Genomic DNA, 72,089 nt, shown 5'->3' on the forward strand with positions numbered 1-72,089 from the left:
ACCTTCTCTGCTAGCTCTCAGTTCTACTTTTAGCCTCACTTCTAACTGCCAATTATATTTTTTAGACTTGCAACCTTTATTTACCTAACAGTGTTATGTTCTGCTGGATCCCTGCCAAGTTGGTTTTCCCACCAATTCTATAGTTAGCACTCTGACCTGCTGCTTCTATTTAATGGCGGAATGACTCTTGCTTATTTAAAATGGAAGCCATGGATACAAAATGAGGTCTGGGGACTTCAAAATAGAGTTTCTCTGGCATTACCAATGACTACAACCTGACTGGCAAAAGGTAAAATCAACTCAGCAGATTCCAACACCTAAATCAGGTCAGAGACTCTCAGGATTTCTAAACTATCTTCCAAGCCTCTCAGACACACAACAGCCCCCTGAGGTGACTACTGAACAAAGATGCAGTATATACATGGTTATTCCAACATGGAATCATAGAAATGTAGCAGTAGAAGGGACCTCAATAGGTCATCTAGTCCAGTCCCCTGCATTGAGTCAGGACTAAGTATTAGCTTGCACCCTGGCAGGTGTTTGTCTAGCCTGTTCTTAAAAGCCTTATTTCCAGTCTGAATTTGTCTAGCTTCAACTTCCAGCCATTGTATCATGTTATACCTTTTTCTGCTAGATTGAAGAGCCCGTTATTAAATGTGTTCCCCGTGAGGATACTTATAGACTGTGATCAAGTCACCTCTTAACCTTGTCTCTGTTATGCTAAATAGATTGAGCTCTTTGCGTCTATCACTGTAAAATATGTTTTCTAATCCTCTAATAATTCTTGTGACTCTTTTCTGAACCCTCTCCTATTTATCAACATCATTCTTGAATTGTTGGCACCAGAACTGGACACAGTATTCCAGCAGTGGCCACACCAGTGTGCATATACAGAAGTAAAAATTACTCTCTACTCTTACTCGAGATTCCTCTGTTTATGCATCTGTCATAAACATACAGCTAAGGGTAGCATAAAATCCCTCTTTACCCTATAAAGGGTTAAGAAGCTCAGATAACCTGGGGGCACCTGACCAAAAGAACCAATAAGGGGAGAAGATAATTTCAAATCTGTGGAGGGAAGGTTTTTTGTCTGTGTCTCTTGGAGCAAGCCAGGAAACAGGGCAGGGGAAAATACATCTCCCTAGCTATATCTGAACTAAGCATGTAGTCTTGCAGAAATAGTAAGTAATAGCAGAAGAGAAATGTGTTAGATTACCTTTTGTTTTAGCTTGTGAATTTTCCCTGTGCTAAGAGGGAGGTTTATCCCTGTTTTTGCAACTTTAAAGTTTTGCCTAGAGGGGAAATCCTCTGTGTTTTTGAGTCTTTTGTTATTCTGTAATGTACTTACCATCCTGATTTTACAGAGGTGATTTTTTTACCTTTTCTTTAATTAAAATTCTTCTTTTAAGAACCCGATTGATTTTTCATTGTTCTTAAGATCCAAGGGTTTGGATCTGTGTTCACCTGTACCAATTGGTGAGGATATTATTCTCAAGCCTCCCCAGAAAAGGGGGTGTAGGGGTTTGGGGGGATATTTGGGGAATGTAGGGCTCCAAGTGGCCCTCCCTGAATGTTTGGTTAAATCACTTGGTGGTGGCAGCGATACTAAGGCAAGGAAGGAATTTGTGCCTTGTGGAAGTTTTAACCTAAGCTGGTAAAAATAATCTTAGGGGGGTCTTTCATGCGGGTCCCCACATCTGTACCCCAGAGTTCAGAGTGGGGAAGGAACCCTGAGAGCATCCCATGATCACATTAGCTTTTTTTCCACAGCATCAGATTGGGAGTTTATGTTCAGAAAATTACCCACCGTGACCACCAATCTTTTTCAGAGTCATTGCTTCACAGGATAGAGTCATTCTTTGTTCGTAGATGTATACAATTACATTTACCTGTATTAAAAAACCATATAGTTTACTTGTGTCTATTTTACCAAATATTCCCGATTGTCCTGCATCAGTGACCTGTCCTCTTCATTATTTACCATTTGGCCAATTTTTGTGATATCTGCAAATTTTATCAGTGTTGATTTTATGTTTTCTTCTAGGGCAGTGATAAAAATTTTAAACAACATAGAGACACCACTAAAAATGCACCCACTCGAAGATCCCCCATTTACAATTAAATTTAAACAGTTAGCCATCTTTTAATCCATTTAATGTGTACTTCGTTTTATATGGGTCTAGTTTCTTAACCAAAATGCCCCACAATACCAAGTCAAATGCCTTAGTTCTATTTGTGTATATTACTTCAACACTGCAGGTTTGGTTGATAAAGGTAATCATTGTATTAAAAAAGGTTCATTTGACAGGATCTGTTTTCTTTAATCCCATGTTGATTTACATTACTTATATTATCCTCCTTTAATTCTTTATTAATCGAGTCCCATATCAACCACTCCATTATCTTGCGTAGGATTGATATCAGATTGACAAACCTATAATTTCCTGGTCATCCTGTTTACCCTTTTTAAATATTCGCACAACATTAGCTTTCTTCCAGTATTCTGGAAGTTCCCCAGCATTCCAAATCTTATTGAAAACTCAACATTAATGGCCTAGCAATCTCATCAGTCACCTCTTTTAAAACTCTTGGATACAAGTTATCTAGACTAGCTGGCTTAAAAATGTCTAACTTTATTAGCTGTTGTTTAATGTCCTCTTGAGATACAAAGTGTTATCATATGATATGATAACATCATCTTTTTTTTATTTACCAAATACAGAACAAAAATATTTATTGAAGAGGTCTGCTTTTTCTGCTTTATTAGTGATAATTTCCATCTTGTTAGAATGGTTGTTGTTCCTCATATACTTTACAAAATCAGCTTTTATTGTCCTTAACATTGCTGGCCATACATTTCTCCTTGATCCCTTTGCTTCCCTTATCAATTTTCTACAATTCCTAGTTTCTGATTTATATTAATTATTATCAACTTCCCCTTTCTAATTATTCATTGAATAAATATATCCACAAACAGTCCTGCTAAAGTGCCTCTATCCTGACAATGAAAAATCACCTCTCGGTGTGACAAAATAGTTTATTCCTATACTAGCACTGAAGTACTATGTTTATGGGTGGTTGGTGAATACCTAAACTAGAAATCCTTAATTCCTTGGCTTCTCTGCTGAGGCTGATGACACAACTGGCAGTTGATTATTTTTTTATAGTGGTCTTCACTTCCCTGCTAAATCTGGCCAATTTTTTAACCAATATGGCCTTCCTTGATTGTGACTTTTGGGGCTTCTAGTAAAGTTTTCTTGAAGAATTCCCAATTATTATTATTTTTCTGATTAAATTCTTCCTCCCAGGTGTTTTGGCTCAAAACAGTTTTCAGCTTTGTGAAATTGGTCGTTTTAAAGGACCATGTGTATATATTATTGGTCTGGACTTTACTCAGATTGCAAATCATGTCATGTTCACTTGTACCTAAGTTAACATTAATTTGTAGTTTTGTGATCAATTTTTCTTTATCTGTCAAGATGAGGTCTAATATAAATTTCACCTATGTTGGACACAACACTTTCTTAGTTAGGAAATTGCCATTTATGATATTTAGAAATTCTGAGACTATTTTAATACTGGTAGCATGAGATCTCCACCATATGTCACTCAAACTGAAACCCTCAGTGACCACACAGCTTTTTTTATTCCACACATTATAGAGGTACATAAATAGTCACTCACCATGTGATTTGGTGTCTGTAGCAGAGATCAAGTATTACCTCATCTTGTACTTTATCTGTTAGGCAGTTGATCCATAAAAATTCAAGATAATTTCCTTCTGAGTTTCCAGGGACTCAGAAACAAGTAATGCCATTTCTGACATAGAGTGCCACTCCTCCTCCCCTTTTGCCCACTTAATCTTTCTTAAAGAGATTATAATTGATTTTACCATTCCAATCATGTGAATCATCCCACCAGGTTTCAGTAATACCCTCAGGAACACCCTATAATGTTCCAGCTTTGTGTCTCATTATGGGAGATAATAAAACTTTACTAAGAGTGGGTGAGGCCCATTACTACTAAACCCTTCTTACAGATGGGCAAACCAAAGCCACAGAGTGAGCTGGTAGCAGAGAAAAAGAGAAATAGGAAGGAATTTTATTAAGTGCTCCAGTTTCCATCTAACACCTTCATCTCAGTGAGTTAAGGGTAGCACAGAAGACAGAAAAATCAAGCAGACTTGGACAGAGACAGAATGACGGTCAGTAAGAATCGTAGGAACTATAGAAGGTTAATTGGAGATCCCAACCCCAATTATCCACTTTGTCCAAGTGCAAAGGAAAACAGTGACAGCAGGGAGCTAGCTGCAGCTCCATGATTCAGAGCCACCAGGTCTCAACTCAATTTAGGGCTAAACATTTTGCCCACACCCCAGCCTCAACATGCCAACTCATTCTCTTTACACTAGGGGCTCTGCTGCCTTAACCAGTGGAGAGATTCCCTGCTGACCATCTCTGGGTGCTTTAAGGCCACTTTGGGCCATTGAGTTAATTTTGTGGAGCAACCAGCCCATCTTGCTTCAGTTTTGAGACACACACAGTTAAAGACTAAATCTATGTACCAGCAGATGATTATTCTTTTGTTGAGACCCTTACATTAAACACAGTCCTTTCAGGCTTCCATTACAGGAAATGAAAAACTCTAATGTACAGTATCAGATAAGAGAAATTCTATATGATTCTGAAATGTATATCTCTGTTTACATCCACAATGTTATTTGCTTAAAATATTTGTTCATACACTATCGATGCAGAGTATTTATAGTTGACTCCACTGACACTATAAAATATTTTGTGAAAAGAGAAAGAGGCAAAACATATTGGGCTCTTGCTGCTTCTTGAGTTTTTTGAAAAAGTGGCATTAGTATAATCTTAATCCCTTGCCTTCCTTTTAGGGATTCTATCCTGCATTGGCAGGGGACTATACTTAGTAAGCCAGTAGGGCTTTCCCATCCTGAGTTACCAGGATAGAGGAAGCCTGGTCTAGTACAGTGCTTTAAACAGAGACTATGAGATAGGAAATCAACTCTCTGGGCTTGATCTTATGACATGCTGAACACTCTGCCCTTGATCAAGCAAAGCACTAACGTTCAAGCACATAAGTAATGTCCAATTACCAGTGGTAAACTATCATCCACCATTCTGATTTTGTTCATTCCCCATCCAATTACTTGGGCAGCGGAGTAGAGGCAAGCTTACTGCCTTGTCCTCCTGCATACCTGGATCCAAAGTCTGACTATCGCATATATACAGATGAAAAGGGGTTCTTATGCCCTTGCATGAATTCAGAGTCTGAATATAATCTAGCTCACAATAAACAGCTGCAGGTATTTTTATTTGCCCAAAAGGTTTTTATTAGCAGCTATCTTTATAGCAGTTAAGTAACAGCACAAACTTCAGAAGAAAAATTCCCTAGATCATGGTTCAAAAACTTTTGACTATTTTATAATCTGCACAAGTAAAAGCACATCATTTTTACTTTTTTCATCTTTTATTAAGATCTTCTATTTAAATTCAAGAGAGAGATCACCTTGGATGGCAGTCATTAAGTTAAACAGTGTAGTAACAATCTCTTGGAAATCTCACCATGCACTCTTTGGATGAAAATTTTACAAATATTTTCTCTCAACTCATTTCAATGTGAATGTGAAAATTTCCAACACAGCTCCCCAGGTTTGCAACAGTTGCTATATGTTTGCAATCAAGCCATTGCTAAGCAATTTCTTAGATATTTAATAAGTTAATCACATTGGAGAGAGAACTTTCAGATTCCCACTTGAAGAGTATTCCTCCAGGTGAGATCAAGGAGAGTGTGTTGTTATCGTTTACAAATTACATCTACAAACTCATTTGTTCAGGTTGGCAATATAATTAGTAATGATTATATGCATTTCCCACTGTTAAGCATTCTGTGATGCAGTGCAAGAGAACAGTGCACATTCCCATTGCCATTTTTTCAGCTTATAAAATGTTGGCCTCATCACTAATCAAACATATTCCACATAAAAGTAATTAAAAATACCCATGATAATGTGTATGAAATTCTTCACAACTAGTAATCCTTTAATCCTATTACCATTGTAACCATATGTTCTTATTAGTTTGCATTTGCTCCTTATGCTGGAAGTAGACCCAACAGAAAAATATACAAATTTGGACCACACATCGATTTTAAAGGTAGCTGTCTCCATATGCAATGAAGATTTTCAATACCTGGAACATGGTTCAAACCCTTCTTTGCTATGTACCTTGTAATGATAAAATTCTGGCACAAATGCAGCTATTCTTGCTCATAATACACATTTTTGTTACCTTTACCTGTACATTATCTGGTATTGAAATGTTATTTTTATGGCAACAGGTGCTAATATTATGCTTTGTGTGAGCCATTTGATGTACAGCCACTATGGATGAAACTCTGCAGAGAAAAAGTAAAAGTAACTAGGCAGTAACTGCACCCAGACAGTCACTGTGGCCCAGATCCACAAAGGGACTTGGGTGTTATGATGCTGAGCATTGCAATATCTAACTTTTAGGCACTTAGAAAAATCACAGGAATAACACTGCCATCCACAAACCTGAGTTTGGCTTCTAGTCTCCCTATACAATGAGTGGGGAGAGAGAGGCACCCAAGAACAGGATCCACAAAAGCCAGCCTGTCTTGGTAGATCCTAGCCTAAGCTATCCTATGAGGATGCCAAGGCATAGAGGTCTTAAGCTCCACCCATCTTATGGAGATGGGCACTTAAGTATGGGCTTCAGGGAGGTGCCTAGCTCTGCTAGCAATCCACAACCAGCAACACATCTTCTAGAGTAAGGTGGCTTAGGCTTCTAAGTTATTTTTTTAGGAGAATGAGCTAGGTGCCAAACCTCACTACACATAAAATGGCTGGAGGAGTCAGTAGTGCTGCTGCTTACCTTACAAATTTTAGTCCAGTGGTTAGAGCACTTGCCTAGGATGTGGGAGACCCAGGTTCAAGTCTCCTTTCTGCCTGTCAGGGGGAAGAAAGGATTTGAACAGAGGACTCCCACACCTCTCAGGAGAGTGCTCTAACTGCTGATCTAGGGGAGGTTCTGATGTGAAATTCCCTCAGGCTCTCCTGTCAAAGCTGTTCCACCGTGTACAAATATTTAAGAGTCACTGGCTGGGTCAGAGCAAGCAAGGATGACTCTGTGGCCTGGTGGTTAGGGCACCTATCTGAAAGGTGAAAGATCCAGCAGTCAGTTCCCCTCCTCCAGTAACTATTTTTACAAAGTGGAACAGTTTCAACAGGAAGGATTGAGGGAGCCCCACATCAGAATATCCCAAGCTCACTGGTTAGAACACTCTCCTGAAAGATGGGAGAACCCCTCTTCAAATATTTTCTTCCTCACAGGTAAAGGGAGGAATTGAACCTAGGTCTTCCCCCATCCCAGAGTGAGGGCTCTAGCCACTGGGCTAGAAGTTACAAGGTGGTCACCCCTGCCTACTGTTCCCAGCTTTTGAATGGAACCAAGTAGTAGGTGGACTCTGAGCACTCCTACCAGAGTGGGCCCCACAAGTGAGTTAGGTGAAGGGTCACCTATCTTTCCCTGGTTCATGGATTGCACTTAGGCCTAGGCAGGAGATGATGTTTCAAGTGAGGCAGCAGTGCGCATTCCCAAAGGCAGAAACTTAGATGCCTAGGGAACTTTTACTCTGAAAATTTAGGCACCAAGTGAGTCTAGACACTGACAGGCTTCAGTGGCAAAGGAGCAGAAGTTTTGTGAACACAGTGCTGCCTAAAACTGGGAATTAGGTGCCTAAGTCTGGGGTTTTAGGTGTCTAGTTACCTTTGTGTATCTGGTTCTAATGGGTCTATGCGCATTAAAGTACACTCTGGATGGGCAGATAAACCTTTTCAGAGGTCCCTTCGGGTAGCAGAACAGTGCACAAAAGGACAGTTAATGGCCTATCCACCTTTCAAGGCTACATGATCCTAGTGGAGAAACTTGGGAGTCAGCAGGATTCCCAGATGCAAAAGCCAGGGGCTGAGGCAGAAAAACTAAACTGTGTGTTAAGCAGTTAGATTCCAAGAGAGCCCTAGAGAGACAGGGACAAAGACAGCTGCTTGTTGGTGACAGAGATGTGGTTCCTCAGCTGAGATTGCTGGAAAAGGAAGTTTTCCTTGTGAAGTCTGTGCCTTCTCTGTTCCAGGAACAGGATTTCTGTCCATTTTATAAATAAACCAATCACAGTAAGAAAATACCTGGACTCTGAGTCACTGATTTCTGATCCAACAGGAAACTGCCCTGAATGGCCTTGAAACTGGCTAACACTCAGCAAGGGTGAAACATTATAGTGAATAGAGAGCGACCCATCAAAGCCCAAGCCAGATCTCAATAGCACTGAACTTTGGAGATCAGATTCAAGATCAGAATCTGGATACAGAGCCAAATTTCTCAAATGGCATCTGAACCAAATCCTCAGATGCAAAAAGCCTCCACTTTTGGAAAGTTCACGATTGATGTCTAAGTCTGCATTTTGTGGTTGAGCCCATTTTTAATATTTAGTGCATGACTAAAAAAATTTCAGAATATGTAGCAATCAGCTTTTAGGCTTGCTCTTACAGTATAGGTTCATGACAAAGAGATCATGGTACATTAAAGGCATTAAGTAAAAAGTATTGGGCTGACATTACTGTATTTAAAAAAATTGATAGTAAAATGCATAAGTAATAACTTTAAATTTATTAGTCAATGCCAAATGAGTTTCATTGATAGTTCAGTTACTTAGATACCATGAAAATATGCCCAGGATATGGATAGCTAGATCGATCCATAAAATCAATGTTTACATCCAGAGCAAACAAATGTCTCCTTAATTAATCTTCATGTATCAAATTCAATAAAGATAAATATCAGCAGTCATTAGCTCATTTTACTATCAATAATCCAATCTGCACAACAAGTGTTAATTTATATGGCCTAATTTGATGCTCCATGATTTTTTTTCCCCTGATAGATAATATTTTCATTTTAGGAATTATTTTGATCGCTTGATAGGAAGATGACAGAGCTACTATAAAAAGTTATTCGTTTCTCAGGATAATGCACATGTGACCATATCTGACAATTCAGTAAAACCCAAGGATGAGGATTGCTCTACATAGCATAACCAGCACATTTTATGACAGAGGAGTAGAATCGTCTATCAAAGGATGATGTACAGAATTATAAACCACCAGCTACGCATCCCTTAGATACCTAGACTCAGTCATCAACATTAGCTTCCTGTGGTCTTGTCAATGCCGGAACACATTCTTTATTAAAAAGCAAAGGCAACACAGATGGCCAGATCCTGGTACAGCCTGTGGATCTCCAGAAGGAAGTGCTACCTTAAGTAACCTTTGCTCTCATCTTAACCTGGGCCTGCTAGGCTCCATGCTACTTTCCAAATATAATGTTTGTAGAGCAAAGGGCCAATCCAGAAGCTCAGGATTTCTGGGGCATAAGGACTCTTTAGCCATGCCCTTTTTTCCCTGTACCAGGGGATAAAAGCTGTGATGTGGTGACACCTGCAGTGGCACGAGTTGAAAGGGGTTGGAAGGGAAACACCTCCTCAGCCCCCCAAGGGTTTTTGCCCTTGCTCAAAGTTCCATAGGCTGCAGAGCAGTGGTCCCATATTACAGCAGTATGGCTGCTGCTGGAGCAGTTTGTAGAACCCTCCAGTCACATGGTCGCATTGCCACTGACATTTGGGCCAAATTGAGTGAGTGTCATTGCAACCTGGTGCATATGTTCTCAACACAAATCAAATTTGGCCTCACTGCCCTTCCATTCAGATTCTGGGACATCCAGGCAAAATGGTGTTGCGCCCTAAACTCCCTCTAAGCTGCATGGAGCAGAGATGTCTCTCCCCCAGGCGTGGACCTGCCACGGCGGGGAGAAGCACCCCTCCCCAGGCCCAAACCCAGCCCTGACCTGGACCTCCTATGGCTGGAGAGAGGCACCTATCCCTCCAAGCCCAGGTGTTGCTGCAGGGAGAGAGGGCTGGGAGGAGTCCTCTCTCCCCACCATAGCCCCAGGACAGCCTGCTTCCCAAAGCCCTCATCCCCAGCCCCACTCCAGAGTCCGCACCCCCAGCCAGAGCCCCCATACCCCCAAACCTCTGCCCTAGTCCTGAACCCCTGGGCCCCACCCCCGCCACATGTTTTTTTGTTATGTGCACCAATATGGAGATGATGTGGGAAAAATTAGAGGGAACACTGGCTTGCAAACTAGTGCACAAGGAGTTTATTCATTTTATTCCTTTACGGTGGAGTACAGGGGTGTCCAGAGAGAACTCGGCTCCTGGAGGCACTAGCTCATGCACTGTATGGATAAGAGAGAGGGGAGACTCCCCAGCTGATGGAGACCCAGGTCCCCTGCAGGAGTTGGAGGGATGATCGGGGACTGGAACAAAGTCCCTGATGGAGATAGAGGCAGGCACCAGAATTTTCCTCCCTTCCAGGAAATATCTGAATTGGCACCACTGGAGATCTGGCATGCGGGAATCCTCAGGGTGAACTTTAAACCATGTTTAATGCTCCTTGGACCAGAGTGGTGCAAATCAGCCTTAGTAGGGTGAAGCATCTTGTTGCAACAGAGTACTGAAGTTCACACCTATGGCAGCATAGGTTCTGCAATTCATTATTTTACATGCATTTATGTTTGTTAGAGATGTACCGGGCAAATTAGGGTAGAGAACATGTTCACCGAGGACCAAGTGTCTCTCAAACCTTACTCAGGCAGAATTTAACAAATTATCCTAGCCCTGGATGAAATCCCCCCTGTACAACACTGTGCTTTGGGGGAGTGGGAGCTTGGTGGGAAGTGGTGGCTAGAGAGGAACTGTAGCTGAGGAATAGCTGCATGAGTCAACCTGCTTCTTTGGGAAGGGAGCCCAAAGTCTGTGACAAATTATGGTGGATGGTAATGCTGCTGGTATCATCATTAGCTTCCTAGAAAGGCAGTATCAATTCATAGCTGTTGTGAGGAAGCAAATAACACCATGGCAACATGAATGAGCCATGCTGCCAGGAGGCCAGGTAGCCAAACTTCAGTTCTGTGGGTCTGATTGGGAATGCACAGGTTTGGGCCATTCATTTTCCATGACCAATCTTTCCCCTTCCACCAGGTCAGAGTCCTTGTGTAACTGTTTCTTTTTTTAAATGCCTGAATACATTTGGTGCTCATGAAGCTGAGGGATGAATAACACCATCCAGAATGAGGTGTTGTATGAATCCATTTGGTGAAAGCTGCCTACACAACTTTTCCACTGCATTGCAGTTATTAGCTGCCTCTAAACAAAGACCTACCAGTTTTTAATATTTGGATACTATGGTCTAAGTATCACCCATAAGTAGATGAAGCCCAATATACATATTTTTGCTGGGAACCATTATCCAAGTATTAAAAAAGGACAGGATTTTTATCAATAGGAATATTTAGAGAGAGTCTATATTCAGTGTTGCTCTCCTCTGCCTGTCAGATAGTTATTCAATCATTACAGTTGTTTCCATGAGTATATCAGGTGAAAATTTTGGGTTGTTACATATTTTTATGTAAACTTTGAGGATTTAATTTACTGCGATGGCCCTGTCCACACTAACCAGGGAACGTATGTTAGTATATTTCTGGCAGAGATGGGCCCTAAACAGAATATTGAATCTGAACATCCCAAACTTTGAGGAAGATTGGGCTTGGATTCAGATCCCAACACCATGGCTGGTCATTGTCGGTGGAATCGGCTCAATTACAATGCTGGTTCCAACCAGTACAGAACTTTTGAGACATCCTACTCTGAATCTAGATATGAACTTTGCAGCTGGAGCCATCTTTGCTTTCTAGTTAGAATGGTGTCATTTGGTAGAAAGATAATAATGCAGACAGGACTAGCCTGTGTTGCAGCTAAGGCTGACTGGGCTATTTCTTGCAAATTTACTCTGAATTTATTTTTGCAAAGAATGTAGCCCATTTTTCTATTAGTGAGTAATTCGTGTACTATAATGATTATTTTCAAAAGTATTTGTTATTCATAAGTATTTGCCAACAAGTTTGGACGCATTTTCTAGACTATGGCTTTGTGAACTGTTTGCTTCAAATATTGACTATTCATATTGTGAGGCTGACCACATAAGTCACGCGATATTTCTTCTGCTCCCTGACTGGATGAAAAAGAAATATTTGAACAGGAAAAAATAATGAAACACAAATTGTAAATATTGCCTTTTTCTATGCAGGTTTCAAGACTATAATCATTTGTACTAAAATATGAAAACCTTTTGAGCTTCATAGACATTTTCATGAACACCTAGCAATCATCCACCTACCTATTAATAGTGAAAAATAGGATCCCATGAAGCAAAGCAACTAAACTTTGCATTTTTAATGAGAAAATATTTACAAATCAGCCTTTCTTGCAACAGCAGCCATGTTAACCTGGATACTTCTAAACAAATTGACCAATTAAGAACACAATATACTATTTAAATAGTCAATGTAATTTACTTTTTTTCCACAAACTTAGGTTCTGCAATTCTAAAGAGTGGCCACTTTTTTCTGCTGTCACAAATAGCTCACAAAACTCCTCCATGCTGCAGCATTTCTTGGCAGAGGGAAATGGTCTGCTTAAACTGTTAACTTTTATTTTTCATCAAGAGTTACAGCAGGCATCAAAGTTAAAAGTACTTTATATTATCCTTATAGTTCCAATGGGACAAATTACTTTTTATATAACTAAATTTAATACTGTAAAATGAAATTTGTCAATCCAGATTATCATATTGAATTCTGTTAAAAGTGACTCCACACACACAAAGAAACATACTACACTATAAAACCTAAAGATAAAATAAAATCTTACGGCTATAATTGTGCTAATAGCTTGCGTATTACATCATATTGTCAAACAGCATAATAAAATTGGAGAACTTCTCCAATCTCAAATGACACAACATTTATGTATTTTATTGATTTAAGGTTTAAATACAATAAAATGAAAAAAAATGTACTCAAAATTAATATCATGAAAACAGGAGCCAACATATTAATAAAATCTAAATCTAAGAGACAAGTTGGACTTCTTAGAACTGATAGCATTAAGAATTACATTAAAGGGAAAGCAGGGAGCTATTCAAAAGGAAATAAAACTGCTGAAATAAAACCTGCACGAGGGCCTAAGAAATTCCATGAGCTTCCCTTTCCAGTTTTTCTTACTCCCCTCATTAGGAAGGATTTTGGAGGCCTTGGAGAAGCCAACGTATGTAGTCTCTAAACCACACAAAGTGAAGGAATGAGAGTTCTAATCTCATAGAAGAGTTACTTCTCCACCGTCTCCATTCTCCATAACAGTACTGCACCTCTACCACAGGCCTACACAAAAGCCTTGGGAGAAATCCTGGCCCCATTTAAGCCAAGGGAAGTTTGGCTATTCACTTCAGTGTGGCTAGGATTTATTTTCTCATCTCCACATAGATACCAGAAGAGAACCTAGGCTCAGAGAAGAGCAATAAGGATGATTAAAAGACTAGGAAACATGCCTTATAGCAGTGGTTCTCAACCCTTTTTTTTTTTTGCAGACCACTTGAAAATTGCTGAAGGTCTCGGTGGTCCACTTCATGATCTTTGCAAATGTTGTGTGTACTGCTAGCTAACTATTGTAAAGTGCTTTGGATAAAAGTGCTACATAACCCCCCCCGATAATAATGAACATTTTTTGTTCTACAAATAAAAGCACACAAATAATATTTTAATATCAGTAGTCTTACCTTTCTAATGCAATGGATATGCCCTCTCTCTTCCCGAGATGGGCTGGAAAGGAGGGGGTCTCCCCTGCTGCAGCAGCCACCAAGCTGGGCTGGGAAGAAGTGGGGTCTCTCCCTGGCAGCTGCAGTCCTGGAGCTGGGGAAAGTTGCCTCTTTCCCTGGCCACCGCAGCCCTTCACATCCCTAATTCCCCCAACCCCCTCTTCTTACCCCACTTTCTCCTCCCAAGGCCACCACCTCACCTTACATGTGCGTCTTTTCCAGGGTCCAGGCACCTAATTAGTGAAGCCAGGCCTGTGCAGCTCCACTGATTAGGTGGGTGGCCCTTCATTCTCTGATGTGCAGCCACCCGGGTGCACACCTTAGAGGGAACTATCCACAGACCACCTGAATGGAGCGGTCCTTGGACCACAGTTTGAGAACCTGTGCCTTATAGCGATAGATTCTAAGGGTAAATCTACACAGCAAAGAAAAACCCGCAGCTGGCCCATGCCAGCTGATTTGGGCTTGTGGGGCTCAAGCTGCAGGGAGACTTCATGGCTTGGGCTGGAGACAGGGCTCTAGGACCCTGTGAGGTGGGAGGGTCCCAGATATCAAGTTCTAGTCCAAGCCTGGAAGTATACACAGCAATGAAACAGCCCTGAAGCCTGAGCCCCATGAGACCAAGTCAGCTGACACAGGCCAGGAGCGGGTTTTTCTTTGTTGTTTAGATATACCCAAAGAGCTCAGTCTATTTGGCTTAACAAAGATAAGTTTAACGGATGACTTGATTACAGTCGATAAGTATCTACATGGGGAGCAAATATTTAATAGTGGGATCTTCAATCTATCAGCAAAAGGTATAATACAATCCAATCGCTGGAAGTTGAATCTAGATAAAGGTATACATTTTTAATGGTGAGAGTAATTAATCGCTAAGCAATTTTCCAGGTATCATGGTAGACTTTCTATCACTGGTAATTTTTAAATTTTTCCTAAAAGATCTGCTCTAGGAGGAAGTTCTATAGCCTGTGTTTTACAAGAGGTCAGCCTAGATCAGAGATGGGCAACCTGAGGCCTGTCAGGGTAATCCGCTGGCAGGCCAAGAGACAGTTTGTTTACATTGACCGTCTGCAGGCACGGCCGCCCACAGCTCCCAGTGGCCGTGGTTCACCATTCCCTTTGATTTCAATTACAACAAAGAATACAGTATATATGAAAATGTAGAAGAAACATCCAAAATATTTAATAATCTTCAATTGGTATTTTGTTTAACGGTATGATTAAAACTGTGATTAATCACCATTAATTTTTTTTGAGTTAATCACGTGAGTTAACTGCGATTAATCGACAGCCCTAATTTTAAGATTTTATTCTTTGCTCCCTGCATACATCATAGCATAAGTAAGTCTACGGCTCATATTAAAGAACATCTGAAAACTCAATAGGGGTTTAAAAGATGTAAGACACAGTTCTGCCTTCAGTGAACTGTCTTAAAAACCTGCCAGTGTTTCCTTTTTTTAAGTAGATAGTTGGTATTTGCAACGTCCTTCCCAATGCAAATGTAGGGGATATTTAAGTGGCTTCAAAAATGGAAGTTAACGTTATTTGTTTATCTAAGGATGACCACTGTATATGTCATATTTCTTCCTTTCCTTTATTACTTTTGAACATAACATGTTTTTGTTCATGCTTCAAATATTTTATACCATAGATGAGCAGTGCACAAGCATGTGGTATCCCAAGAAAATGAGGCAGCAACAAAAGTCTGCCCTTTGGTAAGAAAAAGAGAGAAATATTCCTGCTGCTATGAATTTTTACCATATTTAGAGATATCCCTTGCAAGCACTTCCACAAGAATGGGAGAAATCTGTTCTCTGCTGGATGAGGGAGGTTAGGAAAATTGTAAATAAGTTACACACATATATATATGAGAAACAATATCCAGCTAAGGCAAACTCTAAATTCAGCCATATACAGGGGCGGCTCTATGTTTTTTGCCTCCCCAAGCACGGCAGGCAGCCTTCAGCAGCGTTTCTGCGGGAGGTCTGCCGGTCCCATGCCTTCAGCGTACCCACCGCCGAATTACCACCGAAACCGCAGAACCAGCGGAACTCCTGCAGAAACGCTGCCGAAGGCTACTGACTGCTGCCCTCACAGCGACCAGCAGGCCGCCCCCTACGGCTTGCCGCTCCAGGCACGCGCTAGCTGCGCTAGTGCCTGGAGCCGCCCCTGGCCACATATAACAGGTGAAATTCATGAGTGTTGCATGAAGTCTTAGCATGCTGGCTTTACACAGCTGTACTGCCCTGAAGTCTGGGGATAGCAGATCTACCTACAGTGTAACAGGCAAGATTCTCCTCCAATTTATGGAGACTAGCAGCCATGGCCCCTTCACATCCCTATGTGGGGTGATCTCAGGATTCTGAGTCCATACAGTTATGGCCCCTCCTCTGGCTTGCCTCTAACGCCCCCCACATTCTGCATTGATTTGCAGCTGGTGCAGATACAGTCTACAGCAATCCCTCTCATGCTCTCTCCCCATCTTGCACATTTCCCCCCACCCCCCATGGCATTTTACACTATGTGTAAGTCCTCGTTTTGGCTCCTCACTCCAGTCTGAATTTCAACCAAAAATATACATCATGTGTTGTAAATAACTGGCTCTCCAAGACTGACATTGTAACCTCAGCTTCAGTTCCACCTCTTCTGCCCTCTTTTTGCTCCCTCAGGCTAGTATAATATATGAAATTATATAAACACACACACACATATGCAAAGGGAATGAACAAACCATTATGTAGCAAAAACATCTCATTATCTTTTACTGTAATGGGGTAAACATCAATCTTTCCATTCCAGCCCAACACTTTGTCATGTCATGCCTTGCTTTACTATATCCAACTTAACAGTAAGCATTTTATGGCATGGACCTGATTTTTATTTGTTTGTAAAGTGCCATGAATCCTTTTGTTGCATAATATAATAATATTCATAGTGGCCAGAGCAGAAATCTTATTATACAGAGTTACAGCTTTATGTGAAGCAAATGCCACAAAACCAATTCTGAAAGGGTTCACCTGAATAACTGTTTATCCTTATAAATTGCTTTATATCCAAGGATCTACACACAGGGGACAAACATTAATTAAGTCCCAGAACAGCCATATAAAATAAATAAAAACTTATTATTTATCACCGTAAAAGTGGTTCTTCAAGAATGTTTCTTCAGCCTAGTCACACAGGTGGAACATCCCTCTGTCACCACTGGAAAGCAGGAACTTTCCAGAAGTTTCCATTTCCACTGGGAATGCATGAGTTCTCCTTTGCAGCACTGAACGATCAGAGATGGAATTAACATAGGGACATGTGACCCCAGCTGCATCATTTCCTTTCACTGCACTCTACAGCAGAATGCCAAAGAAGAGGGAAAGGTGGTCAGGTACTGTGAGTATGCAGAGGAAGGAATCAAGATAATCAGTGACAAAGTATTAGGAAGTCTTTGCTCCATTCTGAAAGGACTACATCTGTGATTTAATCTCTTCCTATCCCTGCCTTTCAGCAGAACTGAGGACACTTTGCATTGCTACCTGTCCTAAAGAGGTCTGTGGGTGGACTGCCCACTTTTTGAACAGCAGAGCCACCATAATGTACTTCAGTGGTCCCTCCTCTTGTCCCTGCTATTTACCCTTAGCCTCTTGAGGTAGGTGATGGTGCCAATAACTTTGTGCTACAGCACCCACTTCCTCAGAGCTGAGAAAGATCTCAGTGTCAAGTGGGGGTGCCTATATTGCCTTTTCCAGCAGAACAAAGCTGCTCTGAATCAACAAAGCTTCTTTCTCCTACAAAGAGTATGAGGTTTCTTCAATACAAATGGCAGTAAGAATCCACAATGACAGAGTCCTAAGAAACCAAAAGCAGCCTTGGCCCCAGTAATAGCAATGGGAGTCTCACTCTGCAGAGAAAACATTCTCAATGATGGTGAGACCTTGATGCCCACAGAAGAGCAGAGTCATGGCACTATAGGCAAGGATATTGATCTATCGGGCACTGAATTCTTTGGCACCATAGTTATCCCTGCTTGGTCTGGTATTGAAGCCAAAGGCAATATGCTCTGTCCCTTCCATCAGATCTAGTGATGGATCTTTGTCAGACTTTCTCTGTGAGAAATGCACAGTGACTCTGTACCTATCAGTTTGGGCTCATAATGTGATGACACAATATACCAGTCAGTGATTCAGACAATAGATTTCCTCCAGATAGAACAGACAAAGGGAATGTCCAACTCTGGGCATATGAAAGGAAAAACATATGGAAAGCCTTCTTTAGTATCTGGATTGGTGAAGGACTTATCAGCCATTACCAAAGGTCATGGGACCCCGGGTCCAGAAAAAAAAATTATATGTAATGACCCAAACTACCTGATGCAAAATAATTATCTGTAATATAATGTATTACTATAATGTAATATAATTTATTGATAAAAATTAGGGGACTTTTATATTAACACCCCTTGTAAATCACTCCTATCACAGAAAAGTCCTTACACATGCAGCCAGTTGCAGAAAGGAAGAAATTGAGATGTGATAATAGGCATCACAGAAACCTGGTGGACTGAGAGCAATCAATGGGACACAATCATTCCGGGGTACAAAATATATCGGAAGGACAGAACAGGCCGTGCAGGGGGAGGAGTGGCACTATATGTTAAAGAAAGTGTAGATTCAAATGAAGTAAAAATCTTAAGCGAATCCACAGGTTCCATAGAGTCTCTATGGATAGAAATTTCATGCTCTAGTAAAAATATAACATTAGGGATCTATTATCGACCACCTGACCAGGACAGTAATAGTGGTGATGAAATGCTAAGGGAAATTAGAGAGGCTATCAAAATTAAGAACCCAATAATAGTGGGGGATTTCAATTATCCCCATATTGACTGGGAACATTTCACTTCAGGACGAAATGCAGAGATAAAATTTCTCGATACTTTAAATGACTGCTTCATGGAGCAGCTGGTACGGGAACCCACAAGGGGCAAGGCGACTCTAGATTTAATCCTGAGTGGAGTGCAGGAGCTGGTCCAAGAGGTAACTATAGCAGGACCGCTTGGAAATAGTGACCATAATACAATAGCATTCAACATCCCTGTGGTGGGAAGAACATCCCAACTGCCCAACACTGTGGCCTTTAATTTCAAAGGGTAACTATACAAAAATGAGGGGGTTAGTTAGACAAAAGTTAAAAGGTACATTGACTAAAGTGAAATCCCTGCAAGTTGCGTGGGCGCTTTTTAAAGACACCATAATAGAGGCCCAACTTCAATGTATACCCCAAATTAAGAAAAACTGTAAAAGAACTAAAAGAGCCACCGTGGCTTAACCACCATGTAAAAGAAGCAGTGAAAGATAAAAGACTTCCTTTAAAAAGTGGAAGTCAAATCCTAGTGAGGCAAATAGAAAGGAGCACAAACGCTGCCAACTTAAGTGCAAGAGTGTAATAAGAAAAGCCAAAGAGGAGTTTGAAGAACGGCTAGCCAAAAACTCCAAAGGTAATAACAAAATGTTTTTTAAGTACATCAGAAGCAGGAAGCCTGCTAAACAACCAGTGGGGCCCCTTGACGATGAAAATACAAAGGAGCGCTGAATGATGATCAAGTCGTTGCGGAGAAACTAAATGGATTCTTTGCCTCAGTCTTCACGGCTGAGGATGTTAGAGATTCCCAAACCTGAGCTGGCTTTTGTAGGTGACAAATCTGAGGAACTGTCACAGATTGAAGTGTCAGTAGAGGAGGTTTTGGAATTAATTGATAAACTCAACATTAACAAGTCACCGGGACCAGATGGCATTCACCCAAGAGTTCTGAAAGAACTCAAATGTGAAGTTATGCGGAACTATTAACTAAGGTTTGTAACCTGTCCTTTAAATCGGCTTCGTACCCAATGACTGGAAGTTAGCTAATGTAACGCCAATATTTAAAAAGGGCTCTAGGGGTGATCCGGCAATTACAGACCGGTAAGTCTAACGTCGGTACCGGGCAAATTAGTTGAAACAATAGTAAAGAATAAAATTGTCAGACACATAGAAAAACATAAACTCTTGAGCAATAGTCAACATGGTTTCTGTAAAGGGAAATCGTGTCTTACTAATCTATTAGAGTTCTTTGAAGGGGTCAACAAACATGTGGACAAGGGGATCCGGTGGACATAGTGTACTTAGATTTCCAGAAAGCCTTTGACAAGGTCCCTCACCAAAGGCTCTTACGTAAATTAAGCTGTCATGGGATAAAAGGAAAGGTCCTTTCATGGATTGAGAACTGGTTAAAGGACAGGGAACAAAGGGTAGGAATTAATGGTAAATTCTCAGAATGGAGAGGGGTAACTAGTGGTGTTCCCCAAGGGTCAGTCCTAGGACCAATCCTATTCAATTTATTCATAAATGATCTGGAGAAAGGGGTAAACAGTGAGGTGGCAAAGTTTGCAGATGATACTAAACTACTCAAGATAGTTAAGACCAAAGCAGATTGTGAAGAACTTCAAAAAGATCTCACAAAACTAAGTGATTGGGCAACAAAATGGCAAATGAAATTTAATGTGGATAAATGTAAAGTAATGCACATTGGAAAAAATAACCCCAACTATACATACAACATGATGGGGGCTAATTTGGCTACAACGAGTCAGGAAAAAGATCTTGGAGTTATCGTGGATAGTTCTCTGAAGATGTCCACGCAGTGTGCAGAGGCGGTCAAAAAAGCAAACAGGATGTTAGGAATCATTAAAAAGGGGATAGAGAATAAGACTGAGAATATATTATTGCCCTTATATAAATCCATGGTACGCCCGCATCTCGAATACTGTGTACAGATGTGGTCTCCTCACCTCAAAAAAGATATTCTAGCACTAGAAAAGATTCAGAAAAGAGCAACTAAAATGATTAGGGGTTTAGAGAAGGTCCCATATGAGGAAAGATTAAAGAGGCTAGGACTCTTCAGTTTGGAAAAGAGAAGACTAAGGGGGGACATGATAGAGGTATATAAAATCATGAGTGATGTTGAGAAAGTGGATAAGGAAAAGTTATTTACTCATTCCCATAATACAAGAACTAGGGGTCACCAAATGAAATTAATAGGCAGCAGGTTTAAAACAAATAAAAGGAAGTTCTTCTTCACGCAGCGCACAGTCAACTTGTGGAACTCCTTACCTGAGGAGGTTGTGAAGGCTAGGACTATAACAATGTTTAAAAGGGGACTGGATAAATTCATGGTGGCTAAGTCCATAAATGGCTATTAGCCAGGATGGGTAAGAATGGTGTCCCTAGCCTCTGTTCGTCAGAGGATGGAGATGGATGGCAGGAGAGTGATCATTTGATCATTGCCTGTTAGGTTCACTCCCTCAGGGGCACCTGGCATTGGCCACTGTCGGTAGACAGATACTGGGCTAGATGGACCTTTGGTCTGACCCGGTACGGCCTTTCTTATGTTCTTATGTTCTTATGTTCTTATGTGATGCAGATGTTTTATAACTTTGACTCCAAACCAAACTTGAGGGGCACTGCCAGATACTGATCTACAAAAGTTCCCAAAGCACACTGACATTGGGAATGCAATCGCAGGTGTGAATATACAGATGATACCTTGAAGAAGTATAACACTTCCAGTTGGGCTGGTGGGTAAGCAAAGACAACATGCAATTAAATAACTTCCCCCAAACCACACAGCAGCAGAGTCAAACACAGAATCCTAGTATTTGGACTTCTTCCCCTCTGCTTTAACTACTAAACCACAAATAACTTTAACCAGCAGCTACCAGTTGCAGTCCTTCTATTTCTGATTAGAAAATAGTAAAAATAATTATCCTCTGGTTCATTCCTACTTAAATTGTATAGGTGAAAACAAAGCAAAGTAATGCACAACCTTTGACTAGGAGTTAAAGAGATCAGCTTCAATTATTACATGTACAGTGGAGAAGAATTCCTATTAATGGCATTTTTAAGTGGAAACCTGAAAATCTGAACTATCTCTTTAAAAGAAAGTGGCCTTTCTGCTCAAGTAATCAAAAAGAAAGCTAAATTTAAAAAAAGGGTACAGTAGAAGCCAGAAGCTGCAAATGACATTTTGCCTTCTCTTTTGTTAAACTAGGTAAAGGTGATAGAACATATATTGCTTTGAAGAACTTTAATAAATCAATTACTTTGTCCCTGGAATGCAGTGTTGCTGCCCTGTCACTATTGTTCTTGGTCCTGATAATAACAGCTACTTATCTGTGGGCTCACAAGCTATTTCCAGAGGTTTAATTAATTGCATAAGTCTTTACAGTAGCAAAGCATACTTCCTTTTATTTCTTCTACAGAATGACTTTCGAATAACATTTTATTTCAATTCAAAATGAATTCCAACTTACTGGACATTTAAGAATTCATAATCTCTGAGTGAGCATTGCTCAGGTTTATCTTAAATCCATGCACTTCAGAGAGCTTTGCTAAATAAATCCAGAACTCTTTAGGGCTCTCAGATGTCTTGTATTGACATCTGGCTGGAATAATTTTCCCCACTACTGTAGGGGTTTTTGTTATGTTTTTTTTTCTATAACCCATGGCTTTGTTTACAACAAAGCCCTTAACTAGCTTTAAAAGCCCAGAAATGGAGCCACACCGACTGAGGATCTCACCTTCAGGGTCAGATTTTCAAAGATATACGCTAAAACAACAAGGAGTCCGGTGGCACCTTAAAGACTAACAGATTTATTTGGGCATAAGCTTCCATGGGTAAAAAAACACAAAACTCTTCTTCAGAGGCATGCAGTGAACATTACATATACAGGCATAAATATACTGGCACATGAAGAGAAGGGAGTTACCTTACAAGTGTTGACAAGGCCAATTCAGTCAGGGTGGATGTGGATGAGGAGGTGTCAATACCAAAAGAGGGGAAATTGCATTTGTAGTGAGCCAGCCACTCCCAGTCCCTATTCAAGCCCATATTAATGGTGTTAAATTTGCAAATGAATTGTAGCTCTGCAGTTTCTCTTTGAAGTCTCTTTTTGAAGTTTTTTTGTTGAAGGATGGCTACTTTTAAATCTGTTATTGAATGTCCTGGGAGATTGGAGTGTTCTCCTACTGCCTTTTGTACGTTACCATTTGATGTCTGATGTCAATGCTCTGTCATTATTTGTGTTGTCCTTACCGACCTTGACATTCACATGTCCCATGACGATAGTTAGGTCGTAGCATGGTGTTCTCTCTAACTCCGCCTTTAATGTAAGATAGAATTTGTCCTTTGCTTCTTCATCACTGTCATTTGTCAGAGCATAGCACTGGATCAGAGTGATGTTATTGTATTTCCCTTTCAGTCTGGCTCTCATAAGTCTGATGATGATGGACTTCCACCCAAGTAGGGACCACTGTTTCCCTTCTTCAAAAGGATGGGAACACGCTCATGGTGTTGTCCATCATCCCATCCAGAATACAGCAAAATTCTCCCAAGGCTGTTAACCTTCCTGATCCCATCCATCTTCTCTCCCTGACATCCAGGATGTGTAGGTTGTAGCGTCTCATCTCTGCTGTGACTTGAGCTAGCTTCCCTGTTTCATACATTCTCCGTACATTCCAAAAAACAAGTTTGTTTGTTTTTTTTCTTGGTGTTGAGCACTTCAGTTTTCATGCCAGTGGCTTCCTTTCAGCTTTCACCACTGGCAGTCATATGAGTCATTGACTCTGGAAGGCCATCATGCACAGTAATGGCTGATTGCTCCACCGCTATTTCCATAGCGTATTCTGTTTTTTTATGGGACAGGGTTGTTAGCCCTGTGCCTAACCCCCCAACCTAGAGGACCAGGATATCTGTTTTGTCTGGCCCCTCCCCCACAGACCACTCCAGCATGGTTGAACTCACCAGGAGCAAAAAGGCCCTGCCGACACAGACTCTGGGGACCATTAGTGCATGCAAGCTGTCCTGTCACAACAAGGCACAGACACCAGAGGACAGAGTAGGGAGGCTATATTGCTTCTGTATTTAGCAATGGTACAAATGCTACGGGAATATTATGTCCTGTTCTCGCATCCACAGATCAAGAAGAAAGTTGATAATTGGAGAGAGTTCAAAGAAAAGCCATAAGAATGATTAGAGGACTGGAAAACAAGCTTATACTGATAAATAAATTGAACCATTAGAGTCTATCTTAACAAAGAGATGGTTAAGGTGTGACTTGATCACAGTCTTTAATTGCCCACATTGGGAACAAATAGCTCGTAATGGTCTCTTCAGTCTAGCACAGAAAAGTATAACAAGGTCAAAATTCAGACTAGATATAAGGCATACATGTTTAACAGTAAGGGTAATTAACTATCAGAACAATTTATCAAGAGTTGTGGTGGAGTCTCTATCACTGGCAATATGAGGAGGGGATGGTTTTTATCAGATATTGTCTAGTTCAAACAGGAATTATTTCAGGGAAGTTCTATGCCCTACATTGTACAGGCAGTCAGACTAGATGATCACAGTGGTACCTTCTGGCCTTGGAACCTATGAATGATTGTGTTGATTTGTAAGTTTACTCTGCAATTCTTGTCCTGTTTTTTGCCACATATGTTAATTTGTTGTCTAAGGACCAGACCTCCAGCTACTGTAAACTAACTTTAATGGAGTTCTGGTGATTTACACCAGCTGAAAATCTGGTCTTACATAGCCTCAGTTACAGCTAATGAAAAAACCCAAAATTTGTAAGCAATAAAACAGATAATTTGAGGGCAGCAATTTTCAACCAGCTCTACTCTGTCACTCCATTGAAATCAAGGTAGTAGTTGGATTTGCACCGGTGTATCTGACAGCAGAATTTTCTTTTAAGACTATAATTTAAGTTATTTTCTAATCTTCACGGTGGTTTGGTTTGATGTTATCTCCATTATGAGTTTTTTATTCATTTAAGTAATGGTGTTTTCTCCCTGAGGCCTCAACCTCTGAATTTGTCTCTTGAGTTGTTTCTCCAAGCATATTCCTTCTGCAGTCTTTTGTGAATAGCTTTTGTATGATTCTCCAGATTTTAACCAAATATCTATTAGTGACATCTTTGTGGGTTTTTCAGCTGTCCTAATTTTGGGAAGCCAGATGCAATAGTTTAGTATAATTATTATAAAATTGAAGCAAACAAAATTGAAGCTGTCATGCTCTGTAGTTGAGCACATCACATGGCCCACTTTTCCTTTTTCATGCTTTATTGTCTTTTATACTGCCATTTTAAAAAAGGAAAACATGGAATGCAAAAAATGGGTATTAAAATAGCCTTATATTTTAGAAACAAATATAAACCAAAAAAGGAAAACAATGAAATTTGCAGTTGAAGCTGTCACTACTGTCCTTAACTCGCCCTGACTGTGCCTACAGATATTATAAGAGTCTTAGCTCTTTGAATGTTTAAGAAATAAGGCCAAATTCTGGCCTGATTTACACCCTGTCCATTTCCATTGGCTTCAGTGGGATTGGATTGCCCAGGGCATTCTTTGAATAGGTTTTCAAGCATGAGGCTATACCTGTCCCTTACCTTCAGATTCAAAGTATTGTATATCTTTTTTGAAAACCTGTGGCCTCTTGTAATTGGGGAAGGGTGGGGGGGAGATACACTCTCCAAGCATGACATGCCACTAAAATTCCCTGCCTTAGTTGTGGCAGTCTAATTTATTAAATATCATATGCTCCCCCACTCCAAAGCCCTCTTCTCCTTTGATCCACCCCTAAATTCAGGCTCCACAGTCTGGAGCTGTGTGGTTCCAGTCCTGGCCTCCCCAGTCTGCAAACTCTTACCCCGCATGGCCCCACAGTATGCCAACATTTTTATGCCTGACTTAGCGGACGAGAGCTGAGGAAGCGTTGTTCTAACTCCCCTGCTCTACTTGCACTACATTGATGCCATCTTCTTCCCATGGGTCCAGATGATGGAGGCCCTTGAGGAATTCCACCATGATTTCAACAATTTCCACCCCACCATCAACCTCAGCCTGGACCAGTCCACACAAGAGATCCACTTCCTGGACACTACAGTGCTAATAAGTGATGGTCACATAAACACCACCCTATACCAGAAACCTACTGACCGCTATACTTACCTAGATGCCTCCAGCTTTCATACAGACCACACGATCCATTGTCTACAGCCAAGCTCTACGATACAATCACATTTGCTCCAACCCCTCAGACAAACACCTACAAGATCTCTATCAAGCATTCTTACAACTACAATACCCACCTGCTGAAGTGAAGAAACAGATTGACAGAGCAGGAAGAGTACCCAGAAGTCACCTACTACAGGACAGACCCAACAAAGAAAGTAACAGAACGCCATTAGCTGTCATCTTCAGCCCCCAACTAAAACCTCTTCAGCACATCATCAAGGATCTACAACCTATCCTGAAGGACAATCCATCACTCTCACATATCTTGGGAGACAGGCCAGTCCTTGCTTACAGACAGCCCCCAACCTGAAGCAAATACTCAGCAGCAACCACACACCACACAACAAAAACACTACCCCAGGGTATGGCTACACTGGCGATTTGCAGCGCTGGAAAGCCTCCACCAGTGCTGCAATTAGTAAGTGGCCACACCTGCAGGGCACTTCCAGCGCTGCAACTCCCTGGCTGCAGCACTGGCCATACACCTCACTCAGCATGGGGAATAAAGATTCCAACGCTGGTGCTGCAGCGCTGGTCATCAAGTGTGGCCACACACCAGCGCTGTGATTGGCCTCCAGGGTATAAGGATGTATCCCAGAATGCCTGTTCAGCCACTCTGCTCATCACGTCAGACTCTACTGCCCTGGCATCACGTGACCCGCCCTTTAAATGCCCCGGGAATTTTAAAAATCCCCTTCCTGTTTGCTCAGCCAGGTGTGGAGTGCAATCAGTGAATCTTTACAGGTGACCATGCCTCCATGTGGCAAACGAGCCCCAGCATGGAGCAATGGCGAGCTGATGGACCTCATCAGTGTTTGGGGGGAGGAATCTGTGCAGGCACAGCTGCGCTCTAGCTGTAAGAATTATGATACCTTTGCCCAGGTATCAAGAGCCATGCAGGATAGGGGCCATGAGCGTGATGCGCTGCAGTGCAGGGTAAAAGTAAAGGAGCTGCGGAGTGCCTATTGCAAAGCACGCAAAGGAAACCGCAGATCCGGCGCTGCCCCCACGACCTGCTGGTTTTACAAGGAGCTGGATGCGATTTATGGGGGTGACCCCTCTGTAAATCCAAGGACCACGATGGACAGTTCAGAGCTGGTAGAGGAGGGGGAGGGAGAGGGGGAGGCAGACAGTGAGGCTACTGTGGTGGGGGAAGACACCCCGGAGTCCCAGGAGGCATGCAGTCAGGAGCTCTTCTCAAGCCAGGAGGAAGCTAGCCAGTCTCAGCCACTGGGACTTGATGCAGAAGAATCACAGGAGCAGGTCCCAGGTAAGCAGCTTTTATTGCAATGCAAAGGTTTTGGGAGAGGAGGGGGGTGGTATGGCTGCATGCTTGCATGCCTAGACACGGAATATCCCATTGATGTGGTCTATCACGTCGCAGTAATCTGCCTCTGTAATCTCTTCAAAAGTTTCTGCAAGAGCATAGGTAATTCGCGTGACCAAGTTTAAAGGGATAGCCAGTGTGGTCCCTGTCCCAGTCAGGCTAACGCGTCCACGCCACTGTTCCAGGAGGGGTGGGGGGACCATTGCTGCACACAGGCAAGCTGCATAGGGGCCAGGGCGGAATCCGCATTGTTGTAGGAGACCCTCCCTTGCTTCCCAGGTAACCCGCAGCAGGGAGATATCTTCAAGTATTAACTCCTGTGGGAAATGGAGGGAGTGTTTCAGTGCAGGTCTCCCAACTGCTTTTTGCTTCCTGCCTTTACCAAAGCCCAAAAAAAGCAGTTCCCCCATGAAGCAAAAAGCACCCTGCCAAGGCAAACCGTGGCAGGAACCCCAGGTTTAATTCCTGAGGGACATGGCAGTGCAGGTCTCCCAACTGCTGCTTGCTTCCTGCCTTTACCAAAGCCCCAAAAAAGCAGTTCACCCATGAAGCAAAAAAGCACCCTGCCCAGGCAAACCGCGGCAGGAACCCCCGGTTTAATTCCTGAGGGACATGGAGGGAGTGTTTCTCAGCATGTCTCCCAGGTTTTATTGACTTCTACTTCTACTATGCCATACCCTCACTTACCATTTCTGGGAGGCTGTGAATTCTCTAGCTGTGTTTGAAATGTCTGAGGAATGTTACACTGTGAGACTTGAAACTAACTTCAGATTATACACAATGCAGGCTCTTAAAATGTATCATTTGCTGAATTTTTACAGTGTCCTTGACTAGTCCTGGACCGGTCTCATCAGTGACTGAAAGAAAGCTTCAGAACCTGAGAAGGAAGCCTAACAAAAGCAAGGAAGATTTGGTGAAGGCAGTTATGAACCAGTGTGCAACAGAGAATAAAACTGCGCAGGAATGGAGAGAAAAGATGCAGCACTGGAAGGAAACAGAAAGCAGGAGAAAGGCGTTGATGCTGAAGAAAACCACGAGGCAGCTTATAAACCTCATGGCGCGCCAAACAGACTGTATGCAGTCACTGGTAGCAATGCAGGCAGAGCACTACCGTGCCAAACCCCCACCCTCTCAAACCTCTTTCCCCTATGCACCAATGTCAGCTCCAAGTCCCGTTCCCCAGCATCCAGGTTCTTACCTACACCATCACCAGACACCTGTACGGTCACCTATGAGCCCAGAGAACTACGACCCTTACCCTCTGCACTCAACCCCCATCACCATGCAACAGTACAATCCTGAGGTGCACAGCACTCCTGGCAATACATATGCAAACCTATGAATGTACAGTTCAACAACCAACCTCCCTGCCCGTTTACTTGCTTTTTTTTAAATAAATGATTTCTTTGATTATGAAACAGTTTTTATTATTGCATAAAGTGAAAGATAACAAACACCAAGGAAAACACAGGTAACAAACAATAAGGAAAACACAGGCAATTAAAAGCACTGTAACCAGTGCACGTCACTCCTGGGCAAGGCAAAAAACACTACTGTTGGCTTTCAGCCTCAGATTCCTCCCTCAAGGCATCCCTAATCCTTGTTGCCCTGTGGTGGGCGTCTCTAGTAGCCCTGCTGTCTGGCTGTGCAAATTCAGCCTCCAGGACTTATACCTCGTTGGTCCATGCCTGGCTGAATGTTTCACCCTTCCCTTCACAAATATTATGGAGGGTACAGCACACGGATATAACCGCAGGGATGCTGCTTTCCCCCAAGTCTAGCTTCCCATAAAGGGCTCTCCAGTGCCCCTTTAAACGGCCGAAAGCACACTCCACAGTCATTCGGCACCGGCTCAGCCTGTAGTTGAAACGGTCCTGGCTCCTGTCCAGCTTCCCTGTATAGGGTTTCATGAACCAAGGCATTAATGGGTAAGCGGGGTCCCCAAGGATCACAATGGGCATTTCAACGTCCCCTACTGTGATCTTTCGGTCTGGGAAAAATGTCCCTTCCTGCATCTTCCTGAACAGGCCACTGTTCCGAAAGATGCGTGCATCACGCACCTTTCCAGGCCAGCCTGTGTAAATGTCAATGAAATGCCCACGGTGATCCACAAGCGCCTGGAGAACCATAGAGAAATACCCCTTGCAATTAATGTACTCGTAGGCTAGGTGGGGTGGTGCCAGAATAGGAATATGCGTCCCATCTATTGCCCATTCACAGTTAGAGAAACCCATTTCTGCAAAGCCATCCACAATGTCCTGCACGTTCCCCACAGCCACGGTTCTCCTTAGCAGGATGCGATTAATGGCCCTGCAAACTTGCATCAAAACGATTCCCACGGTCGACTTTCCCACTCCAAACTGGTTCCCGACCGGTCGGTAGCTGTCTGGAGTTGCCAGCTTCTAGATTGTAATAGCCACACGCTTCTCCACCGTCAGGGCAGCTCTCAATCTCGTGTCCTTGCGCCGCAGGGTGGGGGCGAGCTCAGCACACAGTCCCATGAAAGTGGCTTTTCTCATATGAAAGTTCTGCAGCCACTGCTCGTCATCCCAGACTTCCATGACAATGTGATCCCACCACTCACTGCTTGTTTCATGAGCCCAAAAGCGGCGTTCCACGGTGCTGAGCATTTCCGTTACCGCCACAAGCAATTTCATGTCACCCACATTAGGCAAATCCAGATCATCGTCGGACTCCTCACTGTCACTTTGGAGCTGAAGGAATAGCTCAACTGCCAAACGTGATGTGCTGGCGACAGTCATCAGCAAAGTCCTCAGCAGCTCAGGCTCCATTTCACACAGAAAGTGTGCTGCACTCACAATGGCTAGAAACGTGGACGGGGAAACTGTACTGCTGGGAAGTGAAGCGATGCACCACGGGGCGTTGGAACAGGAAGCGGAATGACCCACACACTTCCTTCCCCTTCCCACAATACTCAGCGCCAAAACGGGACGAGGTGCTCTGTGGGATAGCTGCCCACAATGCACCTCTCAGTACAGCGCTGCAAATTCTGCAAATGTGGCCACACCGCAGCGCTGGTAGCAGTCAGTGTGGCCACACTGCAGCGCTGGCCCTGCACAGCTAGACGACCAGCGCTGCAAACTACCAGCGCTGCTACTCGTCAGTGTAGCCATATAGCCTTGCAAAAAAAGCCAGTTGCCAACTCTGTCCACATATCTATTCAGGGGACACCATCATAGAACCTAATCACATCAGCCACATTGTCAGAGGCTCGTTCACCTGCACATCTACCAATGTGATATATGCCATCATGTCCCTCTGCCATGTACATTGGCCAAACTGGACAGTCTCTACATAAAAGAATAAATGGACACAAATCAGATGTCAAGAATTATAACATTCAAAAACCCGTTGGAGAACACTTCAGTCTCCCTGGTCACTCGATTACAGACCTAAAAGTCGCAATATTACAACAAAAAACTTCAAAAACGGACTCCAACAAGAGACTGCTGAATTGGAATTAATTTGCAAAATGGACACCATTAAATTAGACTTCAATAAAGACTGGGAGTGGATGGGTCATTACACAAAGTAAAACTATTTCCCCATTTTTATTCCCCCCCACACACACACATTGTTCCTCACAACTTCTTGTCAACTGCTGTAATTGTAAATGCTGTAAATTTTGATTACCACTACAAAAAATTTTCTCTCTCCTGCTGATAATAGCTCACCTTAACTGATCACTCTTGTTAGAGTGTGTATGGTAACACCCATTGTTTCATGTTCTCTGTGTGTATATATATATATATCTTCCTCCTATATTTTCTACTGCATGCATCTGATGAAGTGGGCTATAGCCCACGAAAGCTTATGCTCAAATAAATGTGTTAGTCTCTAAGGTGCCACAAGTACTCCTGTTCTTCTTAAATTCAAGGTTTGCACAGCCTTTTTTCTGGCTAAACTGGCTCTCCTTCACTGGGCTTGGACCTTCCTTTTAGATTACTCATCTGATCACTCCCTTGGCCCTTCCCAAGTGGTTCTAATAACATCCGGCTTGGCTGGCTGGGAGAGAGTGGAGCTTTGCCCTTTCCACTTTACAGCTTCTTAAAGGAACAATGGCCTTGATTTTCCAGCTCCTTTCCCCGGCCAGACACAAAATATTCTTGGGACCATCCTCCTTTCACCAATGTCTTTTTTTATTATTCCTTCATCCCCCTACCCCAGACATCTGGAATGGGGATTGCCTCCTTTGGCCATAAAGGGTCAATACCCTGTTATACTTCTATTGAATCTAATTAGTTAAATGTGCATGGTAAGTGTCAATACGGTTTCCATTATGAGAGATGTCACAGCTCAGGGCAGCTGCACCTATATTCTCCCTTCATGGTCCCTAAAGGACACCCACATTTAAGCTCCCATCTGTCACATCTCTTGGGCAGAGATCTGCATTTCTGTCCTTCCTGACTGGGGTGTTAAGGCTGCACGGCTCCCTCATTTACGCTGGGATATTCCCAGCAAGTCAGACTGCCTCAACAGGCCAGCGTCTGTGCTTTGCTGCCCCTTCAGAGGCTATAAACAGCATAATTGCCCACAGTTACAAGTTACCACACAACTCTTCCTAAGCAACCACATTTATGCATAAGGTCAAAGCATTACAGAAAAAAACATACTAAAACAAGAAATGAACCTACACACATGCTAAAAAGCTTTCCCAGAGGTCAATCCAGCTCCAACCTTGAGCTTTGATAGCTGTCAGTCCTTCAAAACCCACAGCTGTGTTTTCCCTGTGGTTACAAGTTAATAACTGTCTTAGATTCAGAACCAAAACCCAGGCTTGGCAGTTACCCTCTCCCTGGGTGTTCTCCAGGAAATCCACTTCACAATTATTACCCCAAAAGTCCATTTTTGTCTTTCATATTTTCAGTATACTCCTTTGAACACCAGGCTTCACATCTCATCTTTCAGCTAGCAAGGTTACATGCAATCCAAGCCCACAATAATACATAAACTTTGTATTGAATAAAATGACCTGAAAGATACTTAAACTTAATTCAATAATGTTCCCCAAGGATATGCAGGAAATTGCCATATCTGTCAGAAACACAACTTCCAAGCAAAGAGATATGGCATTATTCCTTTAAAAAATGTATGTATCTAACATATTTCATATTAGCAGCAGCAGGTTTTAGTTTATCATATTTGATTTGGCAATTCATCCTTAATGTTATTTTAACATAACTTTTTGCATCCAATATTATGCAACTCTGACACGCAAATTATAACTGGGAAATGCAAAACTGAACAATAAGTGCTTTCCTATTACAGTATCTTTCAAATGCTTTAAGTGGGACAAGAGAAACCTGAAGACAACCTATCTTCCTGTCACATTTTGAGGACAATGTTTGTTTCAAGGATGATCATAAAAAGTTGTTAAGCTGAACAGTCTAAGACTTTGGCAGAGTAACATAAAGAAGTTTGAAAAATGCCTTCGCATGATGGTTCTCTTACTGCTTGCCATTGATGATGGGAGCGATGAGTGAAATAAAGTATGTGACTGTGTTATATAGACAGTGAAAGTTCTTTAACCACCATTAACACTTTCCAAGAAAAATTCAGTAAATGTATCCCTTTTATTCATGTTATGCTTTTCTCATAAGAAATCTATCATCCTCATAAGCAGTTCTAAACAAGCCAACAGACAGCATACAATATGTGATCCCATAACCTCAACTTTGGATCTTTCTGTTGGGATATTACACATTAGAAACTTAACAGATGCTGTGACTGTCTATACTCGTATGGCCACCGCTTTTACAAGATTATGATGAACTTTGTACAAAGTATGTCTTCTGAGGTACCATTTGAAAACACAATCAGCTGAACATTATTATCCCATTGAAATGTGTGTAGCAACCTTATATGTGAAGTTATGAGATTCTACTGCACGATTGTTATTGAAATATGTTGCAATTCTGAGTAACACCCAAAAACCAGTTTCTCAGAGACAAAGAAACACTGGCACCCCAGCCAGGTGTTAAAGTGCAATCATTGGCTTAAGCAGCCATTCTGCAGCAATGGGTAAACGTAAACAAGAAAATTACATTGCATCACAGGAATGTTTCAACCCACATGTCCACAAGGGACTATATGATGCCTCCACCCCAGTATCAGGTAATCCTAAAAGAGGGGAAGGTGGTATAAGAGAGAGAGAGACGGTGACCTCCAACACACCTCTCCTGCTCCCACCTTTCTGCTCATGACAACAGTGACAAAGAACTCAAAGATATGAACTAAAGTGGGAGTGGTCCCTGGCTGAAAGGAAATCCAACCTCTGAAATATTACAACTTGTGGTGAGAGAAAGATACTTGCTATAAATCCTATTAGCTTGTTAAAGTTTAGGAATTGGCTTACATTTTTATTTTTTAAATTTTATTTTACAAATCCTGACTTTTATGCATTATCACTTATAATCATTTAAAATCTATCTTTCTGTCGTTAATAAACTTATCCTATATTTTTATCTTAACCAGTGTGTTTGGACTAAAGTGTGTGAGGAACTCCACTTGGAATAACAAGTTTGGTATGTTATTTTCCTTTGAAGAAATGATGGGCTTATTGTGAGCTTGTACTGTCCAGGAGGGTACTATACAGTACAAGACACACATTTCAGGAAGAAAGTCTAGGACTAAGAATTTGTGGGTGATGCCCTTTATGTAATTCATGAGTGGCTGGATATAGCATTCATGAATTTAGCTGGGAATGAATTGGCTTGCTGAAGGCTGTATGAGCAGGCCAGGTGTGACTGTCTGATAGCAAAGCAGTGTAAAAGGCACCCCAGGCTATAGAGTTGAGGGGAAACCATTGTCCAGCAGTCCAGATTGTACCCTGGGAAATGTCGTAGATGCCTCTTCTAAAACGTAGTCTACTGTATACATCTAAATCATAGGGGTTTGCTCTGTACTCTAATTTCTTCTCATAGTGCATGAACACAAGACTGTTAACAATAAGAAGCAAATTCCTGAAGATCTCTCACGTACTGGCTCCCCACTCTGTTCTGTGGGTTTCCTGCACTTCCACTGAATGTCGAGGGGGTCCCCCTTAAAGGTGTAACTGACTGAACCCAGGTCATTCCACAGAAAGTTTTACCCCCATGTTAACATGGGGGTATGTGTTGTCTTCAGCACTCATTCCTCAGCTGTTAGTGCAACAGCAGAGATGCTGGTAGTGGCAGACATGGGAATCCCCTCCAACTTGCTGGAGTAACTCAGGATGCCCAAAGGAGATAGCTTTGAAGGACACACAATGTCAAGGGCATAGAGTTACTCAACTCAAGACAGGAGTTGGTCCCCAAGGCTGGGGGAACAGGACTAGGACAGGAAGTCTCCCCATAAGGGGAAGGGACAGTGCGGAGACCTTGTAAATGTGTGGTAATCCCTGCCCTTGTCTGGTGTTGGTGTCCTGCAATGGTCTGGAAACAAGGAAAAACTATGGGGATGAAAGCTTAGGCAAAAAAAAGGGTCTGGCAGTGGCTGTAGCCCAGAAAGAATTTGCTTAAGAACACTGGAAACAAAAAAGGAGCTCAAAGGGAAGAAGGAAATCAGGAATAATGTGTATAATATTTTCCATCTCTTATGCTGGTTAAACAACACTAGAGGACCTCTGATATGAGAGATGGTATTTGGGGAACTGTAGGATGGAATGTTGGGGCCTGAAGGTTCTATGTCAGCGGGGCAGTAGAGAATGGGAGCACCTGATGTGAAGAGGTAAGTGTCCGAAATAGATTGCGGTTCGATCAGCTTTATATTGGGAGAGGAAAATCAGGCAGGACCAGAATAAGGTGCAAAGCCAAGTGGCTGCGTTTATTTGGGGGAAAGTTACAACTTGGGCCAAGGGAGAGAGGCAATTTTTAGCTGGGATGTTGTTAGGCAATATAAACAACCCAAAAATCATGAACAGTACAATTCTATACTGCTCACTGCACCACACTGGATAGGCAGACACACCAATCACACAAGATGGGAATCGGGTTCGTCAGGGTGGTGCCCGGTGCAACACAGGAAAGAGACCCACAGGCCACTGCCTCAACCGCCCTTGCTTTCACACTAAGGGTAAACCCAGAGTGTGGTACGGCTGCAGTTGGGCAGATTCCACTCACACAGACTGCGGAGACAGGAACCCCTTGGTCCACTAATCCCCAGGTGGAGACAGCTCCCAGACACAAACACTCCGGACAAAGACAGAGCAGTGACTCACACACTTAAAACAGTTTACAATAAACAATTTATTAAAACTATAGAACAACTATACACCTAGGCAATTATGAGCTCAATACTTTAATCCTTAACACTGTGTATACACTTGGTACTGGGTTAGGGAGGGGAAAAATAGGAGGCTAGATAAGCAAACTGCCAGAAATTAGAAAACAAATACCGCACTCCAGGTGCAGCTGACCAGCAGAGCAGACACCAGAAGCATGATGAGGTGCCAGGAACAGGTCCAAGGCGACAACGAAGACGACACGACACGAGCTAGCTATACCGGGAGGAGACCCTGGCCGAAAGGTTGATCAGGTCCTTCAGCTGACACGCGGATACTCCACACAGATTTTGGGGGGAAACCTAGTTTTATAGAAAGGTTCTCACTCACTCGTGTCAACATCTGATTGGTCCCTGGTTCCCCCTCCCTCCAGGCTCCGAGCTGTTGCCCCCCACGCCGGCAGGATTTGCACACGGCACACTGGGGTATCTGGGCAGAATTAGGTCTCTGTATACAGTACTCTGGAGTTGCTGGGCAGAACTAGCCTGACCTCCAGACGACCGGGCCCCAAAAGAGCGGGAAAATGCATACTACGGAGTTGCTGGGCAGAATCAGGTCTCTGCACACTGCACTAGCCTGACCTTTAGACGGCCCAACAGAAAAAAAAAACAGGAAAGTACACACAGCACTTTAGTGTTGCTGGGCAGGATTAGGTCTCTGCCCTTTCCTATGCAACAAGAACCTGGTCCAAGATGGAGGCTGCCCTATCCTTTTAACAGGACAAGATGGCCGTGGACCGACAACTGGCCATACAGAGCCATAACTGCGTATCAGGTTGCGACAGTAAGAAGTTCTTCTGTTGAGTTCCAGTGCCTAGACTCCTGTTTTCCTTTCTTAAACTGACCCAGGTGACTATTTCCTTGCCATTGCAGGAGCCCTGGGCACTGGTGCACCTTGGTCCCGCCTATTTTCTGCCTGTGGCACATAATAATCTAAAATTCTGTGGGCTGTAATACTTTGGTCTAATTTTGATTGTCGGTTTTAGTGTGTGGGTGCAGGTCGTGATGGTGGCCTGTGATATACAAGAGGTAATACTAGATGAGCTAGTGGTCCCTTCAGGCCTTAGAGTTTATGACCAAGAAAAAGCAAGCGCAGCCAAGTGAAGGGTGACAAAAAAGGAGATGACACATCAGAACATTCTTTAACCCAAATGCCATCCTAGCACAGTGATGAGACACTGTATTCCCGAAGGTATTGCCAGCTTCCTCCATCTTAAGACCATGGAACCTACCTCCCCATCAGCACATGAGAGAGAAAACCTTTCAGCTTTCACTGAAGTCTGCCACCTCCTTCCATCTTTTACAGCTGGTATACAACCCACAACAATCTGTATTGGTATTTCTGAGATTTGCATATGAAGAGTGCCAGATTTCATATGATCTGGAAGTGGATACATTTGTGCTGCACCACCTAATTATTCCCAGGATATTAGTCCACTCTTCACATGGTGTTCCGAAGCCTAGACATTTGGATATCACCATTTGAAATAATCTTTGTGTGAAATATATGGCAGCCTGGTTGGGTGAGTGGTATCTGATATATGATTCTTTAATAAAAATATCAGTTATATAAATAGTATCAGAGGGGTAGCCGTGTTAGTCTGGATCTGTAAAAGCAGCAAAGAGTCTTGTGGCACCTTATAGACTAAGATGTTTTGGACCATGAGCTTTCATGGGTGAATACTCACTTCATCGGATGCATGTAGTGGAAATTTCCAGGGGCAGGTATATATAAGCAAGCAAGAAGCAGGCTAGAGATAACGAGGTTAGTTCAATCAGGAAGGATGAGGTCCTCTTCTAGTAGCTGAGGTGTGAAAACCAAGAGAGGAGAAACTGGTTTTGTAGTTGGCAAGCCATTCGCAGTCTTTGTTTAATCCTGAGCTGATGGTGTCAAATTTGCAGATGAACTGAAGCTCAGCAGTTTCTCTTTGAAGTTTGGTCCTGAAGTTTTTTTGCTGCAGGATGGCCACCTTAAGATCTGCTATTGTGTGGCCAGGGAGGCTGAAGTGTTCTCCTACAGGTTTTTGTATATTGCCATTCCTAATATCTGATTTGTGTCCATTTATCCTTTTCCGTAGAGACTGTCCAGTTTGGCCGATGTACATAGCACAGGGGCATTGCTGGCATTGGTGGACGTGCAGGTGAATGAACAGGTGATGGTGTGGCTGATCTGGTTAGGTCCTGTGATGGTGTCACTGGTGTAGATATGTGGGCAGAGTTGGCATCGAGGTTTGTTGCATGGATTGGTTCCTGAGTTAGCGTTACTATGGTGCAATGTGCAGTTACTGGTAAGAATATGCTTCAGGTTGGCAGGTTGTCTGTGGGCAAGGACTGGCCTGCCACCCAAGGTCTGTGAAAGTGTGGGATCATTGTACAGGATGGGTTGTAGATCCCTGATGATGCACTGGAGGGGTTTTAGCTGGGGACTTTATGTGATGGCCAGTGGAGTCCTGTTGGTTTCTTTCTTGGGTTTGTCTTGCAGTAGGAGGCTTCTGGGTACATATCTGGCTCTGTTGATCTGTTTCCTGATTTCCTCGTGTGGGTATTGTAGTTTTGAGAATGCTTGATGGAGATTTTGTAGGTGTTGGTCTCTGTCTGCGGGGTTAGAGCAGATACGGTTGTACCTCAGTGCTTGGCTGTAGACAATGGATCGTGTGGTGTGCCCAGGATGGAAGCTGGAGGCATGAAGATAGGCATAGCAGTCAGTAGGTTTTTAGTATAGAGTGGTGTTAATGTGACCATCACTTATTTGCACCGTGGTGTCAATGTAGCGTAGGTAGAGAAGGGGTGTGAGTGGACGAGAGCTGAGGAAGCGTTGTTCCATATAGCTGACCTGGAACAACGCTTCCTCAGCTCTCGTCCACTCACACCCCTTCTCTACCTACGCTACATTGATGACATCTTCATCATCTTGACCCATGGGAAGGAGACTCTGGAAAAATTCCACCACGATTTCAACAGTTCCACCCACCATCAACCTCAGCCTGGATCAATCTACATGGGAGGTCCACTTCCTAGACACCACGGTGCAAATAAGTGATGGTCACATTAACACCACTCTATACTGAACACCATTTTAAAACCCTCTTTGTAATCTGATTATATTGTCTTCCCTACATTCCTGTGTCTGGTTCTCAACTCCTAAAGGAGTCAGATACAATACCACTGCATAACAAGCAGAATTAGAAATCAGAATTCTCTGCAGGTAGCTCCCCATTTCTGTGCTTGGGTAAGAGGAGCAATGGAATGGAGACACTGCTGCATCAATCAATAATTCATCTAAATGAAATGAAAGTAAATGAAAATAAAAAGTGCTACTGTTGCCACAGACTGGACCTAAGATCTTGCTTATGATGGGAATTCCAAGGATTGCATCAAATCTGACCTCTCTTTACAGTACTTCAGAGTAAGAACTTACACTTGTAGAGTTTAGCTGTCTGCTGAGATCTGTAGGTGGTAATTTAAAAACATACCTCAGACTAAAAGATTATAGCACTATGAACTTGGAGGTGGTGGGGAATTGCCATAATATCATAACACTAGTCTGTGTCTTTGTGTGGCAAACATTGAAAAATTAATTTTATAAAAGCAATAACTAGATATGGGCCAGAAGCAAGAAACGTTTATCTGATCTTCCTTTCTTTCCTCCTCCCTCCAAGAACCTTGCTGCTTTGGATAAAATGGAGCCGAGATTCAAGTGACTCCTATTTTGCTTCTGCAAAACCAAAACCTGACTGATGAGGATTTACAAAAACAGAAACCCAGTTACCTCAGCCAATCTGTAGTAATAAGACACTTCAAGTAATTCTGGAAATATGTACAGGTATTTAGGCTGTAGTGCCATGCCCTGCAATGCAACTATCTGATATGACCACACACCTTTTCAAGTGAGGCCTTGTGTTTTTCTTTATGACTTTAGTTCAGGGAATATATGTAGTGCTTGTTCAATGGCTATGAAATGGGCAGGATGTTGTATATCAATTTCACAATAAAATACATCACAATGACATAGGAGGCTGATGAAAATATTAGGGTGGTGGACAAAGTCCACTCCACAATCAGCTGCAGTGGCAGCTCCTGTGCTATGAGTCTTGTCCTGGCTCTCTGCTCTGACCTGTTGGCTCTTGCTACTCTCAGTATCATTTGATGCACACTTTCACTCACAGGTGGGGGGGGGGGGCCTTCCCCTACATGATGCCCCACATCACCCCCGTCCTGGCCCAGGTTCCATTACATGCAGGGCCTCAGGATCTCCCACTTCTTCCCCAGGACTATCCTTCCTTCCCAATCACCTCAGGATCCCCCTCTTCCCCTCCCCCCCACCAAGATCCCCTTAGGATCCTTCCCTCCCTCCAAACCATCTTTCCCCCTCATCCTGTCAGGATTCCTGCTTTCCTTGGGACTGTCCTCCCACTGCCACAGTCATCTCAGAATCTTCTCCCTGGACGCTCACACTGTCCCAGCAAATCTCATTCCAATCCCCTACATGTGGACCCTCTGCTCTGCTCCTCATCTGCACCATCTCTTCCTCTTGGAATCCCCACTCAGACAGCTCTCTCCCACTCATCTGATGGGGCTCCCTCAACACCATGGCTCGCCAGACATGGCAGAGCTTTCCACAATTGGCACTTTTCAAATTTCTACTTTCCCAGGAAGGGCTGCTAAGGAAGGAGCCAGGAGCTAGTGCCACCTGCTGGGACTGAGAAATGTAACTCCACCTGCCGGGAATCCAGCATGCCAGCAGGGGGCCATCTGTCCAGAATGCCTTGTCCCCTTCCTGTCCCTTGTACTGCTGGATGCAGAGCTTCGCCTACTAAGCTGGGCATGCAGGCGGGGGGTGGGGTGGGGTGGGATAACTCAGAAAATGACAAGGCATAGACACATTTGGAGTTGCTGAGACACTTCTACTCCTACCCACCTGCTGCCTATGCACAATGGTGCTTAAACTTTGCCTGAACACAGACTGAGGTTGGTCTGTCACAATTTGCTATTGAGGTCTTCTTTTAGCAAGGAACTAGAGTGTTGACCTCAGGCCCAAAGTTAACTAGCACAGGAGAAAGGGCTGTGAGTGATTAGGGGTTGGTGTGATCTCATACAATTACTGTTAGGACCAAAGATGAAGAAAAAATGAAATTTTCATAGACAATATCCTCACCACAAAGTCAAAAACACTGACTCATGTCTTATCGTTAACATTAAAGATATGGTTGTCATGCCCATTAGTTTCAAGCATGGTTAAAAACTGCTGTAAATAGTAATACATTTTACTAAAAATGCAGGCAGTACCTTTTGCTTCCGACTTTCAAATGTTACCCACCAACCTGCTGATGGAGCCTTTTTGGATTACCCTGTACCATAACCATTGATATTAGAACAATAATGTTTGAGACAATGTCTCACCTTCTCTAGAAATTAAAAACCAGCTGAATAAGCCTGTAGCCTCCTAAGTCTGACCATACTTTCATTTGTTTCTCCATTAATTACAGACATTTTCAATGTCAAACAAATTATTGGCTTAAAAATAATTGTCACTGGGGAAGGAAGGGAAGCAAAACAAATCAATGGCAATGGACATTTTCATTCAGTCCAACCCCAAAGCAATAAAAAAAGAATTAATATTGGCAGACTCAAACACCCTCCCTTTGCCTTATATTAGCTCACTTCAACCTTATTAATAGAAGATAAAGCCTGAAGCTTTGTTTACACAGCAAAAGAAGTAACAATGACATCGACAGCAAAGAAACCAATATGTCTGGGAATGTGTGATGGGGCGGCTGCCCCTCAATGGTATATAAGGGGTTAAAGCAGAGGTGGGCAAACTATGGCCTGCGGGCCACATCTGGCCGCAGGACCCTCCTGCTCGGCCCCTGAGCTCCTGCCCCAGGAGGCTAGCCCCCGGCCCCTCCCCTTCTTTTCCCCCTCCCCGCAGCCTGAGCTCGCTCCACCGCTGGCACAATGCTACTATTAATCCCATGTATTCATTGAAAACGATTCAAATATATGTATGTTCAGAGGCTATCCTGTAATGTTCTGGCCAGTGTATGTGTATCCTTGCTTCCTTGAAGAACAGAATCGCTCATCTTAAGGATTTGTGATGATGTCACCCTCTAGGGGATGGTTTATAAAGAAAATGTCCTAATTCTACCACTGAAAGCAATGAAAATTCTCTCTTAGCTCAAGTAGCTAAGAATTGTGATTTTGGGACAGAAGCTCTTGTGTTTTGTTTGTTTTTTCCCCCGATGCCAAATGTGTACAGGTCATATGGTGATTGCACAGGCCAAACTTTACAAATCAGAGCGCTTGCTTCTAATCCTAAATATAGCAGCCATGCACTGCCACACCCCTTTAACAAAACTGCCTTTAGTTCCCTGGGCCATTTCCCCATTGTCCCAGCCTTCACCAATGCTTTACCCTTAGCTCAGGGTTCTTCTGTGTTCAGGCCCAGCAGCCAGCCAGTAGCTCTCTCTCACTCCTCCAGCCCCTGCCCGCACTGAGCTGTCCATGGTGCTGTAGTTATCTTTGGCCAGACAAGATAACCATCTGCATTCCTCCAACTCCAGCAAGGAACTGATTGTGGTCTGCACTGCTGCTCCATTTTTATATGGCCCTCCTGGGCCCTGATTGGGTGCACCCTACAGCCTTCTGATTGGCTGCTTCCCCTGCAGCCACTCTAGGCTGCTTGGATGACTCCTCTACTGCTGTTTTCCTTGGGATAAGTGTGGCAAGAGCCTGAGGCCTCCAGCAGGGGACCTCTGGTCCTAGTCCACCCCGTCACACCTACTTATCTATTTATCTGTATATCACGGAGTTTGATACCGTCATCCACCACACTAGTAACTGCTATTGATTTTATGAGTGAGCTGCAGCACAAAGTATGTCCTTAAAGTCGGCAAGGTGTCCACCCTAACAAATGCAGAGGGAGAGAAACAAGGAGCTATCTACTAGAAAAGCATGATCACGGTCCTCTAGGATTTTGTAATCTCTTTTCCTCTTCAACTCTCGCTCTGGGGCCCTCCTTTCTCCCTCTTGTGCTTTTGCCATCACTTTCCCTCTCCCTACTGTCAGGGGCTCATTCTCTCTTCCTTTCTCAGGTTCACCTGATCCTCTCTCCTTCCCCAGGCCCTACCTCAGGATCCTTCCATCTCTAGGATCCCTACATTTTCTCTACCAAGCTCCAGATCTCTCCTTCAGTTCTTTCACTTCCAAATCCTCTCTCCGTCCTTGTGATCCTGCTAATTCAACTCTCTGGCTACATCACAGTTCTTCCACCCTAGGATTACTCCTGTTCATCTCTTTCCCGCAGGATCACTTCAGTTCTTTGCTCATTCTCTTTATAATCTCCCTAGTTAACCCATCCAACTAATTTTTCTGCCATCCAGATTTATTTTTTTCTCTCAGGCTGGGATTTTCAAAGGAGTTTAAGAGCAGTTAGGTACAGAGCACCAATTGAAAATCAAGGGAAGATGGGTGCCCCTTCCTGCTTCTCCACCTGGGCACCAATGATACTGCCAAGAATGGCCTTAAGTGGATCACTTCAGACTATGTGGCTCTGGGAAGAAGGATAAAGGAGTTTGAGGTGCCAGTGGTGTTCTCGTCCATCCTCCCTGTGGAAGGAAAAGGCCCGGGTAGAGACTGTCAAATTGTGGAAGTCAACAAATGGCTATGCAGGTGGTTTCAGAGAGAAGGCTTTGGATTATTTGACCATGGGATGGTGTTCCAAGAAGGAGGAGTACTAGGCAGAGACGGGATCCACCTAACAAAGAGAGGGAAGAGCATCTTTGCAAGCAGGCTGGCTAACCTAGTGAGGAGGGCTTTAAACTAGGTTCACCAGGGAAAGGAGACCAAAGCCCTGAGTGAGTGAGGAAGTGTAGTGCCCATCTTTAAAAAAGGGAAGGAGGAGGATCCGGGGAACTACAGGCCAGTCAGCCTCATCTCAGTCCCTGGAAAAAATCATGGAGCAGGTCCTCAAGGAATCAATTCTGAAGCACTTAGAGGAGAGGAAAGTGATCAGAAACAGTCAGCATGGATTCACCAAGGGCAAGTCATGCCTGACTAACCTAATTGCCTTCTATGATGAGATAACTGGCTCTGTGGATGAGGGGAAAGCAGTAGACGTGTTATTCCTTGACTTTAGCAAAGCTTTAGATACCATCTCCCACAGTATTCTTGCTGGCAAATTAAAGAAGTGTGGGCTGGATGAATGGACTATAAGGTGGATAGAAAGCTGGCTAGATCATCAGGCTCAATGGGTAGCGATCAATTGCTCCATGTCTAGTTGGCAGCCAGTATCAAGTGGAGTTCCCCAAGGGTTGGTCCTGGGGCCAGCTTTGTTCAATATCTTCATTAATGATCTGGAGGATGGCGTGCACTGCACCCTCAGCAAGTTTGCAGATGACACTAAACTGGGAGGAGTGGTAGATACGCTGGAGGGTAGGGATAGGAAACAGAGGGACCTAGGCAAATTAGAGGATTGGGTCAAAAGAAATCTGATGAGGTTCAACAAGGACAAGTGCAGGGTCCTGCACTTAGGATGGAAGAATCCCATGCACTGCTACACAATAAGGACCAAATGGCTAGGCATCAGTTCTGCAGAAAGGACCTAGAGGTTACAGTGGATGAGAAGCTGGATATAAGTCAACAGTATGCCCTTGTTGCCAAGAAGGCTAATGATATTTTGGGCTGTAGAAGTTGGGGTATTGGCTAGCAGATCGAGGGATGTGATCATTCCCCTCTATTCAACATTGGTGAGGCCTCATCTGGATTACTGTGTCCAGTTTTGGGCCCCACACTACAAGAAGGATGTGGAAAAAATCGAAAGAGTCCAGTGGAGGGAAACAAAAATAATTAGGGGGCTGGAGCTCATGACTTATGAGGAGAGGCTGAGGGAACTGGGATGGCTTAGTCTGCAAAAGAGAAGAATGAGGGGGGATTTGATAGCTGCTTTTAACTACCTGAAAGGGGGTTCCAAAGAGGATGGATCTAGACTGTTCTCAGTGGTACCAGATGACAGAACAAGGAGTAATGGTCTCAAGTTGCAGTGGGGGAGGTTTAGGTTGGATATTAGGAAAAACTTTTTCACTAGGAGGATGGTGAAGCACTGGAATGGGTTACCTAGGGAGGTGGTGGAATCTCCTTCCTTAGAGGTTTTTAAGTTCAGGTTTGACAAAGCCCTGGCTGGGATTATTTAGTTGGGAATTGGCCCTTCTTTGAGCAGGGGGTTGGACTAGATGACCTCCTGAGGTCCCTTCCAACCCTGATATTCTATGATTCTATCTCCCTTAAGCTCCTTTGAAAATCTTAGTCCAATTCACATACCCACCAGGACCATCACAGATCATCTAGATTCTTCTGCCCACTCAGTCCACTCCTGCCTCTCTCTCACCTGCCTCAGAGCCCTCCTCAAGTTTTCCCCAGTTGATGTCTCACTTCCATTTCATCTTCCCTTCTCGAGGATTTGTCTCACCCCAGGGTAATGCATGATTACAGCTCGTTGGGAATTAAAAAAAATAAGGTCAAAATTGAAACAAAATGTTGCAACATTGTCAAAACAATTGATCCAATTCATATTAGATACGGAGATAGATTTTCAGTTCAGGAGATTTTGAGATTTCAATTTTTTGTCTTAAAAGACTCTCTAAGATTTTCAAGGGAGGGGAAAAACCATTTCCTTCCCAAGTCTACACATGATCTGGAGCTTTCCTCACTGTCTCTTTTCCTCAGGGGTGTCTCCAGGCACCAGCATGCCAAGCACGTGCCTGGGGCGGTAAGCCATGGGGGGGTGCTCTGCGGTCGCTGCAAGGGCAGCAGGCAGGCTGCCTTCGGCGGCATGCTTGCAGAGGGTCTGCTGGTCCCATGGCTTCAGTGGACCTTCCGCAGGCGTGCCACTGAATCTGTGGGACCAGGGACCTCCCGCAAGCAAGCCGCCGAAGGCAGCCTGCCTGCCGTGCTTGGGGCGGCAAAATACCTAGAGCCACCCCTGCTTTTCCTAATCACTGAAACTTCATTATTTAGGAAGGACTAATCCGCTGCTAACAAGGGAGGATGAGTGTGGCAACAGCTGGTGTCCTCTCCCTTCTCCACCCATCAGCAGTGAACATAGACCACAGTGAGGTGGAACAGAGCAGCAGAGGAATAACAGTTCCAGGATGCCCAAAAGAGGTGCCAGGGTGGCCTTTAGTGGTGGGAGGAGTTAACAGCTCAGAGAAAAAATGCATCCCATAGTCCTGAAAGCCCCACACCCTGTGCAGCACTCTGTGGCTTGAACTCCATGGCAAAAAGGAAAGTGAGCTGGACCCAGCTGCCTTTTTCAGGGAGATTCTGATGCACATGACTCCGGACCAGCGATCTATGGGGAAAAACAGAGAACATAGTAGCCAGTTATGGTTTCTGAAACAAAAGCAATATGCAAAATTTGCAGAGTGTAATAAAAAAAGTATAAAAATATATTTTAAAATAGTAATTTCATAAAACAGCACTATTCAGATCTTACTTTCCTTCCCTTCTCAGACACCTATCATCTAAATCAAAAAGGGAATGGATAACACCATCCTGCAAGCCATCTAGCAACTTCATTACAGTACTGTGTCTTAGTTTTTAACTAAGCATGCAGCTCCAATGCACATATTGCATGTGTTGCTCCTGTGAACCAAGTCTTGGAATGAATTGTTGAGTTTCTGAGCAATATGGAGTCAGCAGCACCACCATGTGGCATCTGGGAACAAACAATTAAAGCAACTGAAACCAGCCGTTTGTGATACAGGCAAATTCAGTTTGTGGAAGTTACTGTACAAAGTCACAAATCACATTTTTAGGCAACCACAGCTATACAGGGAAATACAACCTACGTGGATCTACTATAAGGTGGGTGCATAATTGGTTGGAAAATAGTTCCCCGAGAGTAGTTTTCAGTGGTTCACAGTCAAGCTGGAAGGGCATATTGAGTGGGGTCCTGCAGAGATCAGTTCTGGGTCCAGTTCTGTTCAATATCTTCATCAATGATTTAGATAATGGCATAGCGAGTACACTTATAAAGTTTGTGGACAATACCAAGCAGGGAGGGGTTGCAAGTGCTTTAGAGGATAGGATTAAAATTCAAAATGATCTGGACAAACTGGAGATATGGTCTGAAGTAAATAGGATGAAAGTTGATAAGGAAAAATGCAAAGTACTGCATTTAGGAAGGAACAATCAGTTGCACACATATAAAATGGGAAATAACTGCATAGGAAGGAGTACTGTGGAAAGGGATCTGGGGGTCATAGTGGATCATGAGCTGAATACGAGTCAACAGTATAACACTGTTGCAAAAAAAGCAAACATTCTAGGATGCATTAGCAGGAATATTGTAAGCAAGACATAAGAAGTAATTCTTCTGCTCTACTCCACTCTGATTAGGCCTCAACTGGAGTATTGTGTCCAGTTCTGGGTGCCACATTTCAGGAAAGATGTGGACAAATTGGAGAAAGTCCAGAGAAGAACAACAAAAATGATTAAAGGTCTAGAAAACATACATGACCTATGAGGGAAGACTGAAAAAATTGGGTTTGTTTAGTCTGGAGAAGAGAAGACTGAGGGGGGGAACATGATAACAGTTTTCAAGTACATAAAAGGTTGTTACAAGGAGGAGGGAGAAAAAATGTTCTTCTTAACCTCTGAGGATAGGACAAGAAGCAATGGTCTTAAACTGAAACAAGGATGGTTTAGGTTGGACATTAAGAAAAAGTTCCTAACTGTCAGGGTGGTTAAACCAGGGCCGCCCAGAGGATTCCGGGGGCCCGGGGTCTTCGGCGGCGGGGGGCCCTTCCGTTCCGGGACCCGCCACCGAAGTGCCCCAAAGACCCGCGGCGGGCCCCCCGCCCCGCCGCCGAATTACCACCGAAGCCGGACCCGCCACCGAAGTGCAGCCCGGTCTTCGGCGGTAATTGGGTGGAGGGGGGCCCCGCCGCGGGTCTTCGGGGCACTTCGGCGGTGGGTTCCGCTCCGTCTTCGGCGGTAATTCGCCAGCGGGGGGTCCTTCCGCCCCGGAGCGGAAGGACCCGCCGCCGGCGAAGACCGGGAGCGAAGAAGCTCCTGCACCCGGCCCCGCAAGAGTTTTCCACCCTTCCCCCCCCGGAGCGAGTGAGGGACCCTGCTCCAGGGGCCCTGAAAAACTCTCGTGGGGGCCACTGTGGGGCTCGGGGCCTGGGGCAAATTGCCCCTCTTGCCCCCCCCCTCTGGGTGGCTCTGGGTTAAACACAGAAATAAATTGCCTAAGGAAGTGGTAGAATCTCCATCACTGAGGATTTTTAAGAGCAGGTGGGACAAACACCTGTCAGGGATGGTCTAGATAATATTTAGTCCCGCCTTGAGTGCAGGGGACTGGACTAGATGACCTCTTGAGGTCCCTTCCAGTTCTATGATTCTATGTTATATACTAAAACTGTAAAACATCCAGATTATATGCTACCTACAGGATTCCTGCTGCATATACAAAGTACATAGGATGTGTGTGGTTTTCTATATGCTGTTTATGCATACTTTAGCAGTGTAATTTAGTTGCCATGGTTACATTTTGTAAAACAATTCCTGGCATACTGGCAAATTTGGCTTTGAATGCATCCACAGTATAGTAAAACATGTCACACAGACTGACTGGTTGACTGAATGATAAGAACTGGTAACAGTTCAGTGCCGCATAAGATATCAGTGTCAGATGAGTACTGTATGAATAGCTGCCCAACAGAAGTTGGGCATACATAAAGTTCTGCTTTTCTGTCTACAAAGAGCAAAGCTATACTTTCAGTCTGAACAAGCTTTATTTTGGATTAAGGAAAAGCAACAAAACAAGAATGAGCCAAAGTAAAAACTGCATGACAGTCAGCAGCGTATGTACACAGCTTGTTCACATGCTGCATCACTCTGCTTCACGTATGGCAGCTGTCCCTGCAAAGAGCAGTTCATGAGAAATTTAAGGGACACAGAACAAATTCATAACAATTATACAGCTACATATAGCACAGATGTGAGTGGCCTCTCCCACCCTCTATCCATGTCCTGGTTTTTTTAATAGGAAATAATCTATTCCTTCTTTTCCCATTCCGTTTTTAGTATAGTTCTGTCCTTTCTCTATATTTCTTCTTCCTCTCCCCTTAGTGTACCTAAGTGATCCCAGCACGAGGGAGGTGCTGGGAATGGGAGGTGGCATGGCCAGGTGATCTCTAGAAGGCATAATTGCCCATCAGGGTTTGCTGCAAGCTGGCACAGTTTAGCACTCCTCTGTGCTGGGAAGGGAGACAGCATAGAACCAGTCCCTGTTTGGTACCATTTTACACTAATTTTGCACAAGCTTGGAGAGTCAGGCCCAAGATGTCTGAACAACAGGGGAGAGATAATGTGATGTAGTTACAAAGACACAGGGAACATGTGGCTCAGTACAGAAAACAATGAAAGCAGCAGCTTTCAAAGACACAGCAGAAAGAGACTCAAGCAATAGCTGAAGTAATATAATATTATAATAAAGAGGATCAATTACAATTACCTGTTTCTGTGGGGTTGTTTCCTTTAGTCACTGGAAAAGTGGGTCAAACAATACAAAAATGAGTAGGAACCATATTCTTATTATCTGTAAGTGTTTCTATGATAAGTGTGTTCCATACCCTTCTAAATCAAGCTTTGTTAACTAGGATCCCCTCTTTTAGGGGAAGGCACACCTGCAGCAAGTGTCATAGGGCCTGATCCTGATGTCATGTGCACTGGTATAAGTCAGGAACAACTCAAAAGTTAAACTAGCATGAGATCAGAATGAGACCATTGAAATTGGAGACCAGGCACCATAATTCTCATTTAGTAATAGGAAAACTTCACAGGGTTATTATGATTAGTAGTAGTTCTATTACAGTAATGGCTAGAGACCTCAGCTAAGATCTGACTTCTTTCTGCTACACACTGTACAAACACAGGCAGAGAGCGTCACTGCCCCAAAGAGCTACAGTACAAGACAGACACCGGGTGGGAGAAAAATCATAGGTCAAGTAACTTCGTCAAGATAACACAGCATAAGCACTGCAGAGCTGTGAACAGAACCAGGTTACCCAAATCCCAGCCTAGGGCTCTAGCTATTTGGCCATCCTGCCTTTCCATAGAGTGTTCCTAATTGAGGCTTAATTCATGTATGTACTCAGAAGTTTGGCTCCTTATCTGAATTTTATGAACCACAAAAGTATTCAAACTTTGTCTGGAAGTCATATAAGACTAGGTTCTCTCACTAGATTCCGAGTGTTTCTGATGCCCGGCCCCGCTAGAAATATTCAGGAGAATATAAGTTCACAGAACATTTCAGAATCTTCAAAAATGTTTGGATCAGAGTCCTGTCTAGAAAGCAATAATGTTCTGGGTGTCATTATTTTTAGGGCCGTACTGTGTTTCCATTCCTACTGTGTCTCCAGAGTCTCAGTGGCTTTCATGTGATTGCAAAATATTTAGCTACTATGCATTCATATTTACATAGAGTTTTAAGGGTGGACCAAAAGTAGCCCTAAAATGCAGCACATTGCGTCGTGCTTAGTGTTTTGAATTAAAGATTCCAGCTGTGGGCATATGGGAGGGACTGGGGCAGTTTCTCTCACCCATGAGCAAGTTCTTTTCTACTTCACCTTCCTCCCCAAAGGTTAAATCCTGGCAATACAATGATTAAAGAGAGAATATGAACATATGGACTTTTCTAATTGCTGCCCTGCTGAAGCTTATTAAACTAATACATTTTATTTATGTAGCACCTGTCTACCAAAGGATACTGGGTGCTTAAGCTATATAGCAGTGCAGATTATAAAAAAAAAATATGTCCAAGAGTAAAACAAAAACTATTAAGTGTATTTTAAAATAATAAATAAAAGAAACACACTGTGCAAAAGACCTTACAATTTTTTAAAAAGAGTTTCAAACTAACTTTTTAAATGAATTGTTTCTCCTGTGTCTTTTCATTATCCCAACGGAAGGCCTATTCCATAGCTTTGCAGCCACAAGAACAAAGATACAGAGAGTTCCCTCAGCCTTTGCAAGCCATAATTTATGGTAGCACATTTCCTTGGACCTCAGAAGAGGAGAGCATATTATTAGTATTTATATTACACCAGAGGCTAGCAGGTGAGACCAGTCACGATCCAGGCCCCATTATTCTAATCATTGTGGAAACATAATAAGAAACAGTCTTTGCCTGAAATAATGGACAAGCTATATTGATAAGAGAGGGAAAGTGTGGGAAGGGAAGCAGCGGCAGAGAGCGGTGAGTCACTTGCCCATGGTAATACATTCTGTAAGGGACAGGTGGACAACAGGATAGTGTTCTGCCTTCCCAGAAACAAGACACAAGACATCATTCTAATATAGGATAGTTGATGGGCAAGGATGGTGATGGTTCATGTCAGCACTAATGTCATGGGATATCTTGCAGATAGTAGATGACTTCAGGGAACTTTGGAAGCATGCTGAAGAAGAATGTCCAAACAAACAATCTTCTCTGAGATCAGTCCTGTCCCACAAGCAGAGGCAGACTGAAGGCAGAAGACTCTGCATGTGGCTACGTAAGTGGTGTAGTGTGGAGGATTTGGGTTTTATAGAACATTGCTCCATCTTCTATGGGAGAGGGCAGCTATATAGCTTGGATGTCCTCCACCTCAGTAGAAGGGGAACCAGTCTCCTCTGGGACAAGTTGGCTAGAGTAATCAGGAGGTTGTTAAACTAATAGCGAAAGAGGAGGGTAAAAACAAAGAAGAAAAATGAGCTATCAGTACATAGTGAACATGTTGAGAACAAATTTGATCAAGGAACCAAAGGACATGAAGAGACAAAATTCCTGAATTGCCTATTCACATTAATGCTAGGAGCATGGGTAACATAGAAGAGGAATTGGAATTGCCCATTTATGGACATAAATTCGATCTAGTTGATATTACTGAAACCCGGTGGGATGATTCACACTATGGAATGTTAAAATCAATGGTAATAGACTATTTAGGAAGGATAGAGTGGGAAAAACGGGAGGGTGAGTGGCAGTCTATATAAAAAATTACATGTGTTTGAGTCACTGATAAAAGGGAAGAAAACGGTCTTGAATGCTTATGGATCAGTGTTCGAAAAGTTAAAGCACAAGATGGGGCATTAGCTGGTGTCTGCTACAAACCACCAAATCAAACTAGGGAACGGGATGACTGGCTTTTTATGCACCTATCTATAATGTGTAGGTGTGGGGGGAAATTGTGTGCGATTACAGGGGGGATGACTTTGAGCCATATTCCCACCCACTGAATCTTTGGTTGGTTCTGCATCAGGCCATTCACTGGAGTAAGTTCAAGCAGACTGTAGGCCCCAAAGCATTCATAAAGCAGCTGGGGATCTTCCAGCACTCAGAGAAGGCCTTATGACAGCTGCAGGGGAGAGGAAGTAGTATAGGAGTTGCTACCTTGGCTCTACAGTGGTCCTCCTGTGGGCTGATTATGGCAGTTTTGGGGCTGCCTTGTGCTGGTTGTAGGGTGCAAAGCAGCACTAATACAGATCCGTTCCATAATCTTGTCCCAAAATTTCACTGAAATAGATAGCGCCAGGCATGCTTTTCACCTGAGAGAAGAACTCAGGATACCCTGCTCGTTTTTGAAGAAATGGTAGCTGGGTATCTACTAGCCCAGTCTGTTAGCTGCACTTGCAGACGTTTCCTAGTGTCCCAGCTGTGCAAAGCAGACAAAGGCGTTCAACCAATGGAAGATTCCCTCCACATTTCATCCCACATTTCATGATCCCCAGAGCATTAATACAGAATTGGTCCTGTACTTCTACTGGCAATGTGACTACTTTGTCTCTTATGTAATTTCATCCCATGAGATACATTTCTTTAGGCTCAGATTCAAGAGGTGCTGAGCTGTGGGCACTCTCTACTCCCTGTGAAGTGAATAAGAGCTGAGGTTGCTGATCTACTGCCTAGAGCTGTTGCTCGTTAGCCTCTCCTTTTCGCCTCATTCTCCATTGATCTGGTTATTTATCCTATGCCACACCTGGGGTGGTAAATTTGCAGAGCCATGTGATAAATTGGAGCTATTATATATAACATACAGGGCCAGATTCATTGCTGCATTTCTATGTGCCATGCTGCTAATGCAAAGCCATCAGAAATGCTACTTTGCATAACTAGAGTCGCACAAGACATCCAGATTATATTAGTGAATGCTGGCCATAATCTGCTTGTGCACATATGTCTGATTCTGATACAGTGTGAGCTGCCAGGCCTCTGTTTAGAAAGCTCCTAATTTACATATTGCAGATGAACGACTCCGTGAACAGCTATTTTCCCCTCTACTTCCCAGAAATTAGAGACTTCTTTCTTGTAAGATTTCCAGCACTTCTCAATTTCTAACAGGACAGAAATGGCTCAAAAAATAGCATTTTACATTGTGATGGGGTGTTCACCCCACACTAGTTTGGAAAGCACAAATGTGTCTCAGGTGGTGTTAATTAACCTATTAGGCCTTGATGGGCAACTGCTGATAGAGGATGGAGCCCAGATACACAGGAGCAGGCAGGGCTGATATAAAGTCAGGAAGTTTGCAACAGAAAGGGGCTACAATGTCAAAGCCTGCAGTCACTCTCTGAGCTTAGAGAGGAAAGATGGAGAAACCCATCGGGCTAGTGGAAGCCCTGGGATCCTGGCCCTGAGGGAAGTCCATATGCAGGGAGATGGTGGTGGTGAAGGAAGCCTGATAGAAGCGGAGTAGGAAAAGGCTTAGAGAAAAGGCAGCAAGGTTTGGGACAGAGCAGCACTGGGCTACTGATTTGTAGGTCCCTGAGCTGGAACCTGGAGTAGTGGGCAGGCCCAGGTTCCTCTACCAACCACTGGGGAAGTGACACAGTCTGGGCAATGCATTGGAAGACTACCTGAGAGAGGTCATCCGGCAAGACTTAGATTACCCTGGCAGGGAAAATCTAGTGACCTGGCTGGAGGCTAGGCAAGGCCAGGAAGAGGGAGCACTGCAACTTCTGGTGCATCAGAGGGGTTGTAGCGCAAACGAGAGACAGATGTCAGACTGGGCGGAGCTACTCCCCAGACATAGCCATAAGGAGGCGCTACAGCGATAAGTGTACCCTGTTACAGGCATGGAAACAGAGGGGCATGTAAAGAGGTGTGGCAAATACTAGATTCTCCCCATTTCAAAAGTTTAGATCCGGGATTTTATTTTATCTTATCTTAACCTGTTCTAATTACTTCATTAGATGATCTTCTACTTGCAACAACCACCCTAAAAAATGGTCTTTTCCTCTCACATGTACAATAAAAAGTAACTCTTGGAACCACGTGAGATATAATTTTCTGACCACAGCTCAAAAGATGTCATTATAAAATATAAAAGCAATAGCAACACTGTGCCTGGGAATTACTGCGACTAGTGTACGAGTACGCTTCATAATCACCAGCTTTATCTGCAACTACAAGCATGTAACCTCTGTGTGTCTGTGTCTGTGTCTGTGTGTAACATCCTGCAGCTCAGTGCTAAGCAACAATCATGGAGCGGGGGAAATGATACAGAAGAGTCATAATGAATTGTTACACTACAAAGTGTCTCTTCAGTTACTCATGGGATAAGAATGACTTGAGAATTTTTGTTATTCAGCTACAAATTAAAGCATCACTTCACACAGATCAGGCACTCAAATCACTCCTCTGTAGCTTGACACTTACAGGAGCTTCGGTGTCTGGAAGTCATATCTTCTCCTACTAACTCTTATGCCTGGGTGAAGCTGCTCTGTGCATTCAGCCATCAGGGTCTCCGTGGAGTTGTTAGTTCAGAATAGAAATAATTCCAGTATCACAGGGAAAAAATGTACAATTCTGTCCTATTTTCCAAGCTTATAATCCATAATTGTACATTCCATCCAAATGATTTAATAGATTATTATTATATCTTTAGGGATATCAGCAATGCAAATTAAGATGTAATATTATATATATATATATATAGCACTTATCATCTGAAAGGCCCCAATTCAGAAATCATCTGCTTAAGTGCTTTCCTGAATCAGGGCCAAAGTGCCTTACAATCAGGGAACCCAGATTCCTGTAATAACCCCCCCACCAAATTCTCTGATAAAAAGACACAAAAATCTGTGTTTTTCCATGATTAAAATGAAATGATGAGCTTTAGTTTCCCTAGCCACAATATTATATTATATATATCAGTTGAACACAGTGTTTTATTGAAATATTTACAATTTTTAAGCAAGTTCCAAGCCTACCAGTGCCATCAATCATTATAATACAATACAATAGAATTGCAATTTGTATTTCTTACTTATATCAAATACTTCTATTTCTGTATTCTATACAGTGGAACCTAGTTTATCCTAGAGTTGCCAACTTTCTAATCACACAAAACCACACACCCTAGCCCCACCCCTTCCCCGAGGCCCTGCCCCCGCCCCCTGCTCACTACATTCCCCCTCCCTCGGTGGCTTGCTCTCCCCCACCCTCACTCACTTTCACTGGGCTGGGGCAGGGGGTTAGGGTGCAGGAGGGGACTCCAGGATGGGGCAGGGAGTTGGGGTGTGGGCTCTGGGGTGGGGCCAGAAATGAAGTTTTCTTCAGGTTGTGGGAGGGGGCTCTGCGCTGGGGTAAGGAGTTGGTGTGCAGGAGGGGATGAGAGCTCTAGATGGGGGCTCTGGGGTGCAGCTGGGGATGAGGGGTTTGAAGTGCAGGAGGGGGCTCCAGACTGGGGGGTGGGGCCAAGGGATTTGGAGTGCAGGAAGGGGCTGCGGGTTGAGGCAGGAGGTTGGAGGGTGGGAGGGGGTGCAGGCTCTGGGTGGTGATGGCTCCATCTTGGGGTGCAGGCTCTGGGTGGGGCTGGGGATGAGGGGTTTGAGGTGCAGGACGGGTTTCTGAGTTGGGGGGGCTCAGGGCTGGGGCAGGGTTTTGGGGATCAGGGTTAGGGCACAGGCTTACCTCAGGTGGCTCTCTGTCAGTGGCAAAGCGGGCTAAGGCTGGCTCCCTGCCTGTTCTGGCTTTGTGCTGTGCCCCAGAAGCAGCCAGAAGGTCCGGCTCGTAGGCGGGGAGGTGGGGGTAGAAGGTTCCATGCACTGTTCCTGGCCAAAGGGAGTGCGGAGATGGTGCTCGGGGTGGGGGAAGCATGTGGAGCCCCGTGGCAGCCCCGCCTAGGAGCAAGACCTGCTAGCCACTTTCAAGGCACAGCACGGTACCAGGACAGGTACGGACTAGCCTGCCTTAGACTCACAGCACTGCCTACCAGACTTTTAATGGCCCAGTCAATGGTGCTGACTGGAGCTGCCAGGGTCCCTTTTCAACTGGGTGTTCCAGTCGAAAACTGGACACCTGGCAACCCTAGTTTATCTGATGTAATTTGGCCCCGGGCCAGATCACCTGAAGCCTGATTCGAGGTGCCTGAGCCAGTTTTTGTAGGTGACAAATCTGAGGAACTGTCACAGATTGAAGTGTCACTAGAGGAGGTTTTGGAATTAACTGATAAACTCAACATAAACAAGTCACTGTGACCAGATGGCATTCACCCAAGAGTTCTGAAAGGACTCAAATGTGAAGTTGCAGAACTATTAACTAAGGTTTGTAACCTGTCCTTTAAATCGGCTTCTGTACCCAATGACTGGAAGTTAGCTAATGTAACACCAATATTTAAAAAGGGCTCTAGAGGTGATCCCGGCAATTACAGACCGGTAAGTCTAACGTCGGTACCGGGCAAATTAGTCAAAACAATAGTTAAGAATAAAATTGTCAGACACATATTAAAACATAAACTCTTGAGCAATAGTCAACATGGTTTCTGTAAAGGAAAATTGTGTCTTACTAATCTATTAGAGTTCTTTGAAGAAGTCAACAAACATGTCGACAGGGGGGATCCAGTGGACGTAGTGCACTTAGATTTCCAGAAAGCCTTTGACAAGGTCCCTCACCAAAGGCTCTTACATAAATTAAGCTGTCATGGGATAAAAGGGAAGGTCCTTTCATGGATTGAGAACTGGTTAAAAGACAGGGAACAAAGGGTAGGAATTAATGGTAAATTCTCAGAATGGAGAGGGGTAACTAGTGGTGTTCCCCAAGGGTCAGTCCTAGGACCAATTCTATTCAACTTATTCATAAATGATCTGGAGAAAGGGGCAAACAGTGAGGTGGCAAAGTTTGCAGATGATACTAAACTGCTCAAGATAATTAAGACCAAAGCAGACTGTGAAGAACTTCAAAAAGATCTCACAAAACGAAGTGATTGGGCAACAAAATGGCAAATGAAATTTAATGTGGATAAATGTAAAGTAACGCACATTGGAAAAAATAACCCCAACTATACATACAATATGATGGGGGCTAATTTAGCTACAACGAGTCAGGAAAAAGATCTTGGAGTCATCGTGAACAGTTCTCTGAAGATGTCCACACAGTGTGCAGAGGCAGTCAAAAAAGCAAACAGGATGTTGGGAATCATTAAAAAGGGGATAGAGAATAAGACTGAGAATATCCTCTGAATCTTTTAGTTTAGTTCTTCCTAAATGTAGTACTTTGTACTTGTCTTTACTGAATTTCATCTTGTTGATTTCAGACCAATCCTCCAATTTGTCAAGGTCATTTTGAATTCTAATTCTGTCTTCCAAAGTGTTAGATACCCTGATGAATTTGGTGTCATCTGCAAAATTTATAAACACACTCTCCACTCCATTATCTAAGAGACTAACAAAAATGGTGAATAGTACCAAACCCAGAACTGACCTCTGCACGATCCCACTAGATATGTTCTTCTAGTTTGACAGCGAAGCATTGATAACTACTCTTTGGTGTACAGTTGTGCACCACCTTATAGTAACTTCATCTAGACCATCTAGTTTTCTTATGAGAATGTAATGTGGAACTACTTCAAAAGCCTTACTAAAATCAAGATATATCATGTACTGCTTCCCCCCCATCAACTAGGCTAGTAACCCTGTCAAAGAAGGAAATTAGGTTGATTTGGCATGAATTGTTCTTGACATAACCATACTGGCTAATTCTTTACAATCCTATTGTCCTCTAGCTGCATAGAAAATGATTGTTTAATATTTTGTCCCAGTATCGGTCAATGTAGCAAAGTTAGGCTGACTGGCTATAGTTTCCAGGGTTCTCTTTGTTCCCCATTTTAAAGATAGGTATTATATTTGCTCTTCTCCAATCTCCTGGGACCTCACCTGTCCTCTGTGGACTCTCAAAGATAATTACTAATGGTTCCAAGATTGCTTCAGCTAGTTCCTTAAGTACCCAAGAATGAATTTCATCAGACTCTGTCAACATGAATACACATAACTTATCTAAATATTCTTTAATCAGAATTTCCAGGCTCAGCAGAGAAGCCAAGGAATGAATGGATTTCTAGTTTAAGTATTCACCTATCACCTATAAACACAGTATTTCAGTGTTTGTATGGAGAATGAGCTACCTTGCCACACCTAGAGGTGATTTATTCATGTCAAGGTTGAGGCATATATCAGCAGGACTGTTTGGAGAAGCTGGCATTATCAAGACATATTTATTCTATGCATAAATTAGGAAGGGGGAGTAGACAGTAATTAATATTAATCAGAAGATATGAATTGTAGAAAATTGATAAGAGAAGCAAAGGGACACAAGGAGAAATCTATGGCCAGCAGAGTTATGGACAAGAAGAGGTGCAGGGGAGGTGAACAAATATATTGTGAACAAAATGAATCCTATCAGTTTTATTGGTCCATTAGTAGATGGAAATAGCAGAATTATCATTAATAAAGCAGAAAAAGGCAGAAGTGTTCAATAAATATTTCTGTTCTGTATTTGGGGAAAGATAACATTTTTTCTATTCCACTAGTATATCAGGAGTAAGTGAAACAGCAGCTACTGAAGTTAGACATTTTTAAATCAGCAGATCTGGAAAACTGACATCCAAGAGTTTTAAAAGAACTGGCTGAAGAGCCTACTAGACTGTTAATGCTGATTTTCAAAAAGTCTTAGAACACTGCGGGAGTTCCAGAATATTGGAAGAAACTAATGTTGTGGCAATATTAAAAAGGGTAAATGGGGATAATTAACCATTGAAAGAATTTATTAAAGTCCATGACTGGCATTTTTAAAATTTGAAAATGTTTTTGTTTTCTAAAAGATATGCTATATGAATTATTTTGAGGAAGTTCTATTTCCTGTGTTATACAGGAGGTCAGTCTAGATGATCACAAAGATGCTTTCTAGTCTGGAAATCTATGATTCTGTTAGACAGAGGGCCTTGGGTTTTAGAGCAATAATTTTACTCTAGCACCTAAGATTAATTTAGAACTATATTTCTTCTAAAAAAAAATGTCAAAGGCGATAAATAAAGGGAAGGAGTGAATTAGAAGTAATGGGTGTAGAAGAAATTATGCAAAGTTCTGTTATCAGTATTGTTATACCAATATAATAAAAACCAGCAGGATCTTATTAAGAAGGATAAGGCAAAGATGCCACATTTATTGTAAATACCATAACAAAACAAAAAACAATGTTTTTCTACTTGTTTCTATTACTACTTATTCCTCACACCCACCCACACACACACACACACTTATTCATTCAGGTTCTGTATAGATGTTATAGTTACCAGCCTAGATGTTGCTCATGCCAAGTTACTGGCCAGGTATCTTGGTCATGAGGATGGAGCTGAGTCTGTGTCAGATGCATCTGATGCTCCTGGAGGCTGGCAGCAGAACCATAGACTCAAAGTCCTCAGTCTTTGGAGTCCAGTTTTATAGGAATGTATTCCTATGTCAGTTCATGAGAGTTGCTTCATTTTGCTGTTGCTATCAATCAGCAGGTGGCTGGCTCCATGTTATTAGATGTTTTGTTTTTCCTTCCTTTGAGGTGTGGTGGGTGGATTCCCGTTTGCCCCCTGGGGGTCATCTGGTTGATCCCACTTGACACCTTCTTCAGCCGACACTGAATTCTTCAGGCTGGTGACTCCCTAACCATTCATTCACATACATTCTCTATCTTAATCACATCTATTTCACTGTCTCTTTACTTTTTGGGGTGTTACCAATTTATGTGAGACTCCCTGTCTTTTAACAAGCAAAGATAAAGTGAGATGAAAACTTACAGAGGGTGAGGGTCTCTATCTATACACTATAACAGCTACTGTTTTGGCTTACTTAGAGTTAATTAATGTTTAGCAAGTTTTATACAAAGTATTTCTTTGAGCTTAACAAGTTTTATACCAAGTATCTCTTTGAGCAGGCTTTACACAGACACAGGTGGTGGATTGCAGGTTAGAGGCTAAATGCTGGGAATTACAAATTTACTTTTAACATAAATCTTAAGTTATAAAGTATTAATTAACAATAAATCAATAAATCATTTCTCATATAAACCATGTTTAATATAAACCTTCTTTAATATTCCTACAGTATCAGTTGTAATTTCTATAATCTCTTTTGCTTGACTGAATATTGTCTCTCAATAAATTGAAGCACTAAAAGGTGTGATAGTAGGATGATACTTTAAGGACTGGAGATATTTCAGTCTATGATGAGAGGTGCACCTTATAATGAAGTACAGTGAAAAGATGCAATGGTACAAATACACACATGCAGTAATTTAGCACAAATATTCCATTTCACCAACTAACAAGCAAAAACTCTAACTCCTCCCACCTTCCCCATGGTCTCTGCACTGAAGTATAAAGCTGTTTGGTCATTATTTGACCAGCTTTAATCTAGAATCTTTCACTTCTATGTAATTGTATTGAAAGCAGCTTGAGTTGATCATTAATGAAAATTATCATCATCTGATGGCAGTTTGGTGGCCTATGTGAAATGAGTTTTTTTGTTTTCAGCCTAGTTCCCAATGAATCAGAATCCACTCGCACCACAAGTCATCACTTTTGAGCCACATTTTGCCTGTTTCAGCATGAAGGTCAATAGCTCTACTTCTAGTTCAAGCAAGAATTAATTCAGGGAAGTTCTATAGTCTGGGTTATGCTGGAGGTCAAACTAGATGATCACAGTCATCTTTTTACTTTCATAAATGTATTTCTAAGGCCAACACCCTTCAAAGGCAATATTTATCATGTAATTTACTTGTGAGCATGTGGTTTATCATTCTAATCCAAATTGTTAAGGTACTTAAGCATGTGTCTAACTTCAAAACACATGCTTAAAATGAGGCAGTTGCTCATGTACATTACAGATTCAGGGCCACAGAGCCTTACCTAAACCATCACCCCTGTAAAGTGGTCCCCCCACATCCAGGAAATTCCATGAACAAGGCATTATGGGAAAAGTAACACTTCAGTTACCCATCATATTTCTATTCTGCAGATAAATAGGTGACTTCAAGTCTGTTAGCTTAGCATCTTTTACCAGCATTAGAATTAAATTCTCTCTCTCTCTCTCTCTCTCTCTCTCACACACACACACACACACACACCTGAGTACAAAAAATTACTAGGGTACAGTGACACAAAGGCCCTTTGGCAAAGAGTCCCCTGTTTCTTACAAACAACTCTCGTCTCAGATCTGACAAAGACTACATCAAATACATTGCTTTCAAGGTATTTGCCCATAAAGAGTAACATGTAAGATCTCTGTTGAAAGCCTGCAACTTAGCAATGTTCATAATCATGGTGTGTTGGGGTAACATGTAAGGAATAATGTAACTACACAGAAGTTTATGCCCTAATGGCCTTAATGTTAAAAGGAGTCACCCTGTTATGTTTTGCACTGGGGACCCACCATGCATCCAAAACTCACAATGAAGTCAAAATCTGAGTTTGGGATTTGCAAGAGATGTAAGATTGGGTCTTGAATAAAAAGCTAGTTGTAGTTTTCTCCAGTTGTTTAACCTGGTTCTTTTAGCTAATGACCCATGAACTCCAGAACAAATTCACTAAAATTCTTCATCAGTTTGATTTAAGCAAGACTTCTTAATGTTGTGGTCATGAATTCACAGAATACACAAAGCCCTTTACATCTCACTGAGTTACCGAGAGGAAGGCAGAGGTTTGAGTAATAAAATGCAGTGTGGAATGGAATGTGCTTAACCTATCCTTAAATACACAGGCCTGAAACTACGAACATTAGGATTCAAAATGATGCAAATTTGTGCCAGATCTCAGTGAGGTTGTCTCTGGGGCAGAAAAGTCCATCCATCCCAGAGTAGGAAGCAGGAAGGGAAAACAGACGCCAAACACCAATAATTGTATCAAACAACTTTTCATAAAATTAAAATTAGATATTCTTTTACCTGAAATCAGGAACTAATTATGTAGCAAAAGGAGCAAAGATATGAACATACATTGGTTGCTGTAATGTATACTGGAGCAGGGAAAGGGAACCTGTAGACAGGGGTAAAAGTAACTTAAAGAACTTACCTGTACACCAGAGTCCTGTGTGGGGCGTGTCCTCAACCAGAAGAGGTGGGGCCTCAACCAAAAGAGGCAGGGCCTTTCAAGATTTAAAGGACTTGGGGCTCCAGCCACAGCTGGAGCCCCAGGGACTTTAAATCATCCCAGAGCTACCAGCTACAGAGGCGGCTGGGAAACCCGGGGCTCAGAGGCGAATCAAACGGCCCAGGGTTTTGGCCACTGCGGAGCTCCGGGCCTTTTAAATCACCGCGAGAGCCCTGCAGCTGCCGCTACCCCAGAGCAGCAGGACTCGGGCTAGAGCAGGGGTAGTGGTAGCAGGGCTCTGGCGGTGATATAAAGGGCCCAGAGCTCTGGCCGCTGCAGGTAGTCCCGGGCCCTTTAAAGCACCGCCAGAGCGCCGTCAGCAGGGCTTGGGTGGCGCTTTAAAGGGCCCGGGGCTTCCTGCAGGGGCCAGAGCTCCGGGACCTTTAAATCCCCACCCAAGCCCAGCTGCCGGAGCTCCAGCGGTGATTTAAAAGGCCTGGGGCTCCCTGCAGCAGCTGGAGCCCTGGGCCCTTTAAATCACCACCAGAGAAACTGATCTAGTCTGGCACGGCATACCAGCTCTTGCCGGTATGCTGTACCTGACCATACCAGCTTACTTTCACCTCTGCCTGTAGCAGGAGTTAGTAGTTAAGACATGTAGCTCAGCTTGAAGCAGAACACCAGCAATTACACTAGACTCTCATTTTCAGAAATGCAAAGTACCTGCAGCCCACCTCTGAAAACCAGGCCACTTGTATTTGAGGGATGCTCATTAAATTCAATATGTTCCCTTGTGTTGCAAAACAGCTGAAAAATTGAGACCAACACATCATCCCAACTTTTCAGAAAATCCATTTGCTTTGGCTCCCAGGTGACTGAAGAGGATAACTTTGAGTGGCAATCCAAGGAACATGCTCTTAAAAGATTTAGAATAGAATCACAGAATCATAGAATATTAGGGCTGGAAGAGACCTCAGGAGGTCATCTAGTCTAATCCCCTGCTCAAAGCAGGACCAACACCAACTAAATCATCCCAGCCAAGGCCTTGTCAAGCCGGGCCTTAAAAACCTCTAAGGATGGAGATTCCACCACCTCCCTAGGTGAATGTGAATTTACTTTTCCTCAGACACATTCAAAGACACATACAGCCATGCAAGAGTTGGAGCACTCTTGTTTAAAAATAATTGCTGGTTGGCTGAAGGTTGTGGGGTTTGTGGACTGATAGCTCCTGCCTTAATTGAAAAGATATCTATATGCCATGTATTGTCCCTATTAAACACTAGCAAAACTGATCATTTGGAAGATGAAATGCTTGCTCCTTGGCAACAATGTTTTATTTGGTTTCAAACACCTGTGATTGTGATCAGTAAGTTACAGCTTCACATACTGAAAATTAATTATTCGATGTATATTTATTAGACTCTTGGCATTATAATTGTATATCCAATACATCTGATAATTTTCTGCACTAGCTAACAAAATGGGACAGACTCGTTGAAGAAAAACAAGTCCTAAAATTATTCACTCATTTTCTATAGTTTTGGTATGTAAGAAATGTTTATTTTCTTGAGAATACCCACAATGGAATGCACATTGACTTTTCACTATGACTAACACAAATTTCTTCCCCTTCAATATTAGAGCTGGTCAAGAAACATTAAGTATATTTTACCAAAAAAATTATGTGGAGGGAAGAAAAATGTTTGTGTTAATTTTTGCTGAAATTTTTTAAATCACATCATCTGCTTTTGCTTCACTTGAAAAATTTCATTTTTAAACAAATGTTTATTTTTCCTCACTTTCTCTTACTTTTTCTAAACTTTTACTGCCTGTTCCAGTGGGGAAGAGTAAAAATAGTAAAAGTGAGGGTAAGTGGAGAATTTTTTTTAAAGCAGTTTCTGCAAAATAAAACAAGTTTTGTTTTGTTTTAGTCAAATGTAAAATTTCTGCTAAATATATTTACTTAATTCTTTTTGCAAAAAGTTTTTTTCTTGGTTAAAAAGGCATTTTCCATTGAGTGTTTTGAGGAAAACTTTTGGACCAGTGCAACTCAGTACCTATTTACATGTGTGTCCCCACACAAAAAAGTTATTAATTTAATTTAAGGTTGCTCAAGTATATTTTATTGTAACACATACACTAACCCCCGACATGTTTATAAGTTAAGAGCACACCATGATAATATTAAACTTCAAACATCATAACACTCTATCAAACTAACACACTAATCCTTTCTCCAACACAATTTAAAATCCAACATAGCTTAGAAGTGAAAATTACACTGCAGTTAACAATCTTCCATATTCCTTGTGAAGACCCATGAATTGTAGTCTACTGTGGAAATGAGAGGTATTCAGCACTAATAATCCAAGATATAAAGAACATGATGCAAAATGTATGTCACTTCTTGTTTCTCACAGTTGTTGACCTTCAGCATGTATTATACTTTGTATTTAATGCAAAATAGCTAATCCATTCCCAGAGGTATGTCATATACTGGGATATTCCATTAGAGAAGTTAGTTCTGTGTTGGGTATGGAATGTTAGGTGATGCCCTCTCTAGTTAATGTATGGTGGTGACCCTCGGTATGCAATCTTCCACTGAATATTGTTGGGGTATTGCACACTTTGTTGTTACAATGCATACTACAAATATTTTGCAAATATTAAAAAAATATATGTACACCAGAATGTTCCTGGCCTAGTCAAACACTGAATCATAAAGAGTTTGAAGGTAAGCATCAGTTTCATGGAAGAAGACCTAGTGAAATGAAAGCTGAATTCAAACCACTTTAATAGGTGAAATGAGAAAGCATTGAACATTGACTATCTAATACCTGGAGAAAACTCCGTCATGAGTGGCTCCTTTGTCAGATGATTGACATTTTTAGAATACCATCTAGAGGCCCCATTCAGGTTTAAGGGCAATATTATGAAAAGATGCTACCACTATCCGTACCAAACATGTTTTGTGATGTTGACACATTGGTTCTGTGTGAAGTTATAGATATTCCCCAAAATATTCAGAAATGACAGATAGTATGAATAATGACATGTATGTGTCTCTACTAGCATTCCAATCACTTCTTTAAAAGAATTAGCTGATGAGCATAAGTATCTTGATAACAAATTCTATGAAAATAACTCTACAGTTTGGAAAGTTTTCCCAATGATACATCAGTCACAGTACATATTTTGTCATTAAGAAATACAAATCTGAGAATATGTGCGCCCAGTGTCACACTGTGGCCAAAAGAGCTAATGCAATCCTGGGATCCATAAGCAGAAGAATCTCAAGTAAGACTAGTGTGATTATTTTCACAAGCACCCAACTCCTTACGCCCCTTTGCAAAACACAAGCTAAATGTCTCACAGTTCAAAGAGGTTTTGTTACTGAACAGGAGACTACTGTGGTGGAATCATCTGGATTATTCTGATTGGATGGGGATCACTTATTTATCAGAATGGGGAAACAGGTAAATAGAGCTTCCAGCCCAGATATACAAAAATGCTTTAGAAGTTTTGACCTAGAGAGGTATGAACACTTACTGTGCGGCAGTGAGTGCCCTCAAATCTCCTTAATTTCCATGGGAGTTGAAGTTGCTCATCTTGCAAGATGAGCCCTCTATTTTTCTTAATGTGGTGATGGTATATTTAAGAAATAGCCTATGACAAACCATACCTGTAGTGGGTGAGACCTTCTCAGAGGCAGAAGTACATATCTACATTTCTGAAAAGGTAATTTTCCAAGCCTCTCACTTAGACCGTGTCACCCTTCTCTTTGCATCCCTCCACTGACTCCCTCCCATAAGCTACTTGTCTTCACTTTCAAGGCCATTCATGACCCTTATTCCCATTTTACCTATTGTCTTTCATTCAGTACTGAAAGGTTGATGCCTGCCTCCAATCAGCTTATAATGCCAGCCTCAATCACCCACTTATTAACTTTTCAAACAGGGTCCTTCATGCTTTCTTCCATGTTGCCCTTCATGCATGGGCTGAACTCCCCATAACCATCCACTAAATGAATTCATTGTCTTCCTCCAAACTCTCCTTTGCCATGAACCCTACAATAACTTAACAACAGCTAGGCTGCTGGTGTTCTGAGACCACAGTCTATCATGCTGACCAATATTTCCTCATTGTTTCCCATCAGTCCCCTTCTGTATCCCTCGGATGAGTGAATGTTTTTTTTTGTTCTGTGTCTGTACAACACCTAGTACAATGGAGTCTTGGTCTATGACTATAACTCCTAGGCACTGTGATAATATACATAATGCATTAACAACAACAACAGTTTTGGGGGAGGGCAGAGAGGCTTTCATACCTTAGGAGTGACTTCACTGTACAAAGGTCCCTTAGGCTGAGATAGATCCACACATGTACAGGGGAGGATGTTACAGACAATACAAATGCTAGGAGTATGGATATTGGTGGTGGTATGTTAGGCAGTTTAGTCCTGAAGTTAGTTAATACTAATAAGGCCTGGGCTAGACTAGCCGGGGGTGTGTGGGGGGGGTTTCAAACTAAGATACACAACTTCAGCTACACTATTCGCATAGCTGAAGTCGAAGTATCTTAGTTTGACTTACCTTGCTGTCCTCATGGCGGCAAGTCGACTGCCGCGGTGCCCCTGTCGACTCCACTTCCTCCTCCTGCCAATGTAGAGTATGGGCATTGATTAGCGGATCAATTTATCGCGTCCAGACGAGACGCAATAAATCAATCCCCGATACATTGAACGCTACCCACCAATCTGGAGGGTAGTATAGACGTACCCTAATGCTCTGCAGTTATATAGCAGCTTGCATTAGAAGATTTCCAAGCATAAACTTTTATCAAGCCTCCTAAAAGGTCTATGATGTATTTGCTTGCCTATTTTACAGATAGGGTCATGTGAATTGCCGAAAGTCACACATTATGGGCCTGATTCAATGCCCATTGAAATCACTGGCAGTCTTTCCATTGACATCAGTGGGCCTTGAGTCAGGCCACAGCTCAGTGGCAAAGTGAGGAATAAAACCCAGGAGTGCGGACTTGCAGTCATCTAGGGTAACCAATAGACCACACTAACAGAAAAGCCCACTGCTCATCTACGATGAAATCAATAGCTACATTTTGGTGATTTGTTATCTTTTTACCTTTGATTTTGTTTTTGTTTTTTATTTATGGTAATAGGTTATGTGAACATACTGTCTTTTTCTACCCAGTATCACTAGGGTATTAAGATAATTATGTGTGGGTGAATGGGGGAATCTATGGAAGTGTGCCAGAATTGTGAAATTAGTAGCTAATGTAAATACATAGGCAGGCTAGGGGTACAATAACACCGGTCTACAATTTTTGAGAAGTCGTCTGCTTCAGAGATAAAATGTGCTATTTATTATGTATTTTGATGTGCTGAATTCAAATATGACAATTAAAACAACTGATTGGCTACTGTTTCTAAGTTATTTAAGTTTTTACATTTTATGTCTATGTATATTGTGTAGATAGAGTTTTAATCATAAATTGTAAACCTAGGTCTTTTCATGTGTTTATGGTTGCTTTACATGATAATATTTCACCTGTCCTGCTTATGTAACACTTTAAAAATCAGCAAAAGGGTTATCTAACTAAAATTTATTATGAAACAAAAGGCAAAAAACTATTATGTACATAGTTTAGTCCTATTCAGTGTCTACTCGGCGCTTCTTGGCTTGTCTCTTGTATTCATTAAATGGAGCATCTCTTGTCACTGTCCAGCAATAGTCTGTAAGCATTGATGGGCTCCATTTGCCCTGATAGCGTTTCTCCATTGTTGCAATGTCCTGGTGAAATCGCTCGCCATGCTCCTCGCTCACTGCTCCGCAGTTCGGTGGAAAAAAATCTAGATGAGATTGCAAAAAATGTATCTTTAGTGACGTATGGCAACCAAGGCTTTTGTATGCCTTGAGGAGGTTTTCCACCAACAACCTGTAGTTGTCTGCCTTGTTGTTTCCGAGAAAATTTATTGCCACTAACTGGAAGGCTTTCCATGCCGTCTTTTCCTTGCCACACAGTGCATGGTCAAATGCATCATCTCGAAGAAGTTCACGAATCTGAGGACCAACAAAGATACCTTCCTTTATCTTAGCTTCACTTAACCTTGGAAATTTTCCACGGACGTACTTGAAAGCTGCTTGTGTTTTGTCAATGGCCTTGACAAAGTTCTTCATCAGACCCAGCTTGATGTGTAAGGGTGGTAACAAAATCTTCCTTGATTCAACAAGTGGTGGATGCTGAACACTTTTCCTCCCAGGCTCCAATGACTGTTGGAGTGGCCAGTCTTTCTTGATGTAGTGGGAATCTCTTGCACGACTATCCCATTCACAGAGAAAACAGCAGTACTTTGTGTATCCAGTCTGCAGAACAAACAAGAGAGCAACAACCTTCAAATCGCCACAAAGCTGCCACTGATGTTGGTCATAGTTTATGCACCTCAAAAGTTGTTTCATGTTGTCATAGGTTTCCTTCATATGGACTGCATGACCTACTGGAATTGATGGCAAAACATTGCCATTATGCAGTAAAACAGCTTTAAGACTCATCTTCGATGAATCAATGAACAGTCTCCACTCATCTGGATCGTGAACGATGTTGAGGGCTGCCATCACACCATCGATGTTGTTGCAGGCTACAAGATCACCTTCCATGAAGAAGAATGGGACAAGATCCTTTTGACGGTCACGGAACATGGAAACCCTAACATCACCTGCCACGAGATTCCACTGCTGTAGTCTGGAGCCCAACAGCTCTGCCTTACTCTTGGGTAGTTCCAAATCCCTGACAAGATCATTCAGTTCACCTTGTGTTATGAGGTGTGGTTCAGAGGAGGAGGATGGGAGAAAATGTGGGTCCTGTGACATTGATGGTTCAGGACCAGAAGTTTCATCCTCTTCCTCATCTGACTCAAGTGAGAATGATTCTGGTGCATCAGGAACCGGCAGTCCTTCTCCGTGGGGTACTGGGCATATAGCTGATGGAATGTTTGGATAATGCACAGTCCACTTTTTCTTCTTTGACACACCTTTCCCAACTGGAGGCACCATGCAGAAGTAACAATTGCTGGTATGATCTGTTGGCTCTCTCCAAATCATTGGCACTGCAAAAGGCATAGATTTCCTTTTCCTGTTCAACCACTGGCGAAGATTTGTTGCACCTGTGTTGCAGCATATGTGTGGGGCCCACCTCTTGTCCTGATCTCCAATTTTGCAGCCAAAATAAAGGTGATAGGCTTTCTTAACCATAGTGGTTATACTGCGCTTTTGTGATGCAAAAGTCACTTCACCACAAACATAGCAGAAGTTATCTGCACTGTTCACACAAGTATGAGGCATCTCTGCTCACTTTGGCTAAACAGAAATGTGTCCCTTTGCAAAATCAAACACTGACAAATAAGAGAGCACGCCACTGTATGATTTCTAGAGCTGATATAGAGCAATTTGTTCAGCAGAGTGATGGAAGCTTCATTATGATTGCATCATCCATGACTTCTAGGAATAACGTGATGCAATTCATATCATGTATGACGCAATACCAGCTTCAGATTGCATCATTCATTGTTTTGCCTAAAAAGCAAGTACTGTCCAAACCCAGTCATGGATTTATTCATAGATCCAGTCAAAGATGTATTTTAGTCATTTCTGGTTTAAATTGAGATCCCTTCCCTTTATAACTCACTTATCCTCCGCTATTCCCAAGTCAAGGGTCGTATATACTGACCCAACAGCATAACTTGAAAACTAGAGCCAATCAACAATTTTAAGTATCATTTTCGTTCTCAGTGACCCAGAATTAGTAAAGTTTGACTACATTTATTTTAGAAGCATTTTGGCTGTAGAGCAGTGTAACCAAAGGCTATAAAACTACATTTACTAATTAGCTCTCCTGAGTCAAATGTGGTTACTATGTTTAATATGTAAAAGTATCAATTTATAGGTTATTTTAATTATTAACAGCATTTTCTTTATTTTATTATACCATGCTTTGTGGGCTACCATCAGCAGAGGGTTTGAATTAATTAACTGTTAATGAATTTCCAGGTATTGAATTCCAGCATGTGAACCATTTCATAAATCAAGCAAAATTAAGCTAATTCTTTTCCTTACAAATGTTTTGAAAATGTTTGGCTTTGCAGTGATGTGAATTTTGACTCCCCAACTGAAACAGATGACTTAGAAAGGGGCTCCACCCCCCTCTAATAGATGGAGGTCTGCGTATGGTGCTCTCAAAAGTTGCAACCAAATTTTCTGCTGGAAAATACATATTGTTTCAAAAATCAGGTACAGAAGACTGCTGAATGGGATTGCTGGTAGAGAGTCTTAGAGAATAGGGCATGGGAGAGGTATGTAAAAGTCATTAGTCACTGAATAAGAACAGGTCCAGCCTCAATTAAATTGGTTAGCCATAAATATTAGAAATTTTCTTTTTAGCTGAGTAAGCTGAATATCGCCCAAAGCTCAGGTGTAAACTCCTGCAGCTAAAACTTCTATAGATTGTGAATTAAATAGTCATTAATTCCCTTACAGGTTAGATGATGAGAGGGTGAGTACAATGTTTATTGCATAAGTGGAGATGATTAATGATTAACAGCTCAGATGGCTTTCAGAATAAAAATGGGCAGCATCATAGACATTATAATAGCACAACCTTGAGATGCTCATATTTCTCACTAAGCTCATAGATCATCTAGGAAAGCTTTCCAAACTTGAGGGCTCTATTCTAAGTAATTTATATATGCACTTTTAAAAAAAAGTTGTCTTAGGAGGTATCAGTAGCAAACCTACCTGCCTCGGTTCCTACCACTGTCACCCAAGGTAGCATATCTCAGCAGAGAGGCTTGTATGGTGTTATCTGAGTGCATGACTGCTAGAAGCCAATATTAGTATTAATCATCTTGAACAGGTCAGCCTGACAAGAGGAAAAAGAATCCCTCACTAAATTGGATTTTTTTTGTAAACTCCCAGTAGCCTGTGAGAATGCTGATAAATACACAAGAAGAAAATGCAAATAAGGTCACATGTTCCTCACAGAGATCTCTAGAGATTATCCAGACACCCAAACCATGTCCTCATTATATAATATAACAGCAGCAGTCCATCTACTATTCAGGTAAGCAGCAAATGAAATCTATTCCCTCCCCCCCAATTACTATGGTTAGAAAGGGCAATGAGATAAAATAAATAGACTTGAAGAAAGCACAGAAAGGGAATCAGGAAGCTAAGTATGTGACGGTTTCATTTAAGAATTCTGCTTTCGATCTTCACAATAGGATTGTTTAAGTTTAAGGGTTCCCATTCTTGCTTTGTCATTCCAGGATCTCCTCTAAGTTTCTTAGCTCTCCTCATTGAATCTTCTGTTCTGCTTTCACAGCTCCTCAATAACTAAAATTCATTCACAGACAGCTCAAAAGAATCTGACTCGAGACTGAGAGGGTACTTTTCACATAAACCCTAAAGCACTGGGGTTTTCTTCACAGACTTGAGCATGATTCATATTTCACTGTTGCTGAGTGTTGATTCTCCACCAGTTTGGTGCACAACAAGCAGATAAGTACTGTTGAGATGATTATCTGTAGTACTTTTTATCTTGGAAGGATAAAAGACTAAAATGAACACTTCAGTGTGATTCAAGAGGTTGTTTTGAACCATCTGTGCAGGGGAGAACCAGAATGGGCCTAAACCTCAACTTCTTACTCAGGCAAAACTTAGGAACTGTGCTTGAATACAAATGAGTAAGGACTTCAAGATTTGCACTAGGAACTCAATGTGGCATCTGACACCCAGAACAAAGAAACAAACTGCACGGGGAAGACCAGCAGTGTCTTCTTTTAGGAACCTGAGAAATATCAATCCAGGAATCTCACTTTTTAATCCCAAAAATTCAATTAGTGACTGTGCTGCTTCCTTTTCCAAAAACGTGACCCACTCCCACTTAAAGTGATTTATACCACTGGATGTTTTTTGTTAAAATTTCTGTGGTTGTTTGCGCATGCATGTGTGTGTACAAGAAAGAGAGAATATATATTTTTATTTGTTTATTCTCTAGTCCCTGAAATCCCCCAAATCCAGACTATGATTTCTGCATTTCAGAATAGTATTAACATCATGTGTAGGTCTGTGTAGCTCCACTGAAGTAATCATCCATCTTAATT

Source organism: Mauremys reevesii, linkage group 2, assembly GCF_016161935.1.
Source record: "Mauremys reevesii isolate NIE-2019 linkage group 2, ASM1616193v1, whole genome shotgun sequence".
In the NCBI taxonomy this organism is placed as follows: domain Eukaryota; kingdom Metazoa; phylum Chordata; order Testudines; family Geoemydidae; genus Mauremys; species Mauremys reevesii.